General features: G+C 34.5%; 3 protein-coding genes across 6 annotated transcripts; 2 read left to right on the top strand and 1 right to left on the bottom strand.

The window, feature by feature from the left end:
• Positions 1-24151: 24151 nt before the first annotated feature.
• Positions 24152-25474, bottom strand: LOC126706840 (uncharacterized). The gene has a single exon (XM_050406394.1). It carries the CDS (start codon positions 25014-25016, stop codon positions 24399-24401), a length of 618 nt encoding a protein of 205 aa, XP_050262351.1. The 5' UTR covers positions 25017-25474; the 3' UTR covers positions 24152-24398.
• Positions 25475-28659: 3185 nt separating this feature from the next.
• Positions 28660-31887, top strand: LOC126706298 (probable polyamine transporter At1g31830). Of its 4 annotated transcripts, none has more exons than XM_050405703.1 (2): positions 28660-29001; positions 30094-31887. In XM_050405703.1, exons 1-2 carry the CDS (start codon positions 28872-28874, stop codon positions 31557-31559), a joined length of 1596 nt encoding a protein of 531 aa, XP_050261660.1. In that variant the 5' UTR covers positions 28660-28871; the 3' UTR covers positions 31560-31887. The 4 variants fall into 4 exon arrangements, with proteins under 4 accessions (XP_050261660.1, XP_050261662.1, XP_050261661.1 ...); XM_050405705.1 differs by having other exon boundaries at positions 28662-28874; positions 30111-31887; XM_050405704.1 differs by having other exon boundaries at positions 28662-28874.
• A 1422-nt stretch (positions 31888-33309) lies between these two features.
• On the top strand, positions 33310-36267 carry LOC126706791 (serine/threonine protein phosphatase 2A 57 kDa regulatory subunit B' beta isoform-like). Its single transcript, XM_050406339.1, has 2 exons — positions 33310-34867; positions 35350-36267. The coding sequence occupies exons 1-2, from the start codon at positions 33803-33805 to the stop codon at positions 35641-35643; spliced, it is 1359 nt and encodes a 452-aa protein (XP_050262296.1). The 5' UTR covers positions 33310-33802; the 3' UTR covers positions 35644-36267.
• Positions 36268-53333: the final 17066 nt, after the last annotated feature.

Raw genomic sequence — 53333 nt, 5'->3', positions numbered from 1 at the left:
GATGTGGTGTTTTTCTATTGGCTAGGACTATAAGGTCAGCAAGGTAACCTTTTAGTCCAGGACTAGGTAAGAATTTCCCTTGAGCCATTTGTTTCATTTACTGAATTACCGGATCAACCTTCTTGCCCTTTTTTATATATGGAACAGAATGTTGATAAATTTAGAAATAACTTGTTTGATCTCAAAAAAATAAAAATAAAAGAAAAAGAAAAAGAAATAACTTGTTTGAACCCGCCCTCATCAAAGTACAGATTTTCTAAACATCACTTTTTTTTAAAACACAACCTTTTAATAAAACAATCCATTTTCGAAAGCTAAAAAATAAATTGTACCAAACGAGCACATATTGTTTTTTAGACAAGAAATTCATATATATATATATATACAGGACACGTACATAGAAATTTTAGGAGAACTAAACAAATGTCAAATTTTTGACTTGATTTGGATAGAAAAATAGGATAACTTCACTAATGCATAGCTAGCTTTAATTGGCATTTTTTGTTGTTATATACTAGTAAACGTGTATACCTATCTATTTGCATAGCTAGCTTTCTCTTTCAGATCTTTCTCAAAGAGAAAAGCTCTCTCTTTCAAATGATATATTTCCCAATACTGATATGTTATTGGATTGTCTGGGCTCAATTCTCAGGAAAATGTTCAAGTTTGGGCCATTGTCCTTCCAATGACTACAGCTCGACCTACATATATAGGCCCAAGCGTCCAGTCTCATGATTAGGCCATGGGCTTGTATTGCAAAGAAATAAGAAGCATAGATTAATGTGCAAAATTTTTCTAGTTAAATTGATGGATGTTTTTTTGAATAAACAGATTAATGGATGTTAATACTTAGTTGAATAAATTTTAGCCATTTTAATTTTATTGGAATTATAATTGCTCGACGTGCATGTTTTAGCCAAGAAGAACAATACTTGACAAGTTAGAGAGATACATCTAAGGAGCTCTATTACTCACTAGTTGTATACTTGTAAGGTTGAAAATTTGACTCCTACACGTTCACATTTATGGGAACCTTACACTATGAGTCCGTTCGGTTTGCGCGTCTGCATTCACATTTGTGTCAGCTTTCTTTTTTTCTTTTTTCTTTTTTTTCTTAACCCAGCGTCTCTTGCATTGTTCATGAGATTTGAACAGTGCAAGTAGGCAAAGCTACAATGTTAAAAGAGTGAACAATGTTGCAATTTTTTTTTTTTTATTTTCAGTTTTAGCAAAATAAGCGGTATCCAAACCCATGCTATATCATTCTTTTTTTTTATTCTTTTTTTTTTATCTCGAATAATGTGTAATTACTATTTTGTTGAGCATTTTTTTGAAAATTATTTGAAAGGGTTTTGTAAATTTGCCACAATTGGCTTTGATGCTTCCTATTAGGGAGATTTTAATTAAGATTTTTTTTTTTAATTATCATTATAAGTAAATGTTTTTTAAGATAAAGCCCTATCAATTGAGAATTTATTAACATATCATATGGGATTTCCACTCACACTTTTATACCAATCATACAAAACTATGTGCTTTATTTTGCGTGATAGTGATAGTTGGTGCTCCATAATAATTAGTACAGAGATAATAATCAAAATTTGCATAAAAACTTTTTAATATAATATTTCTCTTGATGATGTGCCTTTTCTTTTTTTTTGGTTTCAATATTAGAAGACTGGTTTGCACATACTATTTGGTTAAAATGATAGAAAATATTTTAGTTTTCTTCATGTATGTTTAATAGAAATAATAGGAAATTAAAAATATGGAAAAAGTTATTTGAATAAATTAATTTACTATTATACCCCTATTATCTTACGAGATGATAGAAAATATTGTAATTATGAGGGGCAAAATAGTAAATCCCATTAAGAATTTCTCTCCACCTTTTCCTATTGTTTTTGGTAGGTCCTATGGAAAACTTGATCCATCATTTTTTCCATTCTCTCTCATTTTCACCTCATCAAACAACGAAATGCTCTCATTTTCCATCCAATCAAACGAACCATAAAACATCAAAGGGGATGCCAAATATGTGAGAATCTATTAGCAGCTCTATTTTTGAAATTTGAACCCTTCTAGTCTATTCTCTTTCTTATTGAAGACAAACTGGTTCCTTATAATTTCTCTCTTTTTTTTCATTCTATGTATGTGCCAAGGACTGGAAATGCCCCTGTTCACTTAGCCATCAAAATTTGGATATTTCTAGACAAAGAAGCCTAAGCCTTTACTGTACTTGTCTTTTAGCCCATTGGGCCTTTTCTTGTAATCTTCAAAGAAGAATTCCCATCTCTTTAGTCTTTAGTCCTGCATTCTATTATGAATTCTTCCTCTTTGGTCTTGGTTTGAACAAGAATTATCCATCCAAATTAAAAAAACGTGTATCACATCAAATATTAGTTGGTCTTTGCAAAAAAAAACAAAAAACAAAAAAATAGAAAAGAAAGTTGGCCACGATGCTACGGATGTGCCATGATTGGCAAGATTCTAATAAAAAGAATTAAATAGAAGTTGTGAGAATTTTCGCACCCCAACTTATTCAATATATTTTCTTGGCAATTCTTATCTTCTCTTGTGCTCCATTTATGAGTGGCGTGAGCTCTGGATTCACAAAACTCCAACCACACCACCAAACTCTTCCTTAATAAGCATTTTTCTATAGTGTTTGGCAGGGCAGAATCTCTGAATCTGTTAGATAAAATTTATAGGATTGAGGTAGTTATAATGTTGGTTACGATAAGCCAATGACACAAATGATTAGAAAGACAGCCATGCACAGCTCAACCATTGAGAATTTGCACCGTATTACATATAATATCCTGAAGAATGCCACCACATATATATGTTTTTAGACCAATTTTTCTTATTATAGATGAATAGTTTGGTTCTCAAGGAATGTTTGAGTGCCTAATATATGCACTAATAAGCAAATTCAAGAATAATATAACGCAGCCTACACAGGTCCTTTTCTCTATCATATGTGCACGCGTCATCTCATGTAGCGTAACTATAGGAATTGCATGTGAAGGGTCGGTGATTGCGTTTTTGAAATGAATAAACTAATGTCCAGCTTATATAGTTGCTGATCAATAATGAAATATTGATTCTAACCTTGGAGTTCGCAAAAAAAAAAAAACACCTTTCTCTGACAAACAAGCTATCCTCCATTCATGGAAGAGACATAACAGTCCTTTTTGACTCTCTTATATGATACTCAAATCCAACCAAAGACCAAGCTAGGCGAATGGGTATTTGTGTACATTTTTGACAATGTCAATTCTTCCGAGAATTAAAAACTATATATTTTGGGTTCTTAACTTATAGCCCCAAAAGCTAATATTTAATTAACCAAACTCTTTTGGGGTTCACTATATATAAAGCATATACAATCGTACATCTCAAAAACACGTAGCGTGCAAGAGATGGAGTTGAAATTGTGTGCAATGGTGACACCAAAGCGAGTGTTTCGGCAATTTAGAGCTCAGAATCAAAAAAATTCAAGAAGCGACATGTTGGAAACAGCTGTGAATGTAAATGGTGGAGGTGTTGTTTCTTGTATTGAGAAAGATGGAGTTGTGAGAATGAAGATTATTGTTAAGAAACAAGATTTAACACAAATGCTTGAAGTGATGGGTGGTGGTGGCAAGAGCAAAGCTCATCTTCAGCCATCAAATCTGCCTTCATTGTCAGCAGAGCAACGCCTTAATCTTTTGCAGAAAAAGCATGTTTTGAGAGCTAATACAACAAAGGAAAGCAGCTCAAGTTCTTGGAGTCCTGCACTACAAAGCATCCCTGAAGAACTATAAGCTGGTTTTCTTCTTCTTTTTTTGAGAGAAACTACAAGGTTAATTATATATATTTCTTTTGTGTACAATGTTGATTTTATTTAACATGTCAATGTGTAGATTTTGTTCCATCCATAATATTGTTTCTCTCCTTGAAGTTGAAATCATCCTCTCTTTCTTGATTTTATTTATTTATTTATAATAATAATTATTATTTTATTTTATTTTATTTTTTTGGTTTTGGTTTTTTAAAAATACATATGGAAACACGGAACTTGAACTTGTGCTATTTTCCTTGACGGCTAGTCCTCAAATGAAATCTATACGGTATAGTGCTGCCAATTTTAACTCACTTTAATCTTAATTGATGTCACTTTGAATAGTTCTACCGGTGCACATCATTTAAGTACATATATTAGGGAAAAAAGGATAAAGAAAAAAAGTTTCTTTATTATAAATAATTCGATAAATATAATAAGAAAGGGAAAATTGAATTTTGGATGTTTCTGTTAGAAACACCAAGAAATGTCAATTGAACAACCAGGCTTTTGGCAAAAAAAAAAAAAAAAAAATCAAAACATATCAAACATGGTTAACTATGCAGGTTTGTGTGTGAATGTGTGAAAGGTGGGATGCTTTGATGGAAAGATCGTGGAAATCAAGGTCTTTCGCCAATTCTAATATGCGCAAACACTAACACAAATCTTTGTAATCACATGGTGTTCACTGATGACACTTCAATGATAAAGTCAGATTGGGTCTAGTTTAACAAAGTAACAACTTTATTATTATGAGTTTTTATGGTCATCCCTTCATGTGAAAGTGGGAAGACTATTTACAAACGTCATTCTATTCCTCTTTTTCTGTTTATAATATCCCACCAATCTAAGACTTTGGGGATGATGTGATTCTCATCATTTTGACGCAACATTCTATAGGGCACAATCAGGTGGCCTTGTTATGCCCGATGAGGAGCAGATTACATCACATTTTATGCTATGTAAATTAGTTGTGGCGAAACAAATGTAGAGATGATTGCGTTTGAATGACCAACGCTTCTTTTGAGATAGAGCTAAACGACCAACGCTCCATTTTAAGTTAATCTTGTTAACATGATGCTCGGATTGGACAATAGGATTTATGAGATTGGCATCCTTTTACATCTTTACCCTCCATTTATTGCAGAGTTTATTACCTTTATTCCTTCTTTAGTCTCGCCACTCTCTACATCGTTATAATAGGCTTGAATTCTCCCATCAATCTTTTTCTGTCTGCGAGGATCCCACCAGGGTGCCTTCTAGTCACTGCGATCCCCTTTGTGAGGAGGTACCCTTCTCCCAAAGTTACGGAGCTATTTTGTCAAGTTCCTTGTTCATCTTTGAGTTGTCTTGCCTTGGCTTTGGTTTTGAACCCCTACATTTTGTTTTTTTTTTTTTTTTTTTTTTTTCTTTTTTTTGGTGAAAATCACATTTTTGTTCCTACATTTTCACACAATTCCCACTTTAGTCTCTATCTTTTATTTTCACTGCTTTTACTCTCTATTTAGAAAAATGCATTCCATTTTAGTCATTTCCGTGAGTGCCTTAATGGCAAAGTCCTACGTGATAGACGGAATTATTAAAAAAAAAAAAAAAATATATATATATATATATATATATTTTGGCATTAAAAAATGCCATGTCAACATCTAAATTAAAAATTCTAATTATTAATTTTAACTAAATAAAAAAAAATTAAAAATAAAATTAAAAACCAAAAATCACATGAATTGAGATCTAAGTGTATCTTGAATAAGAACAATAAAAACATAAACCCAGATCTAAGAACAAGAATAACATTTTCCTTTATTTGACATTTTCTCTTTTTCTTTTCTTAGAAAACAAACACAAAACACAAACCCAAAAAACTAAAATAAAACCAACACAACTCTCTCTCTCTCTCTCTCTCTCTCTCTTTTGTGTAAATTCTTTATATCTCTCTCACTCTCAAACTCATCAAAGGCTCTACGATTCATCACCCACTAGTCCTTCTTCTCCGCCGTCCAATCAGGCGACCTTGACTCCTTGAAGCAGCTCTTAGATAAGCTGTCTGGAGATGACCCATCAGATGCTTCAACCATCTCCGATCTAATGGCTCTGCAGAACGATGTAGGGGAGACTGGCTTGTTCTTGGTCGCAGCCAATAATCTGCATGAAATTTTCAGCTACTTGCTTAGCTTCTCTGATATCCAGACCCCAAATTTTCAGCTACTTGATTGGCGTGGGTTTGTTGACTAATCGGCGAGTTTGGTGACTGATCGGTGGCAGGGGTGGTGATTGGTGGTCTGATTTGTTGATGTGGGTTTCGGATTGCAGGGTTGGTTGGTTGTTTGATTGGGTTCATTGTTGTTGTGGGTTTTAGACTTGCTTGAGGTGAGTTTGTTAGGTTCAGGACTTGCTTGAGGTGAGTTTGCTAGGTTCAACTTGCTTGAGGTGGGTTTGCTAGGTTCAACTTACTTGAGATGGGTTTTTCTGAGTTTGAGAATTTTTTGTTTGGATTGTTTGTGTTGTATTTTTGGATTGATTTGGTACTTTGGGGCTTTAGGATTTGATGATTTTGCTTGAGAAAATGATGATTTTGAGATTTTTAATTTGTGGATTTTAATTTATGGGTTTGTGTTCTTGTTGTTCTTGTTCAAGACACAATTAGATCTCAATTCATGTGATTTTTGGTTTTTAATTTTGTTTTTAATTTTTTTAGTTAAAATTAATAAATTAATTTTTTAATTTAGATGCTAACGTGGCATTTTTTAATGCCAAAATAAAAATTATTATTATTATTTTAATAGTTCTGTCTGTCATGTAGAACTTTGCCGTTAGAGCATTGACGAAAAGGACTAAAATGGAATGCGTTTTTCTAAAATAGGGAGTAAAAGTGATGAAAATAAAAGATAGGGACCAAAGTGGGAATCGCGTGAAAATTTTGTGACGAAAATGTGTTTTTCGCCTTTTTTTTAATTAGGGTGGCTTGTTAGATTTTTTAGTTGGGGGGGGGGGGGGGGTTCATGAGGTCAGTTATGTCATTATACCCATGGTGATTTTTTATTTTTTTTTTCCATTGTCACCTTATATTTTACAACAGCCAAATGCCCACACAAAATTACAAAAACAATGACACAGACACAATACAAATATTTAGAGCCTCAGGCCTATACCTCATTAAAAAAAGAAATTTATATTATGTTCATCATGAAAAGTAAGTTGAGAAAGACGTATGAATCATGAATGAAATTAGTAATTCAATAGTATATAAATTTGTTTCTAATAAAGACAAAAAAAGAAGAAGTTAAAATTGGTACTTTATTTTCAACTTTGCTAGAGAGAAAAAAGAGGTAGAGCCACGTTAGGTAGAATAAAATAAGCTGATGATATTTTTATTTAAATAGTAGGGTTTTAGGGTATGAAAAAATTACATTTTAACCTTTATTAATGCGGGGCGGGGTGGGTCTAAAAAGTGTAAACTCATTCTCGTCCCATCCCATGGTGCGGGTCTAAAATCTTGCTTCATCCCTACCCCACCACCTTTGTGGGGCGAGGAAAACCCACACGGGGTGGATCGGGGAGGGGCAGGTCAAGCGGGGCTGGGCGGGACAAAATTGCCATCCCTACCATTGTGGGTCAATTATGTGTGAATTAAATCTAAGCTTGTGTGGTCAATTGATAAATCCATTTAGGAAATGTTAAAATTATTACAAATTTTACTATAAAAAAATTTACTAACTTATGTGGTAAAAACATAATTGGTATCACTTAAACACCACTATAAATCCTTTCTAAAAAAAAATAAATAAATTAAAAAAAAAAACCCCACTATAAATGAATGTTTGAACATGTTAGTTTGTAAGACTTAAGTTATAGAATTGAGTAATGCTAGAAATATAAATTTTTTTACAAAAAAAATTTATAAACTACTGATGTGGTAAGTGGTTATTGGTAAATGAAAAAGTAATATTAATAGTGGGCCTAGATGAAAACCAATAAGAAGTTAGCCAAATCAACAGTTTATAAAAATGTTGTAAAATAGTTTGTAACTATATCATTACTCTATAGAATTTATAACATCTCTGACATCAATCATCCATTAATTACACTATGTAAAATACGTAGCGGTCTAAAACAATTTTTTCAAGTGGTATCCAAGCAATTATAAAACATAATTTCAAAATAGAATTTTTCATAATAGAATTTATAAGTGCAGACCCTTTTAAGGCTGTCTAGCAATATACATGTGAAATAAAAATCATTTGTCCCACTTTTTGTACATCAATTTATGTTTCACTAATCACAACTTTTCGTGCGTATTTTTTTTTTTTCATTTTAATCTTTGATTATTTTATAAAGAAAGAAAAAATAATATATGATAAGTTGTGATTGGTAGAACATACAAATAGAGGTGGCAATTCGTGTTCGTGGGTTGGGTTCGTGTCATGTCAAACCATGAGTATTCAGCTATATGGGTTAACCCGAACTCGATCCGTTTAGTAAAAGTGTCAAAATCCTCAACCCTAACACGACCTGTTTATTAAATAGATCGGCCTGACACGACACGTTTATTCTGTTTAATTAACAAGTAATATAAAAGTTAATACAAATAACTCGTTTAATTAATAGGTCATACCTAACTTGAATAACTTGTTATCAATTCTCATATATCTAAAATTAAAATACAATTACAATAACAAATATAGTAATAAACATATAATTACAACCATAAATTAAGCAATAATAACAAAAACTAATTTCTTTATGAGCTAAATGTGCCAAACAGGTTTGCATGTTGAACCCGAACACAACCCGTTTATTAAACGGGTCAATTGTGTTAACCTGAATATGATCCGAACCTATTTAACCTCAACCCATGACCTGTTTACAAACGGGTTAGTCATATCGTGTTCACAGGTTGTGTAAGATTTTCCCACTCCTACATAAAGTGGGCATGATCTGTGCCATGTCAACACTACAATAAAATTAATAAATAAATGCTTGAACACATCAATTTGCAAGACTTAGTGTGCATTTAACATTTGATTATAAGCTAATTATTTGCTTATTTGATTCTCAAAAAAAAAAATTACTTGCTTATTTTATTTATTATTTGTAAGTCTCATATTACTATTTGTCTTAACTTTATTTCAAATAATCTAAGTTCAGCTTTTAGAAATAAGGTAGTTTTCTATCTTTTATCTCAAATAAAGAATAGTTTTTAACTCTCTATCTCACATACAAATAAGCTATCGAAAATATAAAAAAATTTCCCAAATGGACACTTATTTTATAAAGTATCCATAACATCACTTAGGTAAAACTCGTGGGGTCAAACAGTTTTTTAAGTGGTATCCAAACAATTATAACACATAAGGTCAACATTTTGCGTTCTTTTTTAAACATAATTTATAAGTGCAGACCCTTTTAGGGTTGATCTAGCAATATACTTGTTGAATAGATTCTTTTCCCACTTTTGTGTCCTAATTCTACCAATCATAACTTTTTTCGTGTATGATTTTTTTTTCCATTTTAATCTTTTATTATTTACAAGGAAAGAATAAAAAATATGTAGTAAATTGTGATTAGTAAAACATAAAGTAGGACAAAGATCTTTATTCCCAAAAAACTTACAAAATGATGTGGTAGGACATGATTGAAACTATTTAAACACTACAATAAATGAATGTTTAAACACATTAGTTTGTAAGACTTATACTATACCATTTGTAATATTTTAATATTATTCATTCATTATAATTTTTATTTTATTTTATTTGAAAAAAAAAGAAAAAAGAAAAAAGGTGAGAGAAGTTTTATTGGTATCAAAGTTCTCTTTAGAATATAGCATCTAAATCAAGTGGAAGTTCTTCCATCCACACATAACCTAACTCATTCATTAATTACACGTACTATTTTAAACACATGGCGGTCTGAAACATTTTTTTCAATTGGTAGCCAAGCAATTATAACACATAAGGTCAACATAGAATTTTCATAATAGAATTTATATGTGCAGACTCTTTTTTATTTTTTATTTTTTTCTTTTTTGAGAGAGAGTTTCAATTTATGGCGTCCACTCTTGATGATATCTCTTTATCATTAGACCAAGACACCAATCAGTTTTTGGTGTAAATGGAGATTGAACCCCAGATCCCTTATTCAATGATAAAAAACTTTACCAATTGAGCTAACTAGAATTTATATGTGTAGACTCTTTTAGGTTTGACAGGCAACATAACTACTAAATAGAAATCCTTTCTCTTTTTTGTGTGTCAATTTATGCTTCATCAATCATAACTTTGTATGGTTTTTTATTTTTTATTTTATTTTATTTTATTATTATTTTTTTTAAATTCTAATCTTTGATTATTTTATATGGAAAGAAAAAAAAAATATGGCGTGATGCAAGGGGAATCGCGAACACTTTCACAAGTAATGCTCATTATATATATTTATAGTGTGTGCGTGGAATCTGAGTAAGAACCAAGAATTTTGACCTCATTTCCATTGTCACCAAAATATCTTGCACACATTTACATGGTCAGAAACGCATTGTACATGGTCAGAATAGCACTAATGGAGTTTTTTTTTTTTTTAATATAATTGTCCAGGTTACTTGGCCAAATTATTTAATTCTAGATTTATTATGTTTATAAAATATGCTACAACAAGTCACCAGCACCTTGTTCATGCCACCACTCTCCATTCTCCAAGCATGATGAAAAGCAAATGTGGGACGTTGAAAATATGATACACTTGCAGAATCAATCAACCTTAGCAAGGTGTTAGTTACGGATTTCTGTGCAATATGCAATAAAAGAGTTTGATTGATGGACTGAGTCGATTCACATAAAACCAATTAACACTACTACATATATAGTAAAATTGAGTTAATTTATCGTTTGTAATTCATGCATACATTTGAAAAGGATCAAGGCTAGTATAAGTAGTACAAAATGACATTTTATATGATTAAGATGGTGACAAAAATCTTTATTTTGAATAACAATAGAATGACAAAGAAAGATATATGAAAACAATCTCATTTTGCCTGCGCAAAACCCATAATCGATTCCAAAGTTTAGTATAAAAGAAATAATGACAATCTCAATTTGTTTGTGACGACTTATTGTCGTTATTGTTTTGTATTTAAAGAAATTGATGTGATCAAAATCAGTCTATGATTGCTTAGAGATAACAGAATATAGTGTTATACACTATTTATATTGTGTATAATCATTTCATGCTTTGATCTTGAATTGAAAGAACAATAATATTTCACTCAAGGAAATGCTGACGGATGCTTTTAAGACAATGATTAACAATTTATTTTTCAAAAGTTTTTATAGATTGTTAATTATTGTCATAAGAGCACTCGTTAATATAACCCTTTAACTTATTCAACAAACAGTATAAAAAATAAATAAAAAGATAATATATAGTAGTAATAAATATGGTAAAGTACAAGTTGTTCTAATAGTTTGAACTTTGAACACAAGGCATGCTACCTTACTACCTACACATATTAATAGACTTAAAATCTAACAACTAACTTCTCAGAAAGTCTTAAAGGTTCCATTAATGAAGACTGCGTACAAAGGTTTGATATTCCAACCATCAATTCAATAAAGTAGATCACAGAAAATGGAGCTGAACCAAGAAAATGCTAGAAGAAAGCAGTTGGAAGCCATAGCAAGAAGAAATGGTGGAAGTGTTGTTTCACATATTGAGGAAAATGGGGCTGTGAAGATGAAGATTGTTGTGAGAAAGGAAGACTTAAACCAAATGTTACACATGATTAGAGGTGGCAAGAACAATGCTCATCACCAACCATCAAACATGGTGTCATTATCAGCAGCAGAACATCAGCTAAAATCTTTGTCAAAGAAGCATCAATTTAGAGCCAATATTGCAGTGAAGCAAAGCTGTCGGAGTTCTTGGAGTCCTGCACTACAAACCATTCCTGAAGAGCGTTAAGTTTATCCTTTTTCTTTTTCTTTTTATGTTGTTGTACTGCAATAGGTAATTAATCAAGTTTGAATAGAAATTTAAAGCAATTTCAAACATGAACCAGCTATAGACTATAATAACTAATATATGTTTTGTTCTCATCCATATATGTCTTCTTTTTTCTCTTTTTTATTTGTGGTGATTAACTTTTGGTCATATTGTTTTCCTATTTGTAGGTAGAAAAATCCTTTCTTTTGTTTAGAATGATACCTATCGATCTTAATAACTAGACCAAGAAACTGAAATTTTTTTTATTGAAAAGCTTGCTTGATTAAGAATTTCAATTATTTCTCCCATTATGATAAATTTTGGCAACATGTCATTAGATGTGACAAGAGAAATAAAACGTAGAGTAGAAGAAAAAGATGGTAACTAACTTAAATTAATTTGTTATTCTTCATTTTTTTTTTTTAAGTTCTATTGTAGGTAGCTTTCTAGAATACCTCTTTACCTCACAAATCTTGGATGAGTATAATTCTCGAGTCTCACACACACCAACTAATTATAGAAATGAAACTCTAAAAAGTGGCCTCACATGGTATTCTCTGTAGGTTACCCTGTACTTGAATCAAATTTGCTTTGGATGGTTTGATAAGCTTGCTTTATACCCTAATGGAATAAATTTGATTTGTAAGAAAAGATGGTTTCATGGACTTGTAGAGTTGTGCTTGCTTCATTCTCTTTCTTTTTTTTTTTATTGGAAAATACATAAAAAGGCCAAATTTTATATCTTATTTTATAATAGGTTTCAAGTTTTTAATTTTGAAAATTAAAACCTTAAGCTTATGAAACTATTTCAATTTGAAATTCATTTCCATTTCTGTTATTCTATGGAGTAGTGAGGCAGAGAAAAACTAAAAATTGTTGATAAGACTTGGTATTCCAGTTAGGTAATTAGCTTCCATTTTCTGTCAATCACTTTCCATTCTAAGCAAAGATTTTCCTCTCTAAATGAAGCTTTCATTCTCTCACCCTATCTTTAATATTCAATAACAGCCAAATTAATTATAAAAAGGCATAGGCGAAACGTAGAGTTTAATCAGTAGTTTTTCACTTTTCTCTACTCCGTTACTTTCTAGAATAAAATAAATTAGTATCATAGCTGCTGCTGGACAAAGTTTTCAATTGAAAACGATTTTAAATCTCAATAAGATCTTTCAGTTATAAAAACCTTAAATAATATTTTTAACTAACCATGATATCAGTAACACGTCGATGAAAAAGAGAAAAAATGATAGAAATGTCAATCTAAGTAACTATATAAATATATTTTAAAAATTAAAAATTAAAAACTTGAAATATATTGGTAAATTGAAATTTATTTATAAAAAAAGACAAGATATGTCATATCAATATATATTAAAATAGCAATTATTGTAAATAAATATTGAATTATAAAAAAAATTTCTTTTATGACTTTGATTAAATTATAATTTGATGAAATATCTATCTCACTAGATATTATGAAATCTTAATAGTTTTAGTCTTTAAAGTATTTACTTTAATTTGACCATTTGCTTAAAAAAGTATCAAGCACATTCCATGACATATTCTTAATCGAATATTCGTAAATCGTTAATATTCTTAAAATGATTTTATTAACAAGTGTCCTGATAAATGAAAAAAGTTAAAGTATTTTTATTATTCTATCACATAGTTTTCATTATTTAAATAAATAAAGTCAAATTGTACATATATTTTGAGAAACGTCAACACGACTAATTTGACTTTATGCACATGTTCCCCTCAATCATTAATAAGCATATTTTTTCTGGAAGGAGAAAAAAGAGTATTATAATTTATAATCAATCATTTAATATTCTATTATTTTTGTACTTAAGACAACCAATAACAAATCCCTTTAAAACAAATCTGTTTTAAAAGTATTTAAAATATTCCATCAGAATTTGATCGAATATTTAGAAATCATCAATATTTTAAAAATAACTTTGTAAAAAATTGTCCTAATGACATAAGTTAAGGTATTTTTATTATTCTATCACATCTTTTTTATTACTTGAAAAAAAAATTAATGCACACATATGTTGAGAAAAATACACACTAATTTGACTCTATGCAGGGTGTTCCACTAATCAGTAACGAGCATATTTTTTCCTTGAAGGGAAAAAAAAAAGTGTATTTTAGTTTATAATCAAACACTTATTATTCTATTATTTGTGCACTTAAGACACTCAATAACAAAACCCTTTAATACAAATCTTGCTTTAATCACCATGTTAACTAAATATTCAAACACATTACAATTCTTTTTTTTTTTCCAGCAGAAAAATATATTGATGTTCCTTTAACCCTTTTAATAATCAAAATCTTGCTTTTAACCACTTGGTTACCTAACATCCAAACACATTCGCATACTTTAGCCCTCATGTATTCGCTCCAATAATATGTTATTCCAGTGTCAATAAGTTTAGTAACTCGATTGTTGATGTGGCTTATTATGAATACTGCATAATAAAAATAATGTTAGTAATAAATTCATGTGAAACCAATGTTACAACAGAATGAGTACAATTTTTTCCATTCATGTGAAGACTGCCACATTGTTGCAAAGAAGATTTCAGAGATCACTAGAAGAGAAATAATAGTGGGAGATTCAAAGGTCTTTCACCACTCCAGAGATGGGCATTTTCTCATGTAGGGATTATTGGTAGTAACCCCAGTTTCTAGGAACACTAGGAAAATTGTAAAACAGACCTGGCTTGATATGTTGTATCAGCACAAAGAGTCTACCCGACAACGTATACCTAAAGAAAGTCAACACATTTAATGATCAAACGAGAAATAATAGCATGCGAAGTTTATTCAACTCTCATGACAATGACTTATGCAACTTTGCTAGTTTCCTCAGATTAGTCAGATATGCAGGCAGCATATATGATAGACTAGCTAACTTGATTGAAACCTTTTTCTTTTATTTTATTTTATTATTGTTATATCGACTTGATTGAAACATTGAACAAGCCAAATGCTGAATTAAAGAACCTATTTTCAAAGTGGTTTCTATGCAAATTCATTGATAGCAAGGAGGACATAGCCAATAGAAGTTTTTCACAATATTTGAAAGTTGAATGATTGCTGTATGAAAGCAGAATAACTGTTAAGGAGATATATTTAACGAGGATTAAAGGCTACTCTACTACTTTTGAGGTTAGTTCCTTTAATTACGGAAAATTATTAGGTACTCTTGGAATACCATAAATGCGTACTTCTTTTTCTCACATGAATGGTCAGTTCCACTATGAATTTAATTAGTGGGACCTACCATTCATGTGAAAGGAGAGAGTACGCATTTATGGTACTCTGTAAGTACACAATAATTTCCTTTCAACTATTGGGGTCCACTTCAATGAGTTCAATCCCCACCCCTAAACTTTAAAATCTACCAATGCCCCCCATCGTTTCTTAATTAATACGTTAATTAAATTTAAGAATTTTGTAATGACAATGTGTGATTTTCTAATTTCCAATACTTATGGGGGACATTGCTTAATTTTAAAGTTTAAGTGAGTCGAGGACTAACTTATATACCTAACCCCCCACACACACAACAAAAAAGACAAATAAAAGTAGGAGTTAATTGAATTCTCCCCTAATTAGAACATCCATATTGGTGGAGCCAAAAATTTAGCTATTTAGCACTTATAAAAATCACTTTATCTATTTTACCTCTTCACTTTACAATACACCCAACATCAATGAATCTATATTTTTAACTATTTGATTAAAATCATTAAAATAAAATAAAAAATATCCACCACAACAACCTTTCATCCACCCACAATCACCTCCACCACGACTCCACCAACAACAACCTCCATGTGGTAACTATAGCCTACGGCAAGGAAAAAAAAAATCAAACTACCACCAACACAGTCATAACCAAACCCACAAACAAAATAAAAAACCAAACCACCACCATAGCCGCCAAACCCGTAGGAAAAAAAAAAAAAAAAAAATCAAACACCGTACCACCACCATAGCCACCACACACACACACACACACACAAAAACCCAATCACAACCAACACACCCAAATTCTAATTTGAGCAAAGAGAAAAGAGATGGATTCAAGGGTGGTGGCAAGGGCGTGACCTGGTCTGAGATGAGAAAGGGGGATGAGAGAGAGGAGCTGAGCTGAAAGGAAAATAAAAAGAAAAAGAGAGCAAACAAATAAAAAAATATTAAAACAAATAGCTACTTACTACAGTAAATAGGTACTGTAGCATGTAGCTAAATTTTTTTAGCTATGGCACAACTAATGTAGCACAATATTTTTAGCTTGGCAAAATAGCATTATAGCAATATGCCTCCACCAATAATGATGCTCTTAGGGTACACTTCAATGACCCCTAAACTTTAAAATAGACCAATGTCCCCTTGAAGTATTAAAAATCAAGTTTCTCCTGCCCATTACTAAATTCCATGAAAATTCAACTTTTGTTACAACTTGCTTAAGTAGTAAGTCATGAACGGTAGAGTAAAAGTGGAAGTAGGTTCACAATTCCACCACTCGCAACTTGCCACATGAGTAAGTTGTGGTCTTAGTATTATTTCAATTTTATTAACACCACAAACCGGTTGACAGTGACACACTTAATACAATTCGGTTGGGCCTTCTTTTCTATTATACCTCATCCACGTCAATATGGTTTTGGGCCTCACTTCTTTTTTTATTAAGTTGGGTTGATAATCGACCTGGCCCACCAGGCATTCAACTTGTGAATTGTTCAGCCTGTACACGTGAATAGCCTTTATTTTCCATAAAACAAAGATAATATATAATAAGTCACAATATAATATAAAAATAAAGTTAACTATGCAAATATAATAATACTTTATTAAATATATTTAATGCACATCAATTGTCATCTCAATTCCTAAAGAGAAAGAATAATTAGCAAAAATTTGACAACAACCATTAAAATAATCTTTCATTAGCTTTTGTCAGTCTGAATTTGGATCCTTATCAATATATCATTAGCCTACATAATATATTTTCACATGACTTGATAACATCGTTTTAAAAACCGAATTGGGGCCAAAATCAAGAGAATCAATTTCGTACCGTACCAGTTGGTACCGTTAGAATATACCGTACCGACAAACAAACCGGTATATATAACCTTCCTATTTCGTACCGGAAAAAATACCGGTCGTATCGGCCAATTTCGGGCAATACCGATCGGTACCGGGCGTACTGACCGATACAGAAAAAAGTTTTTTTTTTTTTTTAAGTTTTGTAATTTTTAAATTTTTGTTAGGGCAGAATGGTAACTTATTTGCGTTAACTTTTTAGTATTATTTGTTTTCTTAGTATGCAATGGTAACTTTTAAGCTTTCTATTTTTTATATCGTGTTTTTTTTTTCTTTTAATTGATACTAAAGTCTAAAACCATGAATAATTAGTTCTAAATTGAGAAAATGTTTTATGGTAAACTTTTATATTTATTATAATATATATATACACACACACATACATACATATAAATATATATATATATATATGTATTTATTTATAAATGTAAAAAATAGCGGTAAACCCGAAACGATACACTGGTATTGACCGGTATCCAAAATATATCGTACCACTGGCCAAACCAGTACAACCTCTGGTACAGTATTGACTCCCTTGGCCAAAACCATATTTGCCTCTGGTTTTCGATTTTGATTAGTTTTGGGCATTTTTACCGGACCAGACTGGTACTTGGTTCCCTGTTAAACCAGTCTGGTATGTCTGATTTGGTTTTTAAAACCCTGCTTAAGAATGGATTTCTGTTTCAAAATTTGTATTATTATAATTTTTGATAATCAAATTTTTATTATTATAATGTGTGTATTATGTAGTTTCATAATCATAATACATTTAAAATTTTTTATGTTACCTTATTTTTAGTTTTAACCACTCTTTTGCTATATAGAAAGCTACACTTGTTATGTTATTGAGTTAGAATATGTGCTTATAGCTCTCTAAATTACTATGAAGATTTGAAAAGACTACTTTAATTTGAAGTGTACTTGAAACTAAGGCTTATATGGTCATCCATTGATGGCTTTTATTTATACACTTACAAAAAAAAAAAAAAAAAAAAAAACATTTATACACTTAAGTGGCAACAATCATTCAACTTGTGAATTGTTCAGCCTTTACACGTGAATAGCCTTTATTTTCCATAAAACAAAGATAATATATAATAAGTCACAATATAATATAAAAATAAGGTTAACTATGCAAATATAATAATACTTTATTAAATATATTTAATGCACATCAATTGTCATCTCAATTCCTAAAGAGAAAGAATAATTAGCAAAAATTTGACAACAACCATTAAAATAATCTTTCATTAGCTTTTGTCACAGAGTCTGAATTTGGATCCTTATCCATATATCATTAGCCTACATAATATATTTTCACATGACTTGAGAGCATGGTTTTAAAAATCGAATTGGGGCCAAAATCAAGGGAGTTAATTCTATATCGTACCGGTCGGTACCGTCGGGCAAGCAAACCGGTACATATAACCTCCCTATTTTGTACAGGAAAAAATACCGGCCGTACCGGCCAATTTCGGACAATATTGGCCGGTACTTGGCATACCAGCCAATACAAAAAAAGGTTTTTTTTTTTTTTTTTTTTTTTTTTTTTTTTTTTTTTTTTTTAGTTTTGTAATTTTTGAATTTTTGTTAGGACAAAATGGTAACTTATTTGCATTAACTTATTAGTATTATTTGTTTTCTTAGTATGCAATGGTAACTTTTAAGCTTTCTATTTTTTATATCGTGTTTTTTTTTTCTTTTAATTAATACTAAAGTCTAAAATCATGAATAATTAGTTCTAAATTGAGGAAATGTTTTATGATAAACTTTTATATTTATTATAATACACACACACACACACACACACACACATACACACACACACACACATATATATATATATATATATATATATATTTATTTATTTATAAATATAAAAAATAGCGGTAAACCCAAAACGGTACACCGGTATTGACCGGTATCCAAAATATATCGTATCGCTGGCCAAACCGGTACAGCCTCTAGTACGGTATTGACTCCCTTGACCAAAACCAAATTTGCATCTGGTTTTCGATTTTGATTAGTTTTGGGCATTTTTACCGGACCAGACTGGTACTTGGTTCCCTGTTAAACCGGTCTGGTATGTCTGGTTTGGTTTTTAAAACCCTGCTTAAGAATGGATTTCTGTTTCAAAATTTGTATTATTATAATTTTTGATAATCAAATTTTTATTATTATAATGTGTGTATTATGTAGTTTCATAATCATAATACATTTAAAAGTTTTTATGTTACCTTATTTTTAGTTTTAACCACTCTTTTGCTATATAGAAAGCTACACTTGTTATTGAGTTAGAATATGTGCTTATAGCTCTCTAAATTACTATGAGGATTTGAAAAGACTACTTTATTTTGAAGTGTACTTGAAACTAAGGCTTATATGGTCATCTATTGATGGCTTTTATTTATACACTTAAAAAAAAAAAAAAAACATTTATACACTTAAGTGGCAACAATTATCCTATATATTTGTCAACACACACACACACACATATATATACATATATATATATATATAACTTGTATCCATGGTTTTAAAAACTGAACCAAATCAATCGGTTCGATTGGTTCAATCGAGAACCAGATACCGGTCCAGTTCGATAAAAATTCCCAAAACCGGTCAAAACTGATCAAAAATTGGAAATTAGAGGCAAATTTGATTTTGTTCCTTGTTCATTTTTCAAAACCATGCTTATGTCAATAAAGCCTAGATGTGAAAAGAGTAAGGTCAATGACCTAAAGCAAGTCTAGGCCCGACAACAACTACATATTGAGTATGGCATGACATGAGCTAAAACCTTAAAACCTTTTAATAAACGAAAAAAAATAGTGCAATTTCAAAGAAAAAGATCAACGAACTTTCACCAATTGACTTAATTAGTTGCCTTCTAGGAGAAGGTAAAATTTTAATGATATTAAAAAAATATATTATAAAATTGCCAACTTTGCTCTATAAAGTACTGTGAACTTTATTCAGCAAAAAAAATAAAAAGGAAAAGAAAAGTACTGTGAACTTTTGAGGAACATTCTCTTGTAACGTGCACCATGTTCCATGACTTTAGCCCTGGCCCATCTTGTACTGTTTTACACGCGCACTCTAGCGTCCGGGCTTGACACTTATGGAAAGTATTTGGCCCTTTGGAGTCCTTGTCATGGATGGATTGGCCTTATAATAATTAAACTCACAGCATTAAATTTTTTTGCCAATTTCGAATGCCAACCTTCTTCACCAACCATTCTCCATGGCAAAAGTTGGAAATTCCAATGTTTGAATATGATGTAAATTTGTGGACAACTGTCTCTGCAATATTTTTTATATTAAAATTTAGATGATTAGTTTTTATTTATTTTAATTTGAACTCACTTTTCAAATTATTTTTATCATTAGTAATAATCAATAACAACTTACGACTTAAAAATTTATTGTAAAAATGTTGTCCAAGTTGCTCAAAATTGTCACTTAAACTTTCTTTTTTAGTTTTTTAATGAGAAATTATATGTCTATAACATTTTCATAATATTTTTACAACAAATCTTAAGTGGAAGGTTGTTACTGGTTGTTATTATTAGGGTAAAAAAGTAATCTTAGTGTTAGGTTCAAATTTGAACCTATAACAACTAATCACCTGTGATTTGTTGTAAAAATATTATGGATGTAGCATCTCTCTTTTTTTTAATAGGAAATCATCATCTATAACCAACTGGATTACTTGTAGCAGTTAAGTAGATAAGCTAAGTCTATAAGTATTTAGAGAAAACATCGGTATTAGAAGAAAATGACAACTAAAATACTGTCCACTTATATCTAAGAAATTTTTCAAAGAAAAACAAGTACAACTGTACATCAACAACAACAAAAAACAAGATCCTTAACATACTAATTAGAGTCCATCTTAAGAAGAATACTGTTTCATTTTCATTTGTCTTTTGATAAAAAAAAAAAAAAAAAAAAAGAAAAAAAAGAAAGAAAGAAAGAAAGAAAGATTAAATTGATATTTCACATATATTTCAATTAGAGAATGATTGTATAACTTTCTCAAAAAAAAAAAGAAAAAAAAAAGAAAAAAAAAAAAGATGAGAATGATTGTATAAGATTTTTATTTTATTTTATTTTATTAAAAGAATGTTTTTCTCATTTGTGAAAAACACACTTAACATGCTTGAGATGGAATGGAATGTGCTTTAAAGATACTAGTCGCTAACCCGTGCGATGCACGGGAAATGTATTGAGTACAATATATAATTTAATCTTTGTTTATTTTATTACAACACCAAAATTGAATTTGTAAAATAAAATCATATAGCTAAAACATTTGTTAACAGCTATACGTTTCAGACATTTATTAAACTATATTATTATTATTATTATTATCAACTTAACAGTATTTTAATATATGATACCAACATGCTTCAAGAAAATGTCCAACACTGAAAACAATTTCGAAAACAAACTCAACTAAACAGTTTGATGAATAAATATATTACAATCTATAATATAAGCCAAGAAATAAACTTTGAAACCAATATGAACAAAATCCACGTCAAACAAAACCATTTCAATCATTAAGAATATGACTCACTAAAGTCATGAAAAACACAGGATTCATTACCCAAAAAAAAAAAAAAAAAAAACATCTTTAGTCTTTATAGATTTTGCCTAAGTACCCAGATACGATGACACATACTCACACAAAAAGAGACATAAACATGGACAATTAAAGAAAAAATAAGAAAAACAAAAGAGACGTAAACACGGACAATTAAAGAAAAAATATAGGAAAAAAAAGTTAGGAATAGAAATATAAGATAAAGATGGGTTACCCTCAAAAAGAATAATCCATGGATATTCATTGAAATCTTCTAGATAATTTCTGATAATAGAAAAAATAAAACCCAAAAGTTATGATGTTAAAACTTCCAGAAGGCCAAAAAAATTTTTTTTAAAAAAATCAGAAGATTCAAAGCTTCAAAAGTATTGAAATAAAACAATATATATATATATATATATATATATATATATAATTATGCAATAGAGAAATACAATAGAAAGAAGGGAATCCATGATTATAGCTTTTCCACTTATGTATTGGACTCCTCTCCTTCTTCGGTCAATGCATCAAGGTTAGGGTTATTTGATTTGTTCAATAAAAATTTGAAGATTTAATTAAAAGATTCAGGCCCAACAATTAAATAAACAAAACAACAATTGACAAACTTATAAGAAAAAACAACAAATCTATAATTTTTATTGAACAAATCAAATAACCCTAACCTTGATGCATTGACTGAAGAAGGAGAGGAGTCCAATACATAAGTGGAATATGTGAATTGTGAAGCATGAGCCGCCCTCAAAAAAAATCTTGAAGAATAATAAGTTTTAAGGAGAAAATTGTGTTGCGGCAAAAATAAGTTTTTGGGGCTTAGGTTTTCTACACAAGCAATTCTTAAATAGGAGAGAGTAGAGGCGGTGGGAGAGTGTCCTTATTTGGCTAGAAGTCTAATTTGCATTGGAAAAGGAAAACAGTGATGAGGTGGAAAATTTAATTTAATTTAAATATTGTGAGCTTCGGTTTTATATACTTCTCCCTTAAAATTATTATTATTTGCTAGTCAGGTTGTTGGTTGCAAGATCTTGAACCAAAGTATATATTTTAAGCCCATATGCATTTCCTTTTAGAATAACTAAAACTAATTAATATTTACGTTATAGAGACATTGCATACCTGGATTGTTTGCCACAAATCTAATGGCAAGCCATCCTTCCTTAGGAACTCCGAAAGTATTCACTTCAACCGGATCAACCAGATTAAAACTTTTTGGGTCGGTTACATTGTCATAGATCCTAGGACCTGATCCAACCACATAGAAGCTATGCCCATGCAAATGCATTGGATGAAGCCTTGCGCCTTCCACCAAATTGGTACTTTGAAAAACCATCTCAACTGCTTCATTATAATTCAACACCTTCACTTTGGTCCCAAGTTCTGTTAAGGTATATGGAAAATCGTCTCCTGTGAAGTTAAAATAAGATGTTAAAAGATTCAGGCCCAGCAATTAAATAAACAAAACAACAATTGACAAACTTATAAGAAAAAACAACAAATCTATAATTTTTATTGAACAAATCAAATAACCCTAACCTTGATGCATTGACCGAAGAAGGAGAGGAGTCCAATACATAAGTGGAATATGTGAATTGTGAAGCATGAGCCGCCTTCAAAAAAAATCTTGAAGAAAAATAAGTTTTAAGGAGAAAATTGTGTTGCGGCAAAAATAAGTTTTTGGGGCTTAGGTTTTCTACGCAAGCAATTCTTAAATAGGAGAGAATAGAGGCGGTGGGAGAGTGTCCTTATTTGGCTAGAAGTCTAATTTGCATTGGAAAAGGAAAACAATGATGAGGTGGAAAATTTAATTTAATTTAAATTTAATTTAAATATTGTGCTGACGTGGAAAATTGTGGGAGCTTCAAAAGCTTCGGTTTTATATATATATATAGATTAGTATTATAAAATAAAATATACATTAAAGAAGTCTTTTATTCTATTCATTTCCCTTTCTTTCTTTTTCCATCTTTTAAAGAGATTGCGTCTTTACTAAACAAAAGAAGATTTAGAATACAATTGGGATTATTGAAATTTCTTAACATTTGATCATAATTTATAAACAAATTTGAGTTTCACATGAATAAAGGATGATTCTCATTGCTATGCCAATCTTATAATAAATAAAAAATAAAAATCACCACTAACACATATTGTTAACCAACTTTCAATCACGCCATAAATTACTTTACCTATTCTTCTAAAATCCTGCATCAATTACACATTGTATTGAGCATTGACCCAATCAAGACAATACCTATCTAACTCTTCTTCTTCCAAAAAAAACCACTTCATGTGCAAGCCAATGAACAAACCACACAGCAACAAAAATTATAATAAATAAAATTAAAAAAATATCTCTAGATTATTATTATTATAATAAATGAAAAAACACAATCCATTGCCACGAATCATATTCTCAATATATTTAATCATATTTATAAATAGTGAAAACAACCTTTAATCCCTTATTATATACAAATGTGTTTGGCTTATATCTAATATTCTAATTATTTTAACAAAACATGAAAACGACATGTGCATGGAAGATCATAACGTCATTTTTAACGTGTTACATTTTTCACTCACAAAAGTTTAAATTTTGCTTCCAAATTCTAAATATAGAATCCACTTTTATATATAAAAAAGAAGATATAATATACACCGGGTGTACTGAATAATTTCAGTGTTTTACATCACTGCCCAAACAGCTTTGGTATATGCAAATCATCCACCCAAAAAAAAAAAAAAAAATAATAATAATAATAATAAAAAATCAATTTACAAAATTCGAAAAAATTAGAATTCCTATCTGCCAGTCAAACCTGTGAAATTACAAAAATACCCCTGAAAAACCATTTAGTCAACTTTCTCATCATCAACATCATCGTCGTCCTCATCCTCCTCGTCGTCCTCATCCTCCACAACCACAACACTCCTCCTTCGCTCCCAAAAAAACACATCCTTAACCGTCGCGAAAACGACGTCGTTAATCCACGAAAAGCAACCGAAAAACCCGCCCCCGCAACTGTCGGCGCCGCAGCACGTGCACTTGTCTTTCAACCTTCCGAAAATGCCCTTTCGCCTAACCTCCTGAGGCGTGGACATGGGCTGGAGATAAGCCAAAGCCGCGTGTTTTACCAGCGGGTTCTTGATTGGGATCTCGTCGTACCAGCTCGAGTTCATCATCATCATCATCGCCGGAGTTATGGCAGACGGCGGCGATGACGAGGACGACGACGCCGGTAACAGGTCCTTGAGGCTCGTGTACGTGACTGACGGTATGGTTATCATTTCTATGTCCGAGTCTGGCAAGTCCGCGGTGTTGAAACCGTTGTGTAAGAGAAAGCTTGGGGAATGGGAATGAGACTGAGAGACTGAGTGATAGGAGTTAGTGTTAGTGTGAGGTTTTATTGGGAATTCGAGTCTTGGGTTTTTGTGATTTGGATCCTTATTTATAGCTATAGGGGTTGCCATAGAAGTAGATTTTCCTAGAGAGATTCGGAAAAAAAAAAAAAAAAAAAAACTAGTTGTAGTAGAAGTAGGATTTTCGTTTTTTGTTTGTGTGTTTGGTAATTGGGTTTTTGTTTTTTTGGTTCTCTGAGATTTCCTTGCAGAGATAGGAATAATAATGAGAGCAAATTCCAAGTACTAGAGAGAATCGGAAAACTAGTTGTAGTAGAACTGTAGAAGTAAAAGATTTTCTTTTCTTTGTGTGTTTGGTAATTGGGTTTTTGTTTTTTTTTTGTTTTGGGTCTTTGAGATTTCCTAGCAGAGACAAGGAATAATGAGAGTGAATTTTGGTTTTTCAGAGACTAGATTGATTTGGAAGGGGAGAGTGAATGGGGTGTTCACGCGCCTTAATTTTGTTGTTAGCCAAACAATGTATTGTTAGATTTTGAGGTGCAATAGGATTAGAGGTTCACCCAAGTCTAATGACAAAAATATGGGTTGTTTGTAGCTTGTTAAAAGTTGTCTTAGTGTAGTCTCTTGTGAAAGTGACTTAATACCGGTCATAACTTGTTACTTTAACAAATTATAAGGCAAAAAAAAAAAAAAAAACAGTTGTAATATCTCAGAGAAATCTAATTGTTAAATAGATTAGCATACATAATAACTAACATGCAACATATTTGTTAGATAACGGTATCTGTTTATTTGAAAATAACGGGATACTAATTCGCATTTAAGTAGTGTCAGTAATAATCTATGTGAAACTAATTTGGCACTGATCATAACTTGTTATCTTAATAAGTTGTAAAAATAATTATGTCTCTAACGCGTCTCTAATATTAGTCAGAGATAGTATTTGTGAAGTAGGTGGATGTAGACTAACATATTAATATATTATACATATTTGTTAGATGAGATTAAAAAAAAAAAATCTATGTCTATTTGTTTATTGTAATGAGATGCCACTTCACATGAAAAAAGAGACGATGCTATGAAGCGTACGTGTGTATTTGTAAATATATTTGTAATTTAATAAATTTTCTTTGTTGAGGAAATTGTAATTTAATAAACTATATTCTTAAAATATGACGTAAATTAACAATGGTGCTTTTGCAAGTTTTGAAAAGAAAAAAGAAAAGAAAAGAAATTGCAGTGTAAACTGTAAAGCGTGTGATATTAGAGTGTCATTGTGTCAGCTCAATGCCAGCAAGCAGATCTTGCCACCTAGGGGGTAGTCAGCAAGAAAAGTTCATGATGTAATTACATGTTAAATTTGATCATACTATTTACATAATATTCTATTTCACTATATGCATGATCAACCTTCTCACTTCTTCAGTTCTTCTATCTCAAAAAAAAAAAAAAAAAAAAAAAAAAAACCTTCTTACTTAGTAGTAATAACAATTACATGATGGGTTTCCAAAACAACTCTTTTGTTATGCAGTGGCATTGACATGGCAAGATTATATGTATGCTAGGTTTCTATTGGATTTCGCATGAGTGTTTTTTATTTATTTAGTTTGTGTACTTTTTTATATATAAATATGATAAAACTTAAATTTATAGTATCTGTTTTATAATATTTGACAATAAAGAATTTTATTTTTTTTAATATGTCAATAGTGAAAGAGAAGGGTAAGGGTTCTAACTATAAATGTGAGGTTTTACGAAATATATCATTATTGCTGAACTATTACTAAATTAATTTTATTCTAGTGGATGCATATATTCTTATTATATGTTTACAAATGATTTTTTTTTTGGAGAATAAAAAGCAAAAGTTTGTTTGTGCCTTTGTGGCAATGCAAATTATACCCCCACAAATCATCCAGCTGTACTACAATTTACAAAGTTCAAACTAGTGCAATTTTTGTTTATTATGGCTTAATGCAACTCTAATCTATATATGGTAATTTTGTTTTTTGAGACGGGTCTATATATGGTAATATAGCCGTACTAAGCACTAGCATAAGTCTTATGATAAGCTCGAACGCACTCTTCTTCTTTTTTCTTCTTTTTTTTTTGGTTAAAAACTCAAATGCACCTTAATTAAAGGACTTTCTAGAGTTCATTTGGGGTGTGTTTGGATAGAACTTATTTTGCTGAAACTGAAAACTGAAAACACTGTCGCAAAATAATTTTTAAATGTGTGAATAGTGCTGTAAGACCCATTTTTAATGAAAAAATTGATAAAAAATGAAATTTGTGGGTCCATGAACAGTACATGGGTCCACTGATTGACAGAAATGTCAAAAAAAACGGCCAAACAGTACTCCTGTCCCCTGAAACGCGTGTGAAAAAAAAAAAAAAAAAAAAAACAACGCAAAAATCAAAAGCAAAACTTAGGAACCAAACACACACTTGGATATAACTTATTTTTTCTGAAACTGAAAACACTGTAACAAAATAATTTTTAAATGTGTGAATAGTACCGTGGGACCCATTTTTAATATTTTTTTTTGAATAAAGTGACTGTGGGTCCCATAAACAGTGCTGCTACAGTGTATGAACAGTGATAATTGTCTCTAAAAGCTGGAAACGAATGAAAAAAAAAAAAAAAAAAAGAAGCAAAACGCAAACGCTAGACGCAACATAATTCCTATCCAAACACTCACCTAGTGTGCCAAAGCTCAGATTGAGTCATTGAGATTTAGTGTAATAGCTCTAGTTCTTATATTGTGCAATTGTATTTCAAGTTTCAATAAGTGAGATTAAAAGTAAACGAGTTCATTTTTAATTTCAACATTTATATCAAAATTTTTACCTTTTTTTTTTTTTTGCCCTTTCAGCTTTTACTTACATCAATATTATATGGTAATTTCACGTCTAATCCAATCAATATTTATTGTGCCCAACCCAAGGGCCATTAATTGCAACTCATCCCGTCTTAACAAAAAACTTGGGAAAGGCGACCTAGGCAAAAATCTCGTCAACTAACCATTGAGCCTTTTAAGCCATGGTAAGATCAATCGGATATAAGGGATTTATTAGATGGAGAGAGAAGAAGACAGATATAAAAGGATTCCTTCTCTTCAGGAGGGAGAAAGCAAAACAAGAGTATAAAATATCCTTTCTTTTTATCTTTGCAAACTTAACCATCAAAATGACTCTAATCGTCCTCTATGGGGCTGATCTTTGACTTCTCTATGGGTTTTCTTATAGTTCAGGAATGTTGATTAAAGATGGTGGTGCTTAAAACATAACAACTTTCTTCCATACTTGTGATCGCTCTACCCATCAAATGTACTCATTTAACATAAATAATGTTTATAATTTATATTCAGTGTTAGTTTCAATGTTCAGTAATACTGGATCCGTTGAGATGATGAAATGTATTCACTCTTGGATACGTGTAACCATCTGACCGAGTCCAGTGCACTGGATGCACTAGACCTAAACCAAGTCTCTTTTTTAAAAGGCACGTTTGTATCTTAAAATTGTGCTTTTTGGCAAAAAAAATAAAATAATTTTAAAAAAAATCCTTTTTGTTGTTGCTACTCACATCGTCTAATAGATACACAAAAAATCACTCTGTTAGACCCAAAACCGAAAGGCAGTAGGCACAATTTGTAAATTTTACATTAATAAATCACTTTTTCAAACCTCAATCGTAATTTTTCAAACCTCAATCGTGGTAATCAAACGGCACACTTAAATCTTAAAGAGCGTTAGGCTTTCAGCCGTTGGATTTGTAGATTTTGCGTTCTCTGTCTTTCTTATCTCCGTCTCTCAGAAACATGCCAAGTGGGACTCTCATTTCATGGCGTTTCGGCTGCGCCAAAAACACACACAACATCACTTCATATCTAACGTTCTGACACATCTCTACCAAACAAACCACCATAGCTTTCTCCTAGCTCTGTCTCACTTCCCTTTTGAATGGTATGTTATATGTATCTTCTTCTTTTCTTCTTTTTCTTTGTTTATGTACTCACACTTGGAACTTCAAGTCGTTTTGATCTTATGGGCTTGTCTGTCTCTGAGATTGTCTACCTTAACCCAGTGAGAGGTAATATTTTCATGCGTTTGTACTTTTGGGTATATGGATGAAAATTGAAACCCCATTTGCTTCATCCTTTGGCTTGTAAAACCAAAATTGTTGTTATTGTTCTTTTTTAGTAGCCTTTGGGTATGTATGTGGGAGTGGCTGTAAATTTGTTTGTGTAAAGAATTCAAGATAAAAACTTTGAGTCTTTATTAAGGAAAGAAATTGATTTTGCAGAGAATAGAGGAGGAACTTAAAACTACAGACTTAATTTATGATCCCACAAAATGACAAAAAAGATCATACACCTTTTTTTTTTTTTTTTTTTGAGAAAAGGTTAGAGAAGGATCATAATTTGGTATAAAGAAAATACTGAAGTTAATATTTCCAGTTTGCTGCAAAGCATCATAATGTGATTGGTGTTGTTTCAACAATAATGGTGTCATTTCCAATGACAAGCTTTAGTACCAAAATTTTAGAGTTGTCAACCTATGGTAATCCTCCTCTTTTCTGTGTGTGCAACTTTTTGGGTTTGAAACTTACTGTGAACAAAATATATGAGCAGAAAATAATAAATAAATATTTAAATATATTTTTTTTTCTGGTTATATGTGACACATCACTTTGTATTTGTATTTATGTAGTAAAATTTGTAGTAATGCTAGAGATACTCTTGTATAAAGCAATGGGGTTTTTATTTTTCCTGGTTAATATTAAAATGCATTGCTCTTTTTCTTGACCTTTCTCAAGATTGCTTGTTGAAAGTTTTAGCTAGGCTTATTCAATTGGTGAATGGATTTATTAGCATATAGGCTGGTCACGACTCACAAGATCCATGGTTGGGTTGGCCCTTATGTGTGTATGCATGATTGTGTTTGATGATCAGAATTTGATATTTTATGGATAAAATGAGTTACAGGGAGACCTATTAGGTATATGTTGTAAAACATGAACTAAAATGTGCTTAGTTTTCATTGTGAGGGCTATGCAGAAAAGCTTCCTCTAGTGAGAATTTATTTAAATATGTGAGATTGCAGAGTTTGGTTGTTTCTCTTATTTACATTCCATTTCATTCCTTTTATAATAATTTTTTTTTTTTTTTTTTTTAATTACTAGTTCCATATTACATGCAGAAACAGAAAAATTCATTAACTAAGCAAACTTCTGCTCAAATGATGGAGCATAATACCTCTGAGTATGTTGTTTTGGGTGAAGCATCATCTCCAAACTTAGATAAATTTCAAAAGGTATCAATTATACCCCTAGTTTTCCTAATCTTCTATGAGGTCTCTGGAGGCCCTTTTGGTGTTGAAGACAGTGTCAAGGCTGGGGGTCCCCTTTTAGCTCTTCTTGGTTTTTTGCTTTTTCCATTTATATGGAGCATTCCAGAGGCCTTGATAACTGCAGAGATGAGTACTATGTTCCCTGAGAATGGTGGATATGTTGTTTGGGTTACATCAGCTTTGGGACCTTTCTGGGGGTTTCAACAAGGTTGGATGAAATGGCTTAGTGGGGTTATTGATAATGCTCTATACCCAGTTTTGTTTCTTGACTATCTGAAATCAGCTATCCCAACTTTAGGAGGTGGTATTCCTAGGATAATAGCAGTGCTGGCTTTGACAGTGGTTCTCACTTATATGAACTATAGAGGTTTAACCATTGTGGGATGGTTTGCTATATTGCTTGGAGTGTTTTCACTTCTTCCTTTCTTGTTTATGGGAATTGTTGCATTTCCAGACTTAAAGCCTTCAAGGTGGTTTGTGGTTGATCTAGGAAATGTAGATTGGGGTTTGTATTTGAATACTCTCTTCTGGAATCTGAACTACTGGGACTCAATTAGTACTCTTGCCGGAGAGGTGGACAACCCGAGTGAGACTCTCCCAAAGTCCCTGTTTTATGCTCTTCTATTGGTTGTTTTTGGGTACTTCCTGCCTCTTTTAATTGGCACAGGAGCCATTCCACTTCATCGTGAGTTGTGGTCTGATGGGTACTTCTCAGATATTGCTAAAGTATTGGGAGGTGTATGGTTGAGAAGTTGGATCCAAGCAGCTTCTGCCTTGTCAAACATGGGGATGTTTGTGGCCGAGATGAGTAGCGATTCCTTTCAACTTCTGGGGATGGCAGAGCGCGAGATGCTACCTTCTGTCTTTAGCAAGAGGTCTCGCTATGGGACTCCTCTCACTGGAATTTTATTATCTGCATCCGGTGTAATTTTACTCTCTTGGTTGAGCTTTCAAGAGATTGTAGCTGTGGAGAACTTCTTGTACTGTTTTGGAATGATTATGGAGTTTATAGCATTTGTGAAATTAAGGATGAAATATCCGGCAGCATCTCGGCCTTATAAGATACCCGTTGGTACATGTGGAGCTATTTTGATCTGCATTCCTCCAACCCTGTTAATTTTTGTGGTTTTAGCTCTTGCTTCTCCCAAGGTCATGGCTATCAGCTTATTGGCTGTGATGATTGGGATGGTTATGCAGCCTTGTCTCCAATACACCAAGAAAAAGAGATGGTTCAGGTTTTCCATGAGTTCTGGCCTTCCAGATATCCTTAATGCTCATCATCAATGTAATGAAGAATGAATGGTAGCAACATTTTTTTATTTTGTGGTAACTGATACTTCTGTGCTGTACCATGTTTCTAGACATCTTAAGTTCGCAAAGAATATTTGGTGAAAAGCTACTTGTAATGTATAGAGTTAGGTGTAAGTTTTTAGAGATAGGTATAAGGATTGGTTGGCATGCAATTTCTCCAGAGATTGCTCAAATTTCATAGGTGTCCAAGTTCTGCTAATTGGAAAGGCTAATGATGAACTTGTGTTGACCATGAGAGGCCTTAGAAAGGCTAATTTACTGGACTTCTATTAGATTATCCATAAGTTAAATTTCATTTCCACTCTTTTCCATAACACCAACTGCCTATAACTTTCTCTTCGATATCATCACATTTTTCTTTATCTTTTCTTATTTTCAATGGGTACTTATGTTCAACTCTCTTTATGAATTATGTTTGCGCATATTAAAAGAATAAGATTGAGCATCCAAGCCAACCAAGTGTTCCAAAAAAAAAAAAAAATACTCATCAAATTCTTGTGTAATGACTAAAAATGTCAAAAATAGAAAACCTACAGGTGGTCTATATGAAGCTGGATTTGGGTTGGCATGTGTCTTGTTTATATGCCCTGTAGAATGTATTAAAAAGAGGTTTTTTTTTTTTTTTTTTTAATTTTTTTAATTTTTTATAACCTTATTTTAAAAAGTTGGTGTATTAATTTTAACCTGTATACTTTTTACTTATTCCTTCTTTTAAAAATTCCCAGCCTTTGATTTATGAGATCTGCATATTGCCAGGATGTCAGAGAGACATTTGAATTTGAGTTAAAACTAAATGTATATCCCAATTAAATAGTTCTTATTTTATGCTAATTATTAGGCATGTTGTTGTATTAGATTTGCTTCTAGTTCTAATTACTATGTTTCCCTTATCTTACAGATTTTTTTTTTCTGATTTTTATAATATTATGAATCCCTTTTATCTTAATTTCTATAAGACAACATTGTGTAACTTTCCATTACGACAAATCTTTAGGCCTTGGTGCTTCGTGCTAAAATTGTTCAGCAAAAAAAAATCTTCACATTTGATCATTCAAAATTGCAAGTGTCAAGCAGGTTCATCCGTTTTATAGAACTAACCACTGTACTAAGAGCCATTGTTCCTTGGTTAAATTATGCTTATACGTGTATATATGTGTGTGTGTAAATTCATGTTTTGCTACTTTTGTTTTACAATTGATCCAGTGTGCTAGTGAAGGATGTGATGAATAAACATAGTGGATTTCAGATTTCTACTATTGGTTTGCAACATCAAATCAGATTTTTTTTTTTTTTTTTTTTTTTTTTTTTTTTATCCATAGATTCAGTGTAATTCTCATAATAGGAGTTTGAAAAAAGAGATATATGGATATCCTTTTTCATTGTCCTCTTCTTTTCCAACCACCATTCTCTTCTCTCTCTAACTCTCTCCCTCTTCCTCTTACTTATTGTTGGTCACCATCCTCTTTTTATTATTTGTTTGGTAATTTGTCTCTTCAAGAATCTAGCGGTCATTATTAACTTTTTTACAACTTTGTTGTATGTCTGAGCCTCTGGGGCAGTCTGCATAGTTTTTGTTAAATCTATTTCATCCCACTTTGATCTGCTACACTTGGTAGTTTTAATTACAATAGCTCCAAACAGTCCGTTAGAAAGCCAACTTCTTGTATTTTCTTAAAGCCTTTCATAGATGTGGACCCTTTGGTTCAAAACCTTCAGATAGGAAGGTTGGCAAGGCACATGTATGCGGTGTTGTCTTGTACCTTTGGCTAATATGCTGTTATGAGGTGACACAAGCTGTTATTCATGGCCACCAACTTACAATAACTAGAAAACCCCACGTGGCATTCACCCACATGAGGAACAGCAACATAGAAGATCCACAAGGACTTTTGTCACTTTCCTTGTCACATTGCTATGAAAATTCCATAGTCCATTGTAGGTCGGATATTACAACTTTTCTTGTCTATAAAACATCAGCTGTCCTTTTGGCCTTTCTTTCAGAACCCAACAAAAAACAGCGATTGGTAGGAAATACCTAAAAATTCCTTTGGGGCCCCTAGAAAAGATATAATCAAACATTTCTAAGCAACCATCTCTGATGGTGGAAAATAGAGAGGGTAGATAAAGAGGAAGCTAATGGATGGAGTCAAGGAAAAAATGGGTGCTCGCCAATGAGATCAAGCTCAACTGGCACTTCCTTCTCTTGAAATTTCTAGGTGGAGGGAGACGTCATGAATTCAAAACCCATTAGGTTTGCGTTCAACTTACCACCAATCGAAAAAATGGGGGCTCAAAGAAAAACCCTGCAGGACCTCTTTAATCTGGAATCCTACAATATGAATAGAATTAAGCATGGCAGCATCACTAGCAGGCCATCCTTTTCTAATTCTATAAATGAAGGCATTCTTTCTATTATCTCTCACTGCACCTTCATCTTCACCTTCACTGACCCTTTGGAATCACCTTCAAAGCAAGATCTGAAGCGAGTCAAGCTCACTCAGCTCCTCTCCATCTTAAAATCCTCCAAAAAACTCCAAGATCAAATTTTAGCGCCTCTCATGTCCATGCTATCGACCAACCTGTTCCGGCCACTCCCTCCACCTTCCAACCCCAGCATCAGCTCAGACTTGATTGATGATGAAGACTCCATTTCTTCTTTTCCACCAACATGGTCACATCTCCAAATTGTTTATGATATCCTATTAAGATTAGTTATCAACATGGATCCTGAGACACTTCGAAACTATGTCAATCATCCTTTCCTTCTCAATCTCCTCTCTCTTTTCCGATCCGAAGACCCAAGGGAACGTGAGAGCTTGAAGAATGTGTACCACCGGATATATTCAAGGTTCACATTCTATCGTTCATTCATGCGGAAATCAATGAATGATGTGTTCTTGCACTACATATTTGAAAAGGAGAGGCATTGTGGCATCGGAGATCTTCTAGAGATATGGGGAACTCTCATCAATGGTTTTACAGTTCCACTCAAAGAAGAACATAAGTTGTTTTTAATGAGAGTGCTAATTCCTTTGCACAAGACCAAGGGGATGCATACTTACCACAGGCAGCTGGCTTACTGTGTTTCTCAGTTTGTGCAGAAGGAGCCTGTGCTTGGAGGGGTTGTTTTTAGAGGAATTTTGAGGTATTGGCCCGTCACTAATTGTCAGAAGGAGATTTTACTATTAGAGGAATTGGAGGAGCTGGTGGAGAATATAAATCCTGATCAGTACAGAAAGTTAGCACTTCCTCTATGTACCCAGATTACGAAGTGTTCGAACAGTTGGAACTCACAGGTAAGCTCAATGATAACTTTTTCTCAAATTGAAACTCTCGGTAAATACTGTTTAAGGTCTATCCTTTATTGAGTTCTAGGATCTTTAGTTTTAATGAATTTTAGAATAGAGTCCTACAAACTTTGTTTCATCTCTCATGCATTCCATTTTATTTGCAAATTAATTGTACCAAAGAAAAGATAATTTGGAATTAACAACTACTAAAACCAGAGTTGCCATTCCAAGTATTTTATTTTCAGTTACTTTTTTTTCCCCCACCCCTCACACGGGAATGTTGATAAATCTTTGACTGTGCTATCGTATGGGAATGTTGATCAAATCTTTGAGACTAACATCCTGAGCCTCATGGGTGAAAAAGTACATTTATGGGACTAGCTGCTGCTTAATATTGCTACGAAAGTCAATTAGCTTTTATTTTTGGTTCTACATATCCCTCTCCTATTTCCCTGATGAGCTTAAGTGTCCTATAATTTTGGATTCAGGTTGCTGAGCGTGCACTATTTGTATGGAACAATGAACACTTTGTGAAGATGGCAACACTGGAAATAGAAGAAGTATTTCCGATTGTCGTTGAAGGTGTGGAGAGAAATCTCAAATGGCATTGGAGTAAGAGCGTTCGGCAATTTACAGAAATTATAAAGGAAATGCTGGAAAATTTGGATTCAGCTTTGTACTCCAAATGCCTCCAGGAAATTGACCTCAGAGAATACAGAGCTCGCCAAGAAGAGATCAAGAGGAGAGAAAAATGGGAGAGAATAGAAATGGCAGCAAAATAGAATCAGTTCCTCCAACCATCACATCGCATATGTGTTTCTCATTGAAGAACAAGTGTCTACCAGGAGAGAAGGTATTTCATGCATCTAATATATGCTTCATTCCTTTTACAGCACATGGGTCAAACACAGTTGTGGAGCCTATACGTTAGGAGAGGGAAGATGCATATATCCAATGCGTGAGATAAATATTGCTACCAAATCTTTGTTGGCAATTAATGCAAAATCCCATTGAACATTAGTATCATGGAAGAACAGTAGCAAGATTGCTTGCTACTTGATGAGCTGGACTGAGAATATTTCAGCAACAAGAAAAACCATCTTATACCTGAAACCAACAGGACATGTATGCCAGCCAATCTATGCATATACACATGCAATATGTATATTAAATTTGAAGTGGTTAGTTTTCCAACTAAATAGGTTCCAATCATCACTATAGGATGATTTTGGTGTTGAGATTTGGGAGGTCCATGATGTAGTGAAGATTGTAAGTTTGTAACACTAAAAGGTCTTTTAATGTCCATTAAACCAGTCATTGAGATCAAGCCAATCAAGTCTTCATGCTTCAACAACCATATAGGTGAACAATAAATTGGAAAACATTTGGCATAGTTTCAACTCTAATTTGTTCTGCGTTTGCATAGTCAAGCGGACATTATAGGTTTCATTTCAAATATTTTATTGGATTACAAAAAGGGAAAAAAAAAAAAAAATTTTATGACCCTTCAACTTTAGCCTACTATAATCTTTTATTGGGTTACAAAATCACTGATCTAATCATCTAATAGTCCATTAAATCTTTTAGGTAGTATTGTATCCTATAAGATTATTATCTGCTCATATTGAAATATCTGTTGAAGTACCATGTACTTGCCAATAGTTAATTCTAGGGGTGTGCAGAAAACCCACCGACCCGCCAAACCCGACCCGCCGGGTTGGATCGGTTTTTAAGGCTTGGTGGGTTGGGTTGGGTTACAAAAAAAAATTTTATGGCGGGTTGGGTTGGGTTTGGGTCATAAAATTACAAACTCGCCACACCCAACCCGACCCACCCATATTTAATATATATTTAAAATATATTTTTATATTTAATAATTTTTTTAAATCAATTGTAGGACACTTATATATATATATATATATATATATTTAAATATATATTATATATTTAATAATTAAAAAAAAAACACTTGTAGAGCAGCATTTCCTTAGTTTCTCCTACTAATACTAATTTAATATATATATAATATATTATATAATTAATAAATTTTTTTAAATAGCCAGTTCTTCCTATCCTATATAAAAGCCAATTAGTTCACACAAATCCTAATAAATTACTATTGTTGTTTAGTCATTAATGTTGTTTGCCTTTAAGGAGTTACATTGATACTAATCTTTAGGTTTTTTTAATATTTTAATTTTTTTTTTCTACTCAATTTAATAATAATAAAAGAAATTTTCAAACCCATGGGTTCAACCCGACCCAACCCGACCCATGTGGGTTGGGTTGGACTTATGTGATGGGTTGGGTTTTTTTTGACCCACCGTGGTGGGTTGGGTCAAAAAATCCCCTCAACCCGACCCATGCACATCCCTAGTTAATTCACTACTTTGGCATATACATGGGATTTTTAATATTTTTTCCCGCATTTTCTAATCAATGTCATTTTAAAGGAGGATTTTATTCTAATTATGTTATTAAAAAAAAAAAACTAATATTAATGTAGAAGAAATTTCACAATAAAACTTACACAATAATCATAAAACAAGCCCCTTCTCCCCTCCCCCCACCCCCCCCCCCCCCCCACACACACACATATTTTTGGTGATTAAATGATCACATCTGGAATGAAAAACAAAATTTGATGAAGTAAAAAACCAATGAAGAACCAATCCCAGGGGAAAAAACAATTCAAAGGTACCTCTACTCCAATAAGGAAATTCACCCTATAAAGAAAAGTTTTACAATATAGCTCATACTTATGACTCTAGACTCTACTCAAAAGATAAACTTATTGATGTGGCCCCACACCAACTCCAGAACTTCTAAACTCTTTGTATTTAAATCCCTTCTCACAATCGCTCATATAATAAATCCAACCAAATCCTTTAATTTCTAGCCATTGGTCTCCTTTCGTCCTCTCTATATTCTCTATCACTGTGGAAGCAGTTTAAAGCAAGCAAATTGAAAATTGATTTCCATCAACTCAACTGGGATTTTCTGCCTAAAATTCAAGTTGTGCCCAAAAGATCAAACAAACCCCCACATTGAGCCTTTATGACTTATAAGGATAAAAATGTAAATACATCTTGTATATACAACAAACAAACACATCCCGAACACTTTCTATATACTCATGTCGTTTACACGTTTAATGTTGTTTTATCATACCACAAACAAATACCAAGTCCAACTTTTCTTTTTTATATAGAGGAATATAAGAAAACCATTTGTGCCTTGTTGTGCGTAGGTATATATAAGGGCACAAAAAAATATAATTATGAACAAACACATAAACGTAAATGTATGTAAACATAAACATAAACATAAAAATAATTTTATATATATTTACATACATACCAATTTATTGTTTTCTAGACATTCTTTGCATTAAACAATATATTTCAAATTTATATGTACACACCAATTAATTGTTTCCTAGATATTCTTTACACCAAACAATATATCACAAATTTATAATGTGTTTTCCATTGGTTTGTTCTAAGTTGTTCCATTAGGCACAACTTCTCATGCTATACATATGTTAATATGCACTTATATAAGACAATAATTAACATTGTCATGGAATTTCAAAAGCAGACACTTACTTTTGCCCATTTGAGTCTATTTGGGCATTCATGTCAAACATACATTAGGCACGACTTCTTAAGTTAAACAATAATTAGCATTATTGTGGAATTTCAAAAGCAAACACTTACTTTTGCCTATTTGAGTGTCTTTGGGCATTCACGCCCTATCTAACTGGATACTGATTCCTGTGAGAAAGTAACTCCTAATATCTGGTCTAAGTATAGATTTCATTGTAAACAAAAACTTTATTTGAAGCATGCTACAGATGCTATCCGATCCAATGGATAACTTGTAAAACTTCTTTATACCTTGATTGAGGATACTTTTTCTCATTTGAGTGCAATTATAAATTAACTTGTATAATATACTTTGACCTATTGTAAAAAGACCCAATGATCAAAAACTCATAAAACAAGTGACAAATTGTATATGGAAATATTGCATATGTATAAACAAATGTTTTAATAAAAAGTTAGATTAAGATAAAAGGAATTTATGACCATTAGATGATATATCATATTAAGTCTTCTAATTTTTATTTATAGAATTTTCAATGATGAATATTGTCAAAACTAAATTCCACAACAAAAAGAGAAGATAATATTTTAACTGACTCTTTGATCTTGTATATTAAAAAAAAATTGCAAAATTAGTATAGAATCAATCATAAATGTTTTTGAGATTTAAAAGAAAAAGAAAAATGTATGAAGGTTCCCAAGACTTCACATTCTTTACCAATTATAATTTGGATAATTTTTCTAGGTAGGAACTCTTGAAGCAAAGAAGTATTGAATAACACAAATAATATGTTTACATATCAAATTTATAATTGATGGTGCACACAAATAATTGAACTAAATTTAATATTTAACTGGCCAACATGGTAAACTTGTGTGTTAATACATATATACACATTATAATTAAAACTTTTCTATTATCAAGATAAAAAACCAAAAATTTTTTTTCAAGAACTCAGAATGTAAGATAAAAAAAAAATGATTTATTTTTAAAGGTAATTCTTTAAGCATATATAACTTTTAAAGATAAAAAGGTAAATGAATCCCGTATATATAGCAAACAAACTCATCCCAATCACTTCTTTTATACTTATGCCGTTTACATGTTTAATTTTTTATTTTTTTTATTACACCATAAGCAAATATCAAGTCCAACTCTTCATTTTTATATGGTGGAATATAATATAATCATGCATACCTTAGTGTGTGTATGTATATATAAGGGTGCAAAACAATATAATTATGAAAAAACACATAAACGTAAATGTAAATTGTGGGAACCAGATATGAGACTGTTGGGCCTTAACTCACTTGGGCTCACAATTTATTTGTAGTGGGCTTGAGGATTTCCTACTCTGGGTCGTTCTCGGCAGAGAGACTCAAAGCAACACTCAATTTCTTCTTCTCCCTTGACTGTTTTCTCTCTATTTTTCCGAACCCCTTCTTCCTCCCAAACTTCTGCTATTTATAGCTAAGGTTAGTGGGGAGATTACGATTACAGCCTCCGCTAGTGCTATTGAAGGTCCAATATTATCTGATTTAAGTGGGTATTTAGGTGAGAGTGGGGTGCAACAATTATGGCCTTGGAACTTGGTTCCAGCTTAGTCGATAGTGCTCGGTAATGCAGTTTACCGAGCATATCATGATTTTCCCAGACACGGTTCATACGCTTGTTCGGGAAAGCTTATGTCGAGCACTTCTCAGAATTCACGGCCCAAAACTAGTTTTTACGCTAAGGCAGTTCCAAGAAGGGCTTAGGGCAATGGGGCTGTTCCCGTTAGGCCTGGGCCCAAGGGCCTATATGGGTCTTGGGATCTCGGTGCCGTACATTAGCCCCCCCTTGATTCATACCCGGTTGCCAGGAAGAATCAAGGAGTTGGCTGAGCCTTTTGACCTCGGAGATTTTATGAACTAGGAGTCGTGGTTACGGTTTCTCATTAATGCTCATCTCAAAAGACGTGCCGTTTCGCAGCGCTAGGTACAGTTGTCATTATTGCCTGACGCTTCGTGAACCGAAGCGGTGCGCGTATCGGTTACGTTTGGTATTCGTAGGGCCGTTCGTAAATCGTGCCCATTTATTACTTGATTAAACGTTTCTTTGCCCCCCTTTCTAACTCTATAAATAGTTCCCCTCAGAACATTCTCTCATTTTTCCTCCACCTCTGATATTTCGCGCTTACTCTCTGCCGACCAACTCTCTATGCGCTTACTCACCTGCCCAGTGTTCCCTTCCTCCTTAGAACTCAAAGTAAGTTTTTCTTCCCCTTTCTATTCCTTCAGCTTATTTCTTCAAGTTCCCTTTCATAGCATTAGGTGTTATAGATGGGTTACTCTTATCTTCTAGAATCCCCGGCTGCCTTGGCCACCTTTAGGAGCACATTTAGTATTCCCGATGTCGTGGATGTGGCTCACTGCCACGAGAGTGATATTGCTCTCCACCGAGGATAAGGTACAGCCTTCTTTCCTCTAATGGCAATTTTAGAAGGCGGGGTTAGGTTCCCCGTGGATCCCCTTTTGATCGATACACTTAGGTACTACGGGCTGTGTCCCGACCAGTTTCCCCCTAACTTTTACCGGGTAGTTAGCTGCGTCAGTAGGTTGAACCATACCTTTGATTTACAGTTAAATTACCATGACATTAACCATATGTATAGCCTTTATGGGAACAAAGCTACCAACTATTACCTAAAGACAAGAGATAATCGGGTACAGCTGATATCATGCCTGCCTGATTCAAACAGGAACTCCGCCGGGGAGTTCGTTCGGGTGCGCGGCAATTGGTTTGCCGGGGACGTCCCTTGCCCCCTTTCACGGCGTGAAGTGGGTTTGTACCAATCCCTTGATCTAACTGTTTTCCTCCACTTTTCCTTTTCTTTTTATTGAAGTAAATCTTTATAATCAGATACTGATATGACACTTGTTCTTTTGCAGACGGCAAAGTGTTTGTTCCGGACATCAGAACCGTCCATGCCAAGGATTTGAACTTCATCCTTCGTTCCGAGATATACGTGCATTGGGACGGACAACTCCGGGCTTCGCACCTGATCCTCGGAGTAGAGCCAGTTTACTCCACCTGGCAGAACTTTAAGCAAGTACTTCTAGTTAACAGTCCCCTGCTATCATACATAGACGTCCGGTACGCAAACTTCTTGTCGCCGAAACTTACAACCGGGGAGGCGAGGGAGTTTGGACGGCGCTTCACCTGCTCGAACGAGCTAGCCCCTTTGCGAGACGAGTCCTCGGAACGGGTGTCTCGGCGCCTTAGAGAGTTAGCCCACGAAGCTATCCAACAAGAGGGCCCCGTTCAAGAGCAGCCGCAGCCCGAGAATCCACCGGCCGAGCCTCAGCAACCAGTGATTGAAGCAGCTGCCTTGTCGGCTAAAGCTACCCAACCCGGCGGAAGGATGGTGTCAAGGAAGGTGATGACCATTGACCGCTTCGTGCCCGGTGCACGGCAGCCCAACCAGCCCCCCACCTTCTCAGGGCCGGGGCCAGGGGCCTCAGCCTCCACCCTCTTCTCAGGCTGGACGGGCCCGTAAGAAACAAAAGGTAACCGATCAATCTTACACGGGCCCGGGAGATGTTGCCGTCCAGACTCCTCCCCAGCCAACAGGGGGGATCGTTATCCGTGAGCCGCAGACCCAGGTTGGTACGGGGGTTGTGTCCTCCTCCCAAGTGGCTCAAGCGTGGAAGCCCAAGTTCTTATTGGACGGCAAGCCGTTGCCTTCAACCGCTTGTGTACGGATGTGGGAGAAAGGCGAGGGTGGTCGTATTGCCTAAACTCTGGCCGAAGGTCTTCTTCTTCCTGAGGACGTGCACGCCTTCGAGGAGGGGTCTGAGGAGTCTGTGGGGCGCCGATTAGAGTGGCATGCTATTGCGGTAATTCTTTAGTTTATTTATTTCTTCCCATACATTCACTTCTGCTTCCTTATTAACTTTTGTGCTTGCTAGGCTGCCCAACTGGCTCACATAGTGGCTGGCCGGGCACGGAATCTTGCCGAGGAAGTCGAGCGCGAAAAGGGGGCGTGGGAGTCAGCGGCCAAAACGGCGAAGGAAAAGCTAAAGGCAGCTGAGTCCGCTGAGAAAAAGGCTGCTGCCGCGGAGAAAAACAGGGCATTGGCAGAAAAGAGGTGTGCGGAGCTCTTGACTAAGCAGAATGAAACGGAGGTCAAGCTAGCTGAAACCATCAGCCTCAATACTTCCAATGTCAAGGAACTAGCCGACCTTAGGGCAGCCCTGGCGGCCTGCGAGCAAAAGTGGTACAACGAAGGCTTTGTTGATGCCGAGAAATCTGTAGAGCCGGTAGTGGCCCAGGCTCGGAACCTGGGTTTTGAGGCCGAGTGGTTCGCCGCTTTCCAAGCACTGGGAGTTCCCGAGGATTCACACCTGAGAGACCCCGGCCAAATTCCCTTTCTGAGTCCTGTTGCTACCGTGCAGGATCCCCCGGCTGCTGTTGATGAGGAGGAAACGGCAAGCATGAGGGAGCTGGTTGAACAAAATGACGCTCATGCCGAGCCAGAGGACATGGAAGCCACCAGCATCCTGACTGTACAGGACCTTCTCGGCGAAGACTCGCGTTTCCCCCTGACCGACCAGCCAGATGTGACGGACCCGGCCCGACCCTCCAGCTGATTTTCTGCAGTCCTCTTACTTTATTTACGCTTTTACTTATTTTTATCGCATTTTCAATTTAATGGTTTATTTGCCTATGTCACCGGGATGTGGTGAACGAACAATTACCTGTACTTGTTTGATTGGTAAACCGTTTTCCTTTTCTGACTTTCGTTTTAATCCGTTGAATGAATTTCTATCTATTTGTATGTTTCGCTTGGATCATGCCAGTGTTTTGGCCATTTAATGGAATGATACCCCCAAAACCTATTGCGCGGTGCTTTGGAGAATCCGAGAGTTCCAATGGATTTAGCGTTTGTAAAGGGTTAGGGTTCCCGTATGTTCGGTGATTTTGATCCTACCGAGGGTGATGTTTTCGTCTTTTATCCTTTTATTCCTTGGTGACGATAAGGCTCCCACTAGCTCGGCGAATTTAGCTTAACCGAGAGCCAGGTTTCTGTCCTTTGTGTTTTTAGTGATAAGGTTTCAACCTGCTCAGCGATTTTAATCGAGCCGAGGGCCAGGTTTCTGTCCTTTATGTTTTTAGTGATAAGGTTTCAACCTGCTTGGCGATTTTAATCGAGCCGAGGGCCAGGTTTCTATCCTTAGAGATTTTAGTTATAAGGTTTCCACCTGCTCGGCGATTTCAATCGAGCCAAGGGCCAGGTTTCTGTCCTTAGAGATTTTAGTTATAAGGTTTCCACCTGCTCGACGATTTCAATCGAGCCGAGGGCCAGGTTTCTGTCCTTGGAGATTTTATTTGCAATTCTCTCGGTGTGCAGTTATGGAACCAAAAACAGCATATACAAGGAACTTCATCATAATCTTGATTTTAGCAAAATACAAGTTCTGGCTTACACGAATGGTCACGCGTAGAACTTCTTTAAGTTGTTGGCGTTCCACGGCCGGGGAAGTGGCCTCTCGTCAAGGTCTTCCAAGTAGTAGGCCCTTGCACCGGCGATGGCGGTAACTCTGTACGGTCCCTCCCAGGTTTGAGCAAGCTTCCCCGCAGCTATGTCTCGCATGTTTCCCACGACTTTTCTTAGCACCAATTCTCCGGCACTGAATTCCCTCCCCTTTACATTTCGGTTGTATCTTTGGGCTAGTTTCTGCTGATACTCGACGAGCCATATGGTTGCGGCCTCCCTGCATTCTTCTAGCCAGTCCAAACGCTCCATCATCAGGTCGGCGTTCTGTACAGGGTCAAACCCCGCGACCTGTGCACTGCATAAGCTCACCTCGGTTAGTATCACAGCCTCTGCTCCGTACGTCAAAGAGAACGGGGTCTCGCCCGTGGATCTTCTTGGGGTCGTACGGTAAGCCCATAATACATTGGGTAGCTCTTCTGCCCATCTTCCTTTCACCCCGTCCAACCTCCTCTTGAGCCCGTTCAAAATAGTCTTGTTCACTGCCTCAGTTTGGCCGTTGCTTTGTGGGTAAGCCGGGGTTGAGTATTTGTTCCTGATGCTGAGTTCGCTGCAAAAGGTCCGAAAAGCTTTGCTATCGAACTGTAGCCCATTGTCTGTTACTAGCGAATTTGGCACCCCAAACCTTGTGACTATGTTTTTCCATACAAACTTTTTCACGTCAGTATCCCGAATATTTGCCAAGGCCTCGGCTTCCGCCCATTTTGTGAAGTAATCCATAGCCACTAATACAAAACGGCGGTTCCCTGTTGCTCGGGGGAATGGTTCGAGGATGTCAAGCCCCCCATTGCGCGAACGGCCACGGGCTGCTGACGGGATTTAGACGACCTGCAGGCTGATAGATCAAAGGGGCGTGCTTTTGACACTGTTCGCACCTCCGAACATATTCGGCGACATCCTTCTGCATCTGTGGCCACCAAAACCCCTGGGTCATCGCTCTGTGCACTAAAGATCGTCCCCCAACATGGCCGCCACACACTCCCTCATGTAGCTCGGTCAGAAGCTCACTGACTTTCTCGGGATGTAAGCATAAAAGGTAAGGGCCTGCAAAGGACCTTCGGTACAATTTGTGGTCCGAAGACAGCCAGTACCGGGGAGCCACCCGACGAATCTTATTGGCCTCGTCTTCATCATCCGAAACTTTATCTTCGGGAAGGAAATCTATGATCGGGTTCATCTAACACGGATTGGCCACTGCTACCTTGGCAACCTCTACTCTAGCTTGGTCAAGAATACTCTTCACACTGATGCTTGGCTCCCTTATAAGCTCTATTGTGACTAGCCGTGGCGTGTCCTCGGTAGCCGATGAGGCTAACGTGGCAAGTGAGTCGGCGTGTTTGGTTTGTGACCGACCTACCTGGGACACCTTTACCGTTCCGAATTGACCGATAATCTGCTTGGCCGCACTTAGATAAGCTTTCATTCGAGAGTCCCGAGCCTTGAAGTCTCCTGTGATCTAATAAACAACCAGCCGAGAGTCCGAGTAAATCTCAACATCTTTTGCGCCTAGATGCAATACGGCCCTCAAACCGGCCAGTAGGGCCTCGTACTCGACTTCGTTGTTTGAGGCTTTGAATCCCAATCTGAAGGAGTGTTCCAATCGTATGCCCTCAGGGGTGATTGTGACAATACCAGCCCCGACCCCCATAGCATTTGAAGCCCTGTCCACAAATACCCTCCACGGGCGAATTTCTGCATTACAGATTACCTTGCCGTCGTTCTTGGGTGTGAATTCTGCGATGAAATCTGTGAGAACTTGTCCCTTCACCGAGCTTCTAGGTCGGTATCTTATGTCAAACGATCCCAACCGAGTCCCCCATTTGGCAATTCGGCCTATGAAGTCTGATCTCTTTAACAGTGACTGTAATGGATACTCGGTGAGGACGAACACTGTATGAGCCTGGAAGTAGTGTGGCAACTTCCTAGTGGCGTGCACTAGGGCTAAAACCAACTTCTCCAGGGGCAGGTACCTTGTCTCGGCATCTACCAAGGTTTTGCTTATGTAATACACTGGCATCTGTACTCCTTGGTCCCTTAGTAACACAGCACTTACGGCATGGTCAGTGACTGAGAGGTACATAAACAAATCCTTCCCGGGCTTCGGGGCCGTCAACCTTGGCGCCTTTGCCAAGTATTTCTTCAGCTCTCGAAAAGCCTCATCACATCCCTCGTCCCAACGAAACCCCTTCCACTTCTTCAGAAGTTGATAAAACGGCAGGCAGCGATCAGCGAACTTGGAGATGAATCGGTTTAGGGCGGCTAACATTCCAGTAAGCACTTGTACCTCCTTGGGATTGCTTGGTGGTCTGAGACGGTTCACGGCCTCTATTTGGTCGGGGTTAGCCTCTATTCCCCGAGTAGAGATCAGATAACCCAGGAACTTGCCAACCCTCACACCGAAAGTGCACTTCTCGGCATTCAGGCGCAATTTATGCCGCCGTAGTATCTCGAATACTCCCCGGAGGTCTTCCGTATGTTGTGACTCTTTTCTGCTTTTTACCACCATGTCGTCAATATATACTTCAACCGTGCATCCAATTTTTTCTCGGAACATTCTCGTCATCATCCGCTGGTACGTGGCTCCGGCGTTCTTCAATCCAAACGGCATGACCTCGTAGTGATAGTTCGCATTCGGGGATATAAATGCTATCTTTTCTCGATCCTCGGGCGCCAAGGCAATCTAGTAGTAACCCTGGAAAGCATCCAGGAAGCTCATCCTCGGGTGCCCATACGTGGCGTCTACTAGTTGGTCAATCTTGGGCATTGGGAATGGGTCCTTGGGACACGCCCTGTTCAAGTCTGTGAAGTCCACACAAACTCTCCATTTACCGTTCTTCTTCTTCACTACAACTGTGTTTGCTAGCCATCTCGGGAAGAATATTTCTTTTATGACTCCGGCCTCCTTCAGCCGCTGGTCCTCCAGGTTTACTGCGTCGACATGTTCCTTTGACGCTCTTCTCGGATTAAAACGAAAGTTAGAAAAGGAAAACGGTTTACCAATCAAACAAGTAAAGGTAATTGTTCGTTCACCACATCCCGGTGACATAGGCAAAAAAAAAAAAAAAAACAATAACAAAAAAGCACAGCTGTCGAACACTGACATTAAATATTTTGGAAGAAATTAGTTTAAAATTCTAGTTTGAGCAATTATGTTTCCATCATTTTGTATTTGTGAAATTTTTATAGAGATTGCACATTTCGTTGTTGCAATTCCGTTGCAACTTTATAACCAGCATAACAAATGCTATTGCTTACAAGACAATAGTGCAATTCTAGCAAATTCATTACAACAATGCAATCCTATTGATTCAGGTAACATACTAATTATTGAAGAATTCTTATCTTCCTTTCCTAGAAAATATTTAAAATAAACATAATTTTTTTTTTCAACATGTGTATTTCATTGAAAGCCATCCTTGGAGGCATTAACACGTTTTGGGTAGAATTGTTAACAGGCTTCCTCCAAAACATTTTCATTATTAGTATACCCCAGATTACTAATTTTTATGAAAACAATCCATCTATTACATCTTCAAAACTTAAAAAAATTATATACAATCTTCAACTATATGCTCTGAAATCAACTTGCTAAAACGTGGAAATGGAGAACAACTAAAAGCAATAGTCGTGTTATTCAACAAAGTCCGGCAATTGTGGTTTTTTTTTTTTTTTTTTTTTGTTGCTACCAGTGACTTGGCCATGGAGATGGAAGAGCCGTGGAGGAGATAGAGAGAGAAAAGTGCAAAGAGAAAGAGAGAGAGACATGTATTGGAGAGAGAGAGTCAAACGTATAAATTTTTTAGGGTTTAGAAATAAGTATGGAATGTATTAAATAAGTGAAAATAAATGAGATCAATTAGAATATTAGCATTAATGAGGGTTTTTTTTTTTTTTTTAACCGTTGGATCTAATTAAATCCAATGGTTTAAAAAATGTGTAACTCTAATAGAGTTATATCAGGTGTAACTTGAACCCATCTCTCTCTCTCTCTCTCTCTCTCTCTCTATATATATATATATATATAAAATAAAAGAATAAAAAATGATTACAATTTGACTTTTAAAAAAGAAAATTTTAGAAAATAAAATATAATCTAATAAAACATTAAATATATTTTACCTTGTTCTTTTAGAACATTATTTATTAACAAAAAGTAAAATAATAATAATAATAAAAACAACAACAACAACTGGGGTTTTGTACTAACCGAAAGAAACTATTGCAAGGTGCATGTATCTGTTGTAGCGGATTCCAAGGGCTGATTCATGGAGTCGAACGAGCATAAATATGATAAAAAGCTGCTACAGTGTAGCAACAATAAATGCAACGCTTCAATTTTTAGATATATATATATACATAAATATATAAATTGATTGATTGATTGATTTTAATCTGATGATATTGCTTGCAATTTTCTACTTGTCTCAAAAATAGTTTTGATGAAAGATCATGATATATATCCTATTCCTAGTTTGCTCAACAAACATGTTCTCTTTGCAACCCTAACATTGATGTCTTTTCATTTATATTAGATTTAGATGTAATCTTGCTACTCAGGCTCGCAACTAATGTTTTCTCTTTGCGTAACCTGGCTAACCAGTTGCAGTACCATAATTGGATAGTGGGGCACATTACAAACCAGAATCTGGCTAAGCATAACTAGCAGCTGGTGGCTGAGAATGGGGATATCCTGGCTGCATAGGGGCAGGCTAGCCATAGCCTCCAGGGGTGCCACCAACTGACTGCGTAGGCTGCCCATGAACCAGGGGATTTGCAAGAGGTTTCTGAGCTTGAGGTGCTCCATAGCCAGGCCCATATCCAGGCTGAGCTGGCATAGAGACTGCACTTTTCGTTGTTGCAATTCCGTTGCAACTTTATAACCAGCATAACAAATGCTATTACTTACAAGACAATAGTGCAATTCTAGCGAATTCATTACAACAATGCAATCCTATTGATTAAGGTAACATACTAATTATCGAAGAATTCTTATCTTCCTTTCCTAGAAAATATTTAAAATAAACTGCAATTTTTTTTCCAACATGTGTATTTCATTGAAAGCCATCCTCGGAGACATTAACACGTTTTGGGTAGAATTGTTAACAGGCTTCCTCCAAAACGTTTTCATTATTAGTATACTCCAGATTACTACTTTTTATGAAAACAATCCATCTATTACATCTTCAAAACTTAAAAAAAATGATATACAATCTTCAACTATATGCTCTGAAATCAACTTGATAAAATGTGGAGATAGAGAACAACTAAAAGCAATAGTTTTGTTATTCAACAAAGTCCGGCAATTGTGGCTTTTTTTTTTTTTTTTTTTTTTTTGGTTGCTACCAGTGACTTGGCCATGGAGATGGAAGAGCCGTGGATGAGATAGAGAGAGAAAAGTGCAAAGAGAAAGAGAGAGAGACGTGTATTGGAGAGAGAGAGTCAAATGTATAAATTTTTTTGGGTTTAGAAATAAGTATGGAATGTATTAAATAAGTGATAATAAATGAGATCAATTAGAATATTAGCATTAATGAGGGTTTTTATTTTTATTTTTTTACCGTTGGATCTAATTAAATCCAATGGTTTAAAAAAGGTGTAACTCCAATAGAGTTACATCAGGTGTAGCTTGAACCCATCTCTGTCTCTCTCTCTCTCTCTCTCTCTCTATATATATATATATATATAATAAAAAAATAAAAAGTGATTACAATTTGACTTTTAAGAAAGAAAATTTTAGAAAATAAAATATCATCTAAAAAAATATTAAATATATTTTATCTTGTGCTTTTAGAACATTATTTATTAACAAAAAGTAAAATAATAATAATAATAATAACAACAACAACAACAGCTGGGGTTTTGTACTAACTGAAAGAAACTATTGCAGGGTGCATGTATCTGTTGTAACGGATTCCAAGGATTGATTCATGGAGTCGAATGAGAATAAATATGATATAAAGCTGCTACAGTGTAGCAACAATAAATACTACGCTTCAACTTATATATATATATATATATATTGATTGATTGATTGATTGATTTTAATCTGATGATATTGCTTGCAATTTTCTACTTGTCTCAGAAATTGTTTTGATGAAAGATCATGATATATATCCTATTCCTAGTTTGCTCAACAAACATGTTCTCTTTGCAACCCTAACATTGATGCCTTTTCATTTATATTAGATTTAGATGTACTCTTGCTACTCAGGCTCGCAACTAATATTTTCTCTTTGCGTTACTTGGCTGACCAGTTGCAGCACCATAATTGGATAGTGGGGCACGTTGCAAACCAGAATCTGGCTAAGCATAACTAGTAGCTAGGGCTAAGAAAGGGGATATCCTGGCTGCACAGCGGCAGGCTAGCCATAGCCTCCAGGGGTGCCACCAAGTGACTGCGTAGGCTGCCCATAAACCGAGGGATTTGCGAGAGGTTTTTGAGCTTGAGGTGCTCCATAGCCAGGCCCATATCCAGGCAGAGCTGGCATAGAGACTGCACTTTTCGTTGTTGGAATTCCGTTGCAACTTTATAACCAGCATAACAAATGCTATTACCTACAAGACAATAGTGCAATTCTAGTGAATTCATTACAACAATGCAATCCTATTGATTAAGGTAACATACTAATCATCGAAGAATTCTTGTCTTCCTTTCCTAGATAATATTTAAAATAAACTGAATTTGTTTTCTTCAACATGTGTATTTCATTGAAAGTCGTCCTTGGAGGCATTAACACGTTTTGGGTAGAATTGTTAACAGGCTTCCTCCAAAACGTTTTCATTATTAGTATACCCCAAATTACTAATTTTTATGAAAACAATCCATCTATTACATCTTCAAAACTTAAAAAAATAATATACAATCTTCAACTATATGCTCTGAAATCAACTTGATAAAACGTGGAGATGGAGAACAACTAAAAGCAATAGTTGTGTTATTCAACAAAGTCCGGCGATTGTGGCTTTTTTTTTTTTTTTTTTGGTTGCAAACAGTGACTTGGCCATGGAGATGGAAGAGCCGTGGAGGAGATAGAGAGAGAAAAATGCAAAGAGAAAGAGAGAGAGACGTGTATTGGAGAGAGAGAGTCAAACGTATAAATTTTTTTGGGTTTAGAAATAAGTATGAAATGTATTAAATAAGTGATAATAAATGAGATCAATTACAATATTAGCATTAATGAGGGTTTTTTTTTTTTTTTTTTTTTTTACCGTTGGATCTAATTAAATCCAATGGTTTAAAAAATGTGTAACTCTAATAGAGTTACACTAGGTGTAATTTGAACCTATCTATATATATATATATAAAAAAAAAAAATAAAAAGCGATTACAATTTGACTTTTAAAAAAGAAAATTTTAGAAAATAAAATATAATCTAATAAAATATTAAGTATATTTTATCTTGTGCTTTTAGAACATTATGTATTAACAAAAAGTAAAATAATAATAATAACAACAACAACAACAACAACTGGGGTTTTGTACTAACCGAAAGAAACTATTGCAAGGTGCATGTATCTGTTGTAGCGGATTCCAAGGACTAATTCATAGAGTCGAACGAGAATAAACATGATATAAAGCTGCTACAGTGTAGCAACAATAAATACTACGCTTCAACTTTTAGATATATATATATATATATAAATTGATTGATTGATTGATTTTAATATGATGATATTGCTTGCAATTTTGTACTTGTCTCAGAAATTGTTTTGATGAAAGATCATGATATATATCTGTAAGCACACGATTTGCGTTGAACCGCAGTTGGGTTGGGTTCGCACGTAAATGGGCCCATACAATATCATTTGTAGAGAGTGGGATCGAAAGGCTAAGTCGTGTTTACCCGGCTGTGGATTTCTTAAGATATTTATGCATGGTTCCAATTTCTTTTCCTTTGAAGCACCTCCCCTTTTTCCGTAGGACTGGAGGCCCTTTCTTTAGGTTACATATTTTTTCTTTTATACTCGCATGCGTTCAATTTCCTTCGTCCACGTGTAGGGTCGACCCTTTCAAGACTGATACTTGTCCCATCAGTTTTAGACCTGAGTTGTTGGGGAGTGGTAAGTAGGCTAAAGGAACACGACTCTGTGAGAGGCAAAGCTCTGTCTAGGACAGGTAGTATGGGCAGCCTTTCCTAGATATTTCAGATTTCTTACCAGATTATCCCTATGCCACTTTTGCCCCTTTTCTTAGTGTAGTTCTGGGCCAGCCGAGGGCTATACCCTCCTCGGCGGCTTCTCTGGCACATGGATGCTTTGCGTTATTGGGTTTGGACTACTATCTTCTTCGGCTTGGGCCTTAAGTCTTCCTGTGAACAGGTGGATCTGGTCCATCTGTTGTCGGGCCCCACAATATCCTATTCCTAGTTTGCTCAACAAACATGTTCTCTTTGCAACCCTAACATTGATGCCTTTTCATTCATATTAGATTTAGATGTACTCTTGCTTCTCAAGCTCGCAACTAATGTTTTCTCTTTGCGCAAACTGGCTGACCAGTTGCAGCACCATAATTGGATAGTGGGGCACGTTGTAAACCAAAATCTGGCTAAGCATAACTAGCAACTGGTGGCTTAGAATGGGGATATCCTAGATGCACAGGGCAGGTTGTCCATAGCCTCCAGGGATGCCACCAAGTGACTGCGTAGGCTGCCCATAAACCGGGGGATTTGCAAGAGATTTATGAGCTTGAGGTGCTCCATAAGAATGTACTTAGCAAAACGAAGAAGCTATTAATTGAAAGAAGAGTGCTGCTGAACCTTGAGCACTATATTCTCAAGATATCACATAACCAACATACCTCACTGATGATTTCATTGACCAATTGTTTAATAGTCAGAATTTGCGTGATGGTCTCTTGAATCTGTAATGTCCTTTCAATCGATGTATCACCAGGGGATAGTTCCAATGGTATCACCTGCACAAGGAAAAAAAAAGGTATATAATCAGAAAATCAGGGGATAGTTCCAATGGTATTGTTGTAAACACTTTTTACATCACCTGGTGATGTAAACATATAAACACCCAATATTTAAAATAGTGTGTACCCAAGAATGTTTATGTATATATATATGGGGTACAAAGCAATAATTGCGAAAAAAAATGAATAAATATATACACACACACGAACATACACATAAACATAAAAATATATATAAATAAATAGGAAAATGAACAATTAAATATTGTGAATGAATAAATAATTGACATTTTTAAATGTTTTCTATTGAAATCGACATTCAAATCTACTTGAATCACTCAAGATCAACGAGTTTGTTGAACTCAAAGTTGTTTTTCAATTCTTGCATTGAACCCTAACATTTGGTGCGT

The sequence above is a fragment of the Quercus robur genome, chromosome 11 (assembly GCF_932294415.1).
Source record: "Quercus robur chromosome 11, dhQueRobu3.1, whole genome shotgun sequence".
Classification (NCBI taxonomy): Eukaryota; Viridiplantae; Streptophyta; class Magnoliopsida; order Fagales; family Fagaceae; genus Quercus; species Quercus robur.
Note: the sequence above shows the minus strand (reverse complement) of the source record. Positions and strands in the feature narration are given on the sequence as shown.

What these genes read in the sequence shown, in the direction of transcription:
- LOC126706840 (XM_050406394.1), bottom strand. Translation starts at nt 25,016, where the DNA reads ATGGCAACCCCTATAGCTATAAATAAGGATCCAAATCACAAAAACCCA.
- LOC126706298 (XM_050405703.1), top strand. Translation starts at nt 28,872, where the DNA reads ATGGTATGTTATATGTATCTTCTTCTTTTCTTCTTTTTCTTTGTTTAT. An exon ending in CTACCTTAACCCAGTGAGAG is followed by an intron (nt 29,002 to 30,093) that starts GTAATATTTTCA and finishes TTTAATTACTAG; the next exon opens with TTCCATATTACATGCAGAAA.
- LOC126706791 (XM_050406339.1), top strand. Translation starts at nt 33,803, where the DNA reads ATGAATTCAAAACCCATTAGGTTTGCGTTCAACTTACCACCAATCGAA. An exon ending in CGAACAGTTGGAACTCACAG is followed by an intron (nt 34,868 to 35,349) that starts GTAAGCTCAATG and finishes TTTTGGATTCAG; the next exon opens with GTTGCTGAGCGTGCACTATT.